This window comes from Magnolia sinica, chromosome 8 (genome assembly GCF_029962835.1).
Source record: "Magnolia sinica isolate HGM2019 chromosome 8, MsV1, whole genome shotgun sequence".
In the NCBI taxonomy this organism is placed as follows: Eukaryota; Viridiplantae; Streptophyta; class Magnoliopsida; order Magnoliales; family Magnoliaceae; genus Magnolia; species Magnolia sinica.
In genome coordinates, this window is record NC_080580.1 from 33,864,652 (window position 1) to 33,936,740 (window position 72,089).

Below are 72,089 nucleotides of genomic sequence, written 5' to 3' on the forward strand. Positions count from 1 at the left end.
GGAGAAGTTCACCTTCTCCATTGGAAAGAATCCGCCGAAGACGTTAGCTGAGCTCATCACCAGAGCTCAGAAGTATACTAACGCCGAGGAATTCTCCAACACTCGCAAGAATGTCCAAGTAATAGAGCCGATTGGCAAAGGGAAGAGGCCGAGGAACAAAGAACCCCAGCCATCCAGCAAAAGACCAAACGACTGCACTCCTCACGATCGTCGTCCGAGCAAAAAACCTGAGGGTAAATTCCATTCTTATACTCCCCTCAACACATCTATCGAACAAATTCTATTGGACATCAGAGGCCAGAAGCTCCTGAATTGGCCTATTTGTATGAAGGCCAACCCGGATCGTCGAGACAAGCGCAAGTATTGTCGTTTCCATCGAGACCATGGCCACAACACAGCCGACTGCATGGATCTTAAAGATGATATTGAGACTCTTATCCGTAAGGGTCATCTCAATAAGAGTACTAAGGAAGAGAGAACAACAAGAGAAGAACGAATTAGCCAAATAACACCGTTGTAAGATGCAACCGAAACTGCACTCATTCCCTGTGAGATTCAAACAAAAATCTCTCCTGTAGCCCATTCCCAAGTTCGATCCAGAACTCTACATCCACATGACCGAGAGGTCGACTAAAGAACTCAGGGTCGGTATTGTTGTTGTTCCATGATCACATATGCAATTTGCATATGGATATGCGCATATGCGATTGCATATGCGGTCGCACATGACAACACTAGTGCAAATGTTACCTTTTTTCAACCTACCCTGTTCTTCTCAAAAGATATCAAATCTTTGGATACAAACGTATTCATATACCTATCACGGTCAACAAAGATATCCAACCTCCATCATCTACTGCTTCTTCCATTCCCACCATGCCTTGGCTGAAGGTCTACTCATGACGAAAATGAACAGTTGGTATAATCCGATCATTATGTGTTGTCCAACATATCTTCTTCAAAGACTTGTGATCTAGTGAGTTCTCTTGATACTTGTGATCTAATGAGTTCTCTTGATACATCTGATATTCATATTGCACTAAGAAAAGGTAAGCGTGTGTGTACCGATCATCCCATCTCTATATATGTTTCCTTTCATTGCTTTTCTCCAAATTTTCGCAACTTTGCCCAGTCCTTGTCTTGTCACTTTGTTCCCAAGTCATATATCATATGAGTAAGCTCTGTTACATAAGAGGTGGAAGCAGGATATGGAGAAAGATATGGATGCACTCCATCGGAATGACACTTGAAAACTGACCACTCTTTCGACTGATAAAAGTTTAGTGGATTGCAAATAGATCTACATAATCAAGTTTTATCCTAATGGTACGGTGAACGTTTGAAGGCTCGTCCAGTCGCTAATGGGTATACTCAAACACTTGGTGTTGATTATGGTGAAACTTCTCTCTTGTGGCCAAGTTGAATTCCATTTGAGTTTTATTGTTTGTAGTTGTTAATCATGGATGGCCCCTCTTCCAACTTGATGTAAAAAATGCCTTCCTCTATAGTAATCTTACAGAAGAAGTTTAAATGGAGCAACCTACCAGATTTGTTGCTTAGGGGGGAGTCTAAAAAAGTGTGTAAATTGCGAAAGGCAATTTATGGGTTAAAAGTCATCTGTTTTCGTACGGAATGATATCTCAAGTCTCACTGTGCTTGTAGTATATGTAAATGATATTGTTGTTACTAGAAGAGACAACAAGGGAATTGAAGAACTAAAGAAGTATCTTTAATAACATTTTCTCACGAAAAGATCTAGGTTGTCTTCGATACTTCCTTGATACAGAAGTAGATAGATCTGAAGGAGTTAATTTATCTCAATGGAAATATCTTCGAGATTTACTCATGGAGATGGGTCTTCTTGGGACCAAGCCAATTGACACTCTAATGGGTCCTCATCACTAGCTTATAAGTGATCATAGAGAGGCAGTGGAGGATCCGAAGAGGTACAGAAGAATGGTTGCAAAACTTATTAACTACTACTCAACCAAACAAATCCAATGCAGTGAGTGTGGTAAGCCAATTTATGAGTTCTCCAAGAGTACCTCACATCGAAGCAGTTATTCGAATTTTGTGCTACCTGAAAGGAGCACCAAGTCAAGGAATTTTGTACAAAAGGAATCGTCATCTTCAAGTCACAGAACATTCCAATGTCGACTGAGCAGGTTCCTTAGAAGATAAGACGATCCACTAATGAATATTATACACTTGTGCAAGAAAATCTAGTTACATGAGAAAGCAAGAAGCAGAATGCAGTGGCCCAATCAAATGTCTAAGCAGAGTACAAAATAATGGCTCATACCTCCTATGAGTTTATGCGGATCGAGAAATTATTGTAAGAATTATGATTTACAATGCACTTACCTATGTAGTTATTTTGTGACAATCAAGCTGCTTCACACGTCCCAAACAATCCAATTTATCACCAAAAAAAAAAAAAAACAATACATAAGATCGACTATGACTTTATATGTGAAAAAAGTTTCCAGTGGTGAAATCTCTACTCCGTAAATTCAATCTCGGGACCAACTCGCCAGTGTGCTCACCAAGGTTCTTCGTTTCATTTGGGCTACACATATATTCCAAGTTTGGCATAAAAAATATCCATGCCCTGGCTTAAGGGGGAGTATTAATGAGTGTGATAAGGGCTTATAATGGCTCATACCTCCTATAAGCTAGTGTGGATCAAGAAATTGTTACAACAATGGGATTTATAGTGCACCTACCTATACAACTATTTTGTGACAATCAGGCTACTTCACACATGGCAAACAATCTAGTCCATCACAAAGTCGACTACCACTTTATGAGTGAGAAAGTTTCTAGTGGCAAAATCTCTACTCTATATGTTCGACCAACTTACCGGTGTGTTCACTAAGGCTCTTCATTCCACTCACGCTATATATATATATATATATATATATATATATATATATATAGATATTCCAAGCTTCCCTTGGATAATATCTATGCTCTAGCTTGAGGGGGAGTGTTAATGAATGTGATATAGGCTTGCTTAGATGGTTTATTTAGGTCTAGGACATAGAGGGCATTTTTGCTTTTGTTATTAATGGCATTTATGTAATTATGAAACTTTCATAATATAAAAGGAGAAGGGAAGGGGAGGGAGGGAGGTGAGGGAGGGGTCAACCCAAACCTCACCTCATTCTCTTCTCTTCTCTCTTCTTCACTATTCCATCTCTCTTTCCACTATTTCGCACATCCCTCTTGAGCATTGACCTCTACACATACATTCAACCTCACTTTGGCCTGCATCACTTTAGAAGGTTCATTGTATGATTAACTTGTCAACATTGCTAGTGACAGATTTTAGAAAGGGGCATATGTACACGAATCAACCCTGACTACTTTAAGGAAAGGGTGTCAACCCAACAGATTGAGGACCTCTCAAAATCAACTTGGTTTGTCAAGATCATTATCGTATCACAAATCGTAGTAGAGGTTGAATCAAAACAAATCATAAATCCTATCGTAAATCATAAGATTTTTTTTCCTAATTTGTTTATAATATTTTTTTAAAAATGAAAATGTACATAAATTAGAAAAAAAAAATTAAAAAGTCATTGATCATTCATTTCACATCAATTTGCTCCATGAAAAGTAATACCGGTCATCATACTGGCAATTGAGAACTTGTATACAGATTACTTATTGTGATAGTGTTAAAGGACTTGTTCTGCCTTTATGATTTGTCTTTCGATAAATTTACCTTAAAAAACATGTAAGTGTCCTTTAATAATTTTACTGTCGTTGAGTGTAGAATTAATTATGTAGGGAAAACCAGCACTTGATTTTGTTAAGTGAAGAAAAAGATATTTTGATTTGTCTTCTTCTTTTTTTTTGGTTTAGATTTTTTAATATCAAAATCCCTGAGAGTAGTCAACAATGCTTGGAAGGTTCTTCAGTGGAGCCTGGTAGCAATGATCGGGGTTGGGGCTTCATTGTTGAAGGCGAGGGACTAGTTGTTTCAAGGGTTGGAGGAGGAAGAAAGGGTCCTAAAACCGATAAGCAGCTCGAAGTTGTGGACCTCTCTTTAACTGAATGAGAACCTCGACAAGATAATCTAGGCTAGTTTCCTTTTCAAAGATGGGTCCGTCATCTCCATCTTCCAATGGAACAAGTGGTCTTTTTTATGGGAGGATGTATGGTACCAGATCTCGGAGCTCCCGCATTGGGGTCCTGATGTCTTTACAACATTGGGGTGGGTCCTGCATCGGCGAGGCGATCACCTTGATTCCGTTACAAAGGGATGCAAGGAGCTCCGGATAGCTAGGGTCTGTGTCAAGAAGAAAAAGAAGATGCAGGCCCCAGAAAGGATCTTTATAGTGGTGGGGGAGGAGAGTGTCATTGCAGGTGGTGAGGGAAGAGAGGAGGAGAGAAATGACGAGTGGAGGTAGGAAGGTGGGTTAAGGATGCCCTAAAAGAGGTGGTCGGAAGCGAAGAAGCAATGGCAAAGGACAACGGAGTGCAGCTTTGATGCTCCTGTGTTCCACCTAAAGGCATGGTAGTTACGTGTCGATCAAAGAAGAAAGCGTAAGTGGCGTGGTGTCTGAAGGCTTGCCACCACCCTATCAGCCGCCCAAATGGACCACGAGAGAAGAGATGGCTCACCACGTGTCCGATGCTCTGACAACCCAAGTGACCTCTAGGAGGAGAGGGTGACCAATGTAATACTAGCTAGCAGGCTTAGAGTAGGGTCGGAAAAGGCTTGGGCTATAGGTTGTGTTGAGGAGCAGTCTGGAGGCCGGTGCTGAAGCGGTGGGGTCAAGCCAGACACAAGTCCAACTTGGAAAGCAAGAGAGCGAGATGTGGGCCATGTGTGTGATGGGAATCATAGCAGTGGGGGTAGGTGATGTGCCTAACCAGGAGATGTAACCACATATCTTAAAGGGAGAGGCTTCTAATGCCCTCGCACGCGTCTCTTCCTCCACATGTGTGGAGGGTTTAAATCAAGACCCACGAGAGGTACTTTCATCTTGTGTAGATGAGATCTACCAAGGAGCATGTGTGCCCAACTACTTGAATTGTTGCACATGCGAGGCCCCTCCTTTTATTCACAATGCCATCATTTCCTTATTCTCATTTAAGGCAGTGGGCGTGGAGAAGAGGTCTGGGGGCCCTAGGGGAGTTCTGGAGCTGAGCACGGTGACTGATGGGAGCAGAAAAGAGGTTGAAGAGGGAATAGAGCAAGCTACAATGATCGAGCATCCTCTCTTCCTCTTTCTCAAGAGGCTTAAAAACAAGCAAAATAGAAGTCATGCTAGAAACTGAAGAATCAAGAGGCCATTTCCAAATCGGGTAACTTCCTAATTCATCAAGGAATCAGGTAACTTCCTAATTCATCAAGGACTATGCAACTTCAGGGGTTTAAAATTTACATTCTTCATGCACTGCTCTAAAGCACATGAAATTTCTGACAAAATGGAAAAAAAAAAAAAAAAAAAAGCAGGCCACAGGTACCTCTCTGATGAAATATAAAACAGAAGGAGAGCTTCTTCAGTATTTACCCATTCATTTGACCAATCTAGGCAGCTAATTTCAAAATTCCGCGATGCATCCGTTGCTAAACTTCAACCCCAACTGAGATAAAAAAGAAAACAAGACACAGATAAATAAAGTTGTTCTTCCTTTATGATTTGTCTTTCGATAAATTTACCTTAAAAAAAAAAAACATGCAAGTGTCCTTTAATAATTTTACTATCGTTGAGTGTAGAATTAATTATGTAGGGAAAACCAGCACTTGATTTTGTTAAGTGAAGAAAAAGATATTTTGATTTGTCTTCTTCTTTTTTTTTGGTTTAGATTTTTTAATATCAAAATCCCTGAGAATAGTCGACAATGCTTGGAAGGTTCTTCAGTGGAGCCTGGTAGCAATGATCAGGGTTGGGGCTTCATTGTTGAAGGCGAGGGACTAGTCGTTTCAAGGGTTGGAGGAGGAAGAAAGGGTACTAAAACCGATAAGCAGCTCAAAGCTGTGGACCTCTCTTTAACTGAATGAGAACCTCGACAAGATAATCTAGGCTAGTTTCCTTTTCAAAGATGGGTCCGTCATCTCCATCTTCCAATGGAACAAGTGGTCTTTTTTATGGGAGGATGTATGGTACCAGATCTCGGAGCTCCCGCATTGGGGTCCTGATGTCTTTACAACATTGGGGTGGGTCCTGCATCGGCGAGGCGATCACCTTGATTCCGTTACAAAGGGATGCAAGGAGCTCCGGATAGCTAGGGTCTGTGTCAGGAAGAAACAGAAGATGCAGGCCCCAGAAAGGATCTTTATAGTGGTGGGGGAGGAGAGTGTCATTGCAGGTGGTGAGGGAAGAGAGGAGGAGAGAAATGACGAGTGGAGGTAGGAAGGTGGGTTAAGGATGCCCTAAAAGAGGTGGTCGGAAGCGAAGAAGCAATGGCAAAGGACAACGGAGTGCAGCTTTGATGCTCCTGTGTTCCACCTAAAGGCATGGTAGTTACGTGTCGATCAAAGAAGAAAGCGTAAGTGGCGTGGTGTCTGAAGGCTTGCCACCACCCTATCAGCCGCCCAAATGGACCACGAGAGAAGAGATGGCTCACCACGTGTCCGATGCTCTGACAACCCAAGTGACCTCTAGGAGGAGAGGGTGACCAATGTAATACTAGCTAGCAGGCTTAGAGTAGGGTCGGAAAAGGCTTGGGCTATAGGTTGTGTTGAGGAGCAGTCTGGAGGCTGGTGCTGAAGCGGTGGGGTCAAGCCAGACACAAGTCCAACTTGGAAAGCAAGAGAGCGAGACGTGGGCCATGTGTGTGATGGGAATCATAGCAGTGGGGGTAGGTGATGTGCCTAACCAGGAGATGTAACCACATATCTTAAAGGGAGAGGCTTCTAATGCCCTCGCACGCGTCTCTTCCTCCACATGTGTGGAGGGTTTAAATCAAGACCCACGAGAGGTACTTTCATCTTGTGTAGATGAGATCTACCAAGGAGCATGTGTGCCCAACTACTTGAATTGTTGCACATGCGAGGCCCCTCCTTTTATTCACAATGCCATCATTTCCTTATTCTCATTTAAGGCAGTGGGCGTGGAGAAGAGGTCTGGGGGCCCTAGGGGAGTTCTGGAGCTGAGCACGGTGACTGATGGGAGCAGAAAAGAGGTTGAAGAGGGAATAGAGCAAGCTACAATGATCGAGCATCCTCTCTTCCTCTTTCTCAAGAGGCTTAAAAACAAGCAAAATAGAAGTCCTGCTAGAAACTGAAGAATCAAGAGGGCATTTCCAAATCGGGTAACTTCCTAATTCATCAAGGAATCGGGTAACTTCCTAATTCATCAAGGACTATGCAACTTCAGGGGTTTAAAATTTACATTCTTCATGCACTGCTCTAAAGCACATGAAATTTCTGACAAAATGAAAAAAAAAAAAGCAGGCCACAGGTACCTCTCTGATGAAATATAAAACAGAAGGAGAGCTTCTTCAGTATTTACCCATTCATTTGACCAATCTAGGCAGCTAATTTCAAAATTTCGCGATGCATCCATTGCTAAACTTCAACCCCAACTGAGATAAAATAGAAAACAAGATACAGATAAATAAAGCTGTTCAATGCAACAAAGGAAGCATTTCTTTAATGAATTTACAGGCAGGTGCAGAAATTTGGTGGTGGTGGGGGGGGGGGGGGGGAGGGGTGTACCTGGGACCTCACAAAGTGCTGTCCTTTCCAAGCAGTGGAAACGTTAAGTTGTCGCCATTTGAACTTAGCATCTTTCTGTCCGTGTTGTGGCATGGTGGGTAGCTTTCGGTGTTGAAGGCAAATACCTGAGCCGGTAACTAACGAGTGCCGGTCCGAAAATGCTGAATTTACCAGCACTGCTGAAAGCTGCTTCTGCATCAGCACGCCTTTTAAAGACTACCCTTGCACGACGGGTCTTTCTCACTACTTCTGTTTCTGATTCTTTTAGACACCCAAATCGGTTGAATATCTTGCTTAGATCCGTTCCGGAAGGAAGAGAATCGGCTTCAGTAAAATTCAAAATCAGTGCCGTAGGGGAGCAATCCTCCTCACAATTGTCATCCAAGTTGCCCCCTTGGTTTTTTGCTGCATATTCATGATTTGCGTCATCAACCAGCAGTTTCTGTTCGGATTCCAACTTTGGGCTCAGTTCAAGAGAATTTGATGATTCACTTGCGGGCCTTTTCTTCTTCATTGGGCTCTGCAACTGGGATTCTCCCTTTCTCTTGTGGCTTTTGTGTGGTGGTGATTCTTGAGGACCGCTAAGTACAGTAATGTCCGTCCAATACGTATCCTTCATATCGTTTTGCTCAGAGTTGAATGATTTTCCTGCATCGGTTTTGCTATCATTTTCATATTTATCCTTCATATTATTGGATTTAAAGGTTCCGGGCTTAGAGTTGGATGATTTTCCTTTATCAGTTTTGCTACCTTTATTTTTCTCCAGTGGTTTCTTGTGCTTTTCAGAACCAGAAAGATTCCAATAGAGCAGATTCCGGAAACTGGTGAAGAACCTAACTATCGTTGACATGAAACTGTAACCATTCATAGGATCTCGTGCCATCAAGGAGAGTTGTGATAGCATCTCATCAGGAGAGGAATACTCCTTGTCAGTTCCAATCCACCTGTGTTGGGTCTCTTCAGGAGAGCGGAGACAAACACTGACATGGACAGCTTTATGTCCACTTGGTTCTACCTTAATTGCATTCTTCTGTAACCTTTCTCCACTGTGCTTATGGATTTGAGAGGGCCCACTTGGCTCGCTTGCAATTCTACAATTGCGCCCCCCAACCTTTAAAGATTTTTTCAGAGGCAGGGAGTCAGTACCAGCAGCACTTAGTGAGGAAGCCCTTTTTTCCCTAGTTTGCAGCAAGTCATCAGAAAATGAGTCAATGGCCTTATATTTCTTAGCAGAAGAAGGTGAAGCCAAATTACCACCAACTTTTCCATCAGCACTACCTCTGTCACCATCTACGAGATTAATAGCCTTCTTCCCAAACATCAATTCAGCCAAGCTTCTCTTTTTTCTGTTGTGATCAAAACCATCGTCCCAAATGTATTTCCATTTATGAGACAAACCGTCCTGGCTTTTCAGATTTCCCTGTCCAGAATCTAAATCCAACACCTGCCCTTCGTTTACTGAAACTGGGATTCCACACTTGACCGTGCCTTTGAGAGGTTTTCCATCAGCAGGTGAAAAGTCGGCACCGTTCTCTAGTAACCCTCCATATACATGGAATACAGGCAGCTTTGAAAAGCCCTTTGATCGATAAAAGGCTGTCAATTGAGCCTTGGCTATCACGAGCTCGAGTTCGTCGCCTCCTGATGGGAACAGAGCTAATTCCTTGATATACTCAATAAGCGTATCAGGTTCAAACGGAGAAATGTCAGCACCACCCGCATTGTTTGCTTCTTCCCGAATCCCAGTGTTCTCGATCATCTGGCACTTGAGGTTGACATATTGTTCTTCACCCATGCATGAGCATGCGAGCCCCAGCTCTACGCGCCTAGAAACTTCATCCAAGGCACAATCAACAGCATTAACAAAAGCCTTCAAATTGCTCTGCTTTACCATTTGCGGGAAGTGCATCTTGAAAGGCTTTAACTGGGATGCTTCACACCAAGAAAATGTTTGATCCCCAAAATATGCCACCAAAAAGTTGTCCTTCTTCTTATGTTTCATTGCCTGTTTCGATGAATCTGAGGGATAAAAAATCTGTCCAGGCCACCAAGGATGGCTCCTCACTTTACCCCAGACCAAATCATAAAAGGAAAACTCAGCTTTTTCCTCGGGAAGGTAGCAACTGGCACTGTGCTCTTTTTGAACAGTATCAGTTCCATGACTTGCAGCTGTACATTTCACAGTTCGCTTCTCTGCTGTTTTCTGAGCTGATGGCGAATTATCAGTACACACCTTCATAACATCATTGCCCTCATGCTCTTCTAATACAGAAGATTTCACATCAGACCCCACCCCTTCAAACTCATTTCCTGCAATCCCATTTTCAACTGTGCCATGAGAAGCACCCAAGTCTACAACTAGGCTACCCACCATATGATTCTCACAAAGCAAAGGGCCAACTTTAAAACCATGGGCTCCGACAGTTTTCTCTCCATCAATGCTATGATAATGACCCAAATCTACCACCAAACTACATGTCATATGCTTCTCGCTAATCAGAGAAACTCCCAGGTCAGGAACAGGCGTTCCCACAATGTTCTCCTCATCGACCCCAAGATCTACAATCGAATTATCCATAATCTGATTCTCATCACAGAGAGCCCCCACTTCAGAAATGCCATCCCCCACTATTTTCTTTTCACCCGTGCCCGCAATCTGCTTTTCATCTGCACTACGATAAATACCCATATCTGCAACTAGGCCAGCCACTGCCTCATTCTCATTAAGCAAAGGAAACCCAACTTCCACAACATGGGTCTCCATGATTTCCTTTTCATCTGCACAAAAAGAAGTGCCCAACTCTACAACAGGACCATCCAACACCGGATTCTCAACATGAAGTGAAACCACTGGTTCAGAAACATTGGCTCCCACAATTTGGCTCCTAGAGCTGCCAAGAGAAGTATCTGAATCTATACCCAAACAGCTTGTTATCTCATTCTCAGTAAGCAGAGAAACCCCAACTTCTGAAGCACAGGTTTCCTCAGCTTCCTTCCCAACCACCACGACAGAAACAGGAGAACCTCCTTCTGTCTCGTCAGGAGGACTCTTTTCCTTTTGATCTGTTTGAATTTGAGCTCCAATAATCTGATTCTCCTCATGTACACAATAACCAAACTCAGAAACATCAGCATCCGTGTTCCGTTCTTCACATAGCAGAGAAACTTGATCTTCCGCTGCAGGAACTCCAATCGCCATATCATCATGTAAATTGTTTCGTACAGTAGCTTCCAAGACCTTCCCATCTGCCTCTACATGCACAGAAGCACCTCCTTCCGTAACACATCCACCCAATATCCGATTCTCATCAGGCAAACAACTCTCTTCATTTCGATCCATTTGAAGGCGAGCACCCATCGTCTGATTCTCCTCTTCATTTACACAATCACCCAACTCAGAAACATCAGCATCCGTGTTCTGTTCTTCGCATAGCAGAGAAACCTGAGCTTCCACTGCAGGAACTTCAATGGCCATATCATCATGTAAATCTTTTGGTACCGTAGCTTCCAAGACCTTCCCATCTGCCTCTACATGCACAGAAGCACCTCCTTCCTTAACACATCCACCCAATATCCGATTCTCATCAGGCAAACAACTCTCTTCATTTCGATCCATTTGAAGGCGAGCACCCATCGTCTGATTCTCCTCTTCATTTACACAATCACCCAACTCAGAAACATCAGCATCCGTGTTCTGTTCTTCGCATAGCAGAGAAACCTGAGCTTCCACTGCAGGAACTTCAATGGCCATATCATCATGTAAATCATTTGGTACAGTAGCTTCCAAGACCTTCCCATCTGCCTCTACAGGCACAGAAGCACCTCCCTCCGTAACACATATACCCAATATCCGATTCTCATCAGGTGAACAACTCTCTTCCTTTCGATCCGTTTGAAGGCAAGCACCCATCGTCTGATTCTCCTCTTCATTTACACAATCACCCAACTCAGAAACATCAGCATCCGTGTTCTGTTCTTCGCATAGCAGAGAAACCTGAGCTTCCACTGCAGGAACTTCAATGGCCATATCATCATGTAAATCATTTGGTACCGTAGCTTCCAAGACCTTCCCATCTGCCTCTACAGGCACAGAAGCACCTCCCTCCGTAACACATATACCCAATATCCGATTCTCATTAGGCAAACAACTCTCTTCATTTCGATCCATTTGAAGGCAAGCACCCATTGTCTGATTCTCCTCTTCATTTACACAATCACCCAACTCAGAAACATCAGCATCCATGTTCTGTTCTTCGCATAGCAGAGAAACCTGAGCTTCCACTGCAGGAACTTCAATGGCCATATCATCATGTAAATCATTTGGTACCGTAGCTTCCAAGACCTTCCCATCTGCCTCTACAGGCATAGAAGCACCTCCCTCCGTAACACATATACCCAATATCCGATTCTCATCAGGTGAACAACTCTCTTCCTTTCGATCCGTTTGAAGGCAAGCACCCATCGTCTGATTCTCCTCTTCATTCACACAATCACCCAACTCAGAAACATCAGCATCCATGTTCTGTTCTTCACATAGCAGAGAAACCTGAGCTTCCACTGCAGGAACTTCAATCGCAATATCATCATGTAAATCATTTTGTAATGTAGCTTCCAAGACCTTCCCATCTGCCTCTACAGGCACAGAAGCACCTCCTTCCATAACACATCCACCCAATATCCGATTCTCATCAGGTGAACAACTCTCTTCCTTTCGATCCGTTTGAAGGCGAGCACCCATCGTCTGATTCTCCTCTTCATTCACACAATCACCCAACTCAGAAACATCAGCATCCATGTTCTGTTCTTCACATAGCAGAGAAACCTGAGCTTCCACTGCAGGAACTTCAATCGCAATATTATCATGTAAATCATTTTGTAATGTAGCTTCCAAGACCTTCCCATCTGCCTCTACAGGCACAGAAGCACCTCCTTCCATAACACATCCACCCAATATCCGATTCTCAACAGGCGGAAAACTCTCTTCCTTTCGATCCGTTTGAAGGTGAGCACCCGTTGTCTGATTCTCCTCTTCATTCACACAATCACCCAACTCAGAAACATCAGCATCCATGTTCTGTTCTGCACATAGCAGAGAAACCTGAGCTTCCACTGCAGGAACTTCAATCGCAATATTATCATGTAAATCATTTTGTACTGTAGATTCCAAGACCTTCCCATCTGCCTCTACAGGCACAGAAGCACCTCCTTCCATAACACATCCACCCAATATCCGATTCTCAACAGGCGGAAAACTCTCTTCCTTTCGATCCGTTTGAAGGTGAGCACCCGTCATCTGATTCTCCTCTTCATTTACACAATCACCCAACTCAGAAACAACAGCATCCATGTTCTGTTCTTCACATAGCAGAGAAACCTGAGCTTCCACTGCAGGAACTTCAATCGCAATATTATCATGTAAATCATTTTGTACTGTAGATTCCAAGACCTTCCCATCTGCCTCTACAGGCACAGAAGCACCTCCTTCCGTAACACATCCACCCAATATCCGATTCTCATCAGGCAAACAACTCTCTTCCTTTCGATCCATTTGAAGGCGAGCACCCACAGTCGGATTCTCCTCTTTATTCACACAATCACCCAACTTAGAAACATCACCATTCATGTTTCGTTCTTCAAATTGTAGAGAAGTCTGAGCTTCTTCCACCACAAGAACTTCAGCGGACATAGCATCATTTACACTATTAGGTAACGTGACTTCCAAGATTGAAGAGTTTGACTCAATAATCTGATTCTCCCCACCAACAGAGATACCCAATTTGGAACCATCTATATCCGTCAGTTGATTCTCATCCAAACCATTAGATAACTTAACAAAATCATCATCGGTCAGATTCTCATCAATGGACGGAAGCAAAGAAGAATGTACTCCATTGACGATCCCACTCACAGTTCTGGTGTCCTCTTTCATTTGACACTTTTCGGGGCAAGATGAGCCATCTGTACGTCCTTCGACGGTATCGACAACACTGCTCTGATTTTGGTCCAGAAGAGAAGAGTCATCGATCCATTGAGCTCCATTGTCGGGTTTCAGAGAAATTGCAATGTCTTGGAATGTGGGAGCGTTTGGGTCGTCGAGGTGAATGTGGGTGTCGTGGAATGAGGGTTTTGTTAGGGTTTGGAATGAGGCGCTGTCGGAGGAGGAATTTTTAGACGCCATATGTGAGAGAGAGAGAGAGAGAGAGAGAGAGAGAGATAGGACTGGGAATGACTGTTAGGGTTAGGGCTAGAGTTTGAAGGATTGGGCGTACCTGAGAGAGGATGCGCACGAAGTCCGACACAGACGTATGGAGTTAAGGGCGGGAACGGGAAGGAAAATTTTTGGGCCTTCGTTTCTCGTCTCTCTTCTCAGAGGGGGGGAGACGTGGGAAACGCGCACATCCGCATCCCTTATATGCCAGTTGGCAGGTAAGAGGGCGATTCGCGCGAGGAGAAACTGAAATGGCGTTTTTCCAACATCGTGTACGTGTAGGAAAGATCGGAATCCTCTGCAACACCTGTTTTACGCCCCCGTAAAAGACCCGGACGCGGTTTGGCTAGTGACGCTGCACTAGCCAGGTGGCTAGTGGTCTGTGCTATGTGGGCCCACCATGATCTATTTGTTTTATCCACACCGTCCATCCATTTTTACACATAAATTTAATAATTTATTCCATATATGAGGAAGATCAAAATCTCAGGTGGACCACACCATGGAAAAACAGTAGTGATTGAGTGTCTACCATTAAAAGTCTCCTATGGCCCACTGTAATGTTTATTTGACATTCAACCTGTATATTAGGTCGTACAAACCTAATGAAGCTAAAAAAACATAAATATCAGCTTGATCCAAAACTGTTGTAGCCTTAGGAAGTTTTATGTGGAGAGAGTTCAATCAACGTTGTGTGGCCCACATGAGATTTTGATCTACCTAGGATTCGGGTTCATTCCATAAAATTATCTGTAAACATGGATGGACAGCATGGATGTGACACATACATCATATTAAGGTCCACAGAACACCGACCATCGGCCATTGGCCAGTGGCAGGGGAGTAGCCAATCCGTTTCCACCGCCAGGCTGTATTCGGGGACGCGGATTTCCTGTCCCAGGAAGTTCCTGCACAAGGATGCTGGGTAGGGCCCACTACCATGTTTGTTGGAAATCTATCCCGTTCATCCATTTGGCAAGCTCATTTTAGTACAAGTGACCAAAAATGATGTGGATACAAAACTCAACTGGGCCACACCAGAGGGAAAATTGGGAAAAGAAATACCTACCGTTGAAACCTTCCTGGGCTCTGCCTTGATGTTTATATCCCATCCAAACCGTTTATAAGGTCATTACCACTGTGATGAAGTGAAAATACAAAAACTTTATCCTAAAACAAAGCTTTTACGGTCATAAGAATGTTTCAACGGTTCTCACCGAATCCCTACTTTTTTCTCTCGTGTGGCCACTTGAGTTTTTGATCCAACTCATTTTTGGTCGGATGTTGTGAAATGAGTTTGAAAAACAGATAAACAGAATAGATTTCTCACTAACATGGCAGTGGGCTCCACCCAGCATCCTTGTGCAGGAACTTCCTGGACAACTTCCACCATTAGTAGCGGGCCCAACGGGCCTCACTTCAATGCCGGACCTTCCATCTGATTCATCCATTCTGTTCAAAAATAATTCTAGTGAGCCCATCCATATATATTTCGGTTCCGAAGATTAGCCAATAGTGTTGTGCCTGTGCCAGCCCCCTATAAATCATCGCTATAGATCATAGTTGAATCATTATTAAAGGTGACTACTAATAAAGGCGTCATACCATAAAATACAGGTCAACTACGAAAGACCAAGTCACCCACTATAGTGACATGCCATACGCTTAGTTAGGATTCATCATCATAAATAATGGTTGAATCATTCTCTATTGGTAGTTGCTGAGAAAGGCATTGCCTCATAGGATAGGGTTTAATGTGAGAGACTGAGCCGCTAGCCATAGTGTCTAATCATGAGGGACTAGGCCGCTCGCTACAGTGTCAGGTTTTACCCTTGATTGGGGCTATGTATACTAGGGGCCTGTAAATCATCACCATAATGGTAAGAAGAGTCCATCACTTGTGGGTGGTAATTTGGTCACCGTCATAGGGTGGTAATGCATCACTTAGTCAAAGTACTATGGTAAGTGAAATTAGGCATCACTCTGACAGATTACTATGATGAGTAGAATTAGGCATCACTCACTCAAATTACTATGATGAATGGAATTAAGCATCATTCATTCAGCAGCATGATTATAAGTGGATGAAAGCAAAAATAGCCTTGACCATCGGCATATGACATCAATCGTGGATGAGAACCAAAGTAACCTTAACCACTTAGTATGCAACCTTAATCACAAATGAGAGCTGAAGCAGCATTAATCACTTGGTGCGTGACCTTAATCGAGGATGGTGAAGTAGCCTTAGCCACTAAGCTCTATCCATCAAGATGCATAATATGGATTCGACTCACTCTAACTAATTACTTATGAGCTTAACCTATAATCACGCCAACTACTTACGAGCATAAATTGTATTATTAAGTCATCCCACTCAGGGTTCAAAAGGCAAACTAACATGCTTCAATCACTTACGAGCTTAAAGGATCGTATAAACTCCAATTACTTGTAACTTAAATTTTATTTGCTCCAACTATTTATGAACTTAAACTATAGTTTTACTAATAATACTCTAACTACTACGAGCCTAAATTGTATTTGTTTTAATTACTTACAAGCTTAAATCATGGTCTTACTAAAAATGTTCCAATTACTTACGGGCTTAAATTGTGTTTGCTACAATAAACTGTTCGGAAAACCCCAAGTGCAGGGCTGCGATGTAATAATAATTTAGTGAGACCGAATTTGTACCCATATGGACTTATAATTGTGCAATTTTTGGAACACTTTAGAACTAAAACTAGAACTAAACTAATTAATAGAATCTAAATTAAGAAGTAATTGTGAATGAAATTATTAAAGATAAAATACTAGAGCGCTAAGGATCCACTTAAAGTTATATCTTAATGTTTAATTCACTTGATTCAATTGGATTACTTAATTGAAATCAAAGTTATGTCCTATCATATCTAGCTGAATAATGGAGCGGTTAAATCATTATTCATATATCAAAAAACATTTGAATTTCAATTGAATCAGTTCCCACATCATGCACTAAAGTATTAATTGCAGGGGCTTCAAAGCATCTATCTTGCCCGTAGTCTACGATAGATCAATCGATTTTACATATCAATCTATTACAAAAGAGATAAGAAATTACTCTTAGTCTTCCTAAGCATCTAATGTACTTAGAGTCGACAATGGTTTAAAGTAAATTAGAAATAAATTTTCATTCAAACCAAATATCAATGAATTATTCAACAATCAAATCAAATACTTTAATCAAAGTAAACTAAAACATTAAGAATAACTACAAGCTTTACCTATTAGTCATAGCTAAGAGATTAGCCAATCAAAGACATGTTGAGCTAAAACTTAAAAAGCAAAACATAAAAATTAACTAGAATGAAAGGATCGAAGAAGAAGAACAACACGGAGGCTCTATAATTTATTGATTTATCATTTCTACCCTAATTCATATCTAAGAAAGCTTAAAACATCCATTTAAATAGAAAAAATCTACACCAAATTGAAACTAATTTCAATTTATACATTTTTGTTATGCCTCAGCAGCAAACGACTGGAACCTTTAATCTCATTGAACATAGCATTCAATCGCTCTGAATTAACTCTCGATTACAACTGAATTTCTTCGATTTTCATCTGAAGTCTCTGTTTTCCTTAAGTTGCACCGAACATATCTTCAATGACACCAAACCTGTCTTTGGTTGGACCGAATGTCGAGCCAAATTATGTCTGAAAATCATAGTTAGTTGTTAGACTATTCTGTGCACATTTGGTCGGATCGAACCGACCTTAGGTGGGACTGAACTGTCTGTTAATTCTGTTGTCAAACTTTGTGATTTTGCCAGTCTTTTCTCTCCTTTACACTTGGTTTTCTTAGATCTTTAGCACTTGAATTCTTCATTAATCACCTCAAAATCTCTAAATCTTCACTTGGTCATTCTTTGAACATTAAATTGTCTTTAATCATTCTTTTCATACGTAGGAAAACATACGTAATTGGATCAATTAAGCGCATCTATGCTTATAAAACCGTTGCATAATGAGAAAAAATATATATAATATTTCACACTCAACACACACCCCCCAACCAGCATTTTAATCCCAAGCAAAACATGTAAAAAAAACTAATCTCCAAAATTCAAATTTCTAACATTTCTCAAAAAAACAGCATTATGTGCAACCTTATATATATGTAAGTATAATTCAAAGATATAAAGAAATCATCGAACTAGTAAACCATTAAACTAAGTTATCTTTTATTAATTAATTAACAAAATCTATTCAAACATCAAGTTTTTAGTGTGCTTAATGAATTTCTAACTTATAATTCATAAAATTTAAACTCTTCTCTTTATAATGTTAACTATGATTATTACCTCAGAGTGGACAGATCAACACAAGTTATTGATTTCAAACCCATCTCCTTTTCACTTATTTTTCTAACTTTTGATTTTTTTTTTTTCATTAACAACTTTCACATTATCTTTTCTTCTTTCTTTTCCTTTATTATTTTCTCATTTAGGTATATTCAATATGTAGCTATTTTTAATTCTAATTTTCTTTAGATGGTTTGTTTATTTGTTTTCATACCAAGGTAGATAAGGATCTCCAGAATTAGTTCTTAACACTCTTAAGTAATTATGAAGTTAAACATTAAGAATTCAAGTTAACTTCACAAAATATGAATTAGGCATGAAATGTGAATTAGGCTCAATTTATGTTTAAATTTTCTATCAATAAATTGATTAAAAGAACTTACTCAAAAATCTACTAATTAATTGGACTCTAGACTTTCAAAAATTACTTTGTATCTTATCATCATACACTCAAATATATTTAAATACACGTAATATCAATTTCCAAAAAGAAATTTGAAATCTTAAATTTTAAGTAAGTGTAAGCCAATGACTAGCGAATTTTATACACACACACACACACACACACACACACACATATATATACATATATATATACATATATATATATATATAATTTTGTTCCATCTAATCTCATCCCCTAACCTAAAATCTATGTTGTCCCTCAATGTAAAAGATATGCAATACATTATAACATAAGACAATGATAGTAGAAGGAGAATGAGCATCAGTGTCACGCCCCAAACCCAGAAATCGGATTCACAGGAATCCCGATTGCCGAATCTGGTGCCGACAGCCTCCATAGTACCCCATTCTCGGCTCCTAGCGTTCATACGCCAGATTCCGATCCTGGGATCTTATAAGGAGGATTTTTTTTTTTACAATGTACGTTTAATTTGTAATAAGCATAACCATAAGATTACCTAATTCACAAAGGCAACATCACCATCATATATCCACTAATATAATCATTTGAGTACAATGCTGAAAGGAAAATACATCAATAAAAAATCAAGCTCCAGAAGACCGCTGCACACTCCAAGCTCAACACTGCTGTAACCTAACATCACCTGCACGCATCTATCGTGCATAAGCTTATAGAAAGCTTAGAGGGTGGTGTAAGTATGTGTACAAGGTAAGTGTCAAGTATTCCATATCAGAGTAATCAAATTAAGCGAAAGTACTGATAAATCTATGGATCATACAATATCAGGGTACACAACACAGATCAAATATGCAAATAAGGAATTAAAGCGAGCCAAATATCAGATGTAGAGGATGTAATATCATAAATCACACAATATCGAAAGTACTTGTAATCCATAAATTGTATAATGTCGAAATAAGCAGAAATATTGACAAGAGCATGAATTGTCATAGTAAACAGAATATCGACATGATCACAAACATACGTAACAGAGTAAGCGAAAATACGGACAAGTCCATGAGTCAATCAATGTCAGAATATGCAATGTAGAACAACTATGCAAGTGAGGAATCATAGATGGCCAAATATCAGATGTAGAGGATGCAATACAATATACATTTCTGATGAGTAACACAAATAGCATTAATCGTACCTAAACCATATAAATGCAGGGACACAATAACCCAAAATGTCATATGCCGCAAATGTCATGCAATATGCGGTGCGAATGGAATGACCATGCTGGAGTGTGAAGTCGGGATGATAGTACGTAGTATCGCAGGCTATGGGGTCCATCACAAGGAACTTCTATCCAAACTAGTCTCATACCTAATTTGGATAGTCAGACTCGATGTGGTAAACTCCTGATCTCAGGTTAGTCGTGCGCCCTAACCGAAATCCTGGCCATTGCGAAGGCACATGTAACAAATAGTTGTGCACCACCAACCCGAGTGGGTAGTGAATGAATGAATGCATTAATGAGTATGCAACTCCTGCTCACTAAATCTACATATCAGTACAGTTCATCTCTAGGATCATCACCAGGGTTTAATACACTCCAAATGGTACTGCCGCTCTCCTAGCCGCAACCCAAGTGAGCGTAAGAAACCTCACTATCCACTCGGCCGATAGTCTGCCAATACCTATCCGGCATGTCGGTAGTAGACCCATTTATGAGCTGGTCATACTCAGCCTAGTATTGCCACACCCCTCCCAACCGACCACGACACAGTGGGAGACGCGGCCTCCTGGTATTCAGCACTCGGGCGCTCATGTATTCACTCGGTCTGAACGTTGGGGTGTCTCCTGGCCTTAGAGGTTTAGGAATTTTCACCCGAAGACATCTATGGCGCCCATATGCTAGAACCAAACATTTCTGGTGTCCCATCTGGCCATCCACGATATGCCTATGGAGGCTACGGCCCTGATATCGCTAGGGCACACAATGCAAGATGCATGAGTCATACAATCCAGGTTATGCATCAATCCCGCACATACCGTGCGCTCATTCTCCACCTATCGTGGAGTCTCATAACAACATGTTCAATGACATATGCAATGATCAACCACCTCTCATAAGAAACATGCAAATGATGCGTATGAGCATGTATCATGATGCTATGCCGCCATATACTCACAACTGGTATCCACAACCAGCATCGATAATCGACCTCGACCATGTGGACATTTAACCAACATTGCCCCCAAGGAATGGCCTACATAGAGTCAAACATATAATGGGCCCACGGCCTCACACAAGGGCCTAATATACAACACAATGGTCTTACTCAAGGGCCACATTTACACAATAGGTGGACCCTGCTCATGGGCCTAATACATATCACAATGGGCCTTGCCCATGGGCCTCAAATACAGGACATGTGGGCCCTACACATGGGTCTTGAATATATCAAATGGACCATGCATCATAGGCTTAATACATATCACATTGACCCTCAATTACGGGTCACATATACATCATATAGGTCTCGACAATCGACCTCGACAAATCGACACCGATAATCTACATCGATAATTAGCACCGACAATCAGCATCGATAATCAACACCGACGACCAGTCATATAGACAAGACTGGGTCCATAGATGAACATCTGATCAACCATAATATAAAGATCAGCCCTCGGCCGTGGTTATATCAAATCTGATAGCATGGAGCCATCCGTCCGTGGTAAATGGGCCCCACTTATTTGGGTTAACCCACTAAGAGAATGACGAGAATGGGCCTGATAAGGCCTAAGGAAGGGTCACAATGTGGACATCCAACCATCACTGCCCAGCAATGTGGACATTTAACCAACATTGCTCCCAAGGAGTGGTCCACATAGAGTCAAACATAAGATGGGCCCAAATATCCAACAAGTGGGCCTCAAATAGTCATCACAGGTGGGCCTTACACATACAGCACGTGGACCTACACATCACGGTGGGTCGATACATTGGGCCGCACGCCACACCAATGGGCCTCAATTCAACAAGTGGGCCGCATCAATGAGCCAGAAATACATCTCAATGGGCCTCATCACAAGAGTAGGAATATTTCACAATGGCCTCACTAAATGGGTCGGAAACACATCTCAATGGGCCACGACGTATGGGCCGAGTATATATCACAATGGGCCACGACCCATGGGCCGCAACCCGTGGGCCTCAAATACAAGTGGGTCACATTAATGGGGCCCATATATAAACCTCAGGTGGGCTCTGCTCATGGGCTTCAAATACATAATATGTGGGCCCTACCCATGGGTCTTATACACATCAAATGGGTCACGCGTCATGGGCCCAATACATGTCACAATAGGCCTTGCATCAATGGGCCGCCCTAATGGGCCTCGTACACATCAAGTGGGTTGTATCAAATAGGCAGCACTAATGGGCCTCGACCCATGGGCCCTGATATATATATCATAATGGGGTGCCTGCCCTGGATGGCGTGGATAAAGATACATCAAAGTGGGCCTGACAAATGGGCCACAACATACATCAAAGTAGGCCTCATAACATGGTCATACATACATCAAATTGGCCACATCAATGGGCCCCATGTATGTCAAATGGGCCACACTCAATATAAGTGGTGATAATGATTTCCACTACTAAAATTTTCAAGGTCCGCCATAACATTTATTTCCCATCTAATCAAATCATAGGGTCTCAAGATTTCAAAGATAGCCGTTCAATCCTCACCGTGCACTATGGTCCACTTGATAAGTAAATCTGACTTATTTTCGTCCCAAACCTAAAAAAAGGATCATTTTCCAAAAATGGTTGGACGGTTGGATGAAACACATGCATCATAGTGGGTCCCATAGGGATGGAAGGAATAGATAAGTCACATGTTCCATGATGGAGGTCCACAGTTGTGGACACAACACATACATAAATAGGTCTTAAGTAAGACCCACCAAAATGTTTATTTTCCACCCAACCTAGGGCCCAACATACTGTCCATCCAAAATGAGGCCAACATGATGTTTATCTTCCATCCAAACTAGTCATAGGGTCACATGGGCCTAGGGCCCACTGTAATATTTATTTATCATCCAACCTGGGCCACTATAATATCTATTTGCATCCAACCTGTTGATAAGGTCTTATAGACCTGGGGCCCACCATAATGTTTATTTCCATTCAAACCTGTTGATAAGGTCATACAGACTTGGGTTTTCTACATATTTATTTATTATTTTTATTATTATTTTTTAACCTTGTGATAGGGTCACATGATCATGGGACCCATTGAAATGTTTACTTGCATCCAATCTGTTGATAAAGTCGCATGGGCCAGGGGCCCACTGCAATGTTTACTTACCATTCAACCAGTTCTTAAGGTCACGTGGGCCTTTAGCCCACTGTAATATTTATTTGTCCACCAATTTTTTTTGGTATGGTTATGTGGTCCCGGGGGTCCACCGTGATGTAGTTCACAAATCCAACCCACTCATTGTGTGTGTCCCACCAATTTAAGGGTCCAAACCGAGTTTCAGGTGGATCCAAGCTGCATGTGGACCCCAGCAGTTGATTCCATGTGGCTTGGTACACCACTGTATGAAAGGTGATGGTGTGGGCCATCCGAGAACTTTTTATGACTAATTTTTGGAACCAACGCATCATAAAAGGGGACCTATTAAATGAACGGCATGGATGTAGAACATACATCATGGTAGGATCCACAATTGAGGCCAAGGGGGCCTCCCTATTTCACGCTGGACGTCCAGACTCCTCTGGACGTCAAAGCATTTTTATTGTTATTGTTATTTTTTTTTATACTAGGTGGGACCCACATTAATCAGATCCACTCCGTCCATTATAGGTGTCCCATATAATTAGGGGTCCAAACCAAGTTTCAATCACATCCAAAACTCAAGAAGGCCCCACCAGATGATTTTATATTTTTAGGCATGTTATCACATGATTTTAGATGGTATGGCCCACCTGAGTTCCGTATACGGCTGATTTTTGGGTAGGCCATAGCCGGGAGGGAGACCCACCAAATGCACGGTTCTGATGTTCACACACATCACGGTGGGACCCACGGCTGGGACCCGTGATCCCTGCCCGTTTGGCGTCCGCTCGGCAGAGACGCTGCTGGCGTCAGCGGCAGCAGCAGGCGCTGCTGCCAAATCTCCTTTTTTTTTTTAATTTCCTGTGGTTTTTCATATATAAGGCCTGGATTTGAAAAATCCAACCCGTCTATTATGTTCTACGGCCTCAAACCAACCTATTGAGACCAATATGCGACATATTTTTGATGCATAGAAGAATCACGGTGGGTTTTAATGGCAGTACCACTATTTCCTATGGTATGGCCCGCTTGATTATCAGATCGGTCTCAAATTTCGGTTCAACGCTTAAAATAGGCTAAGGAATGGGATGGACGGTGTAGATTAGTTCTATGAATCAAGGTAGGGCCTATATGAGTGACCCACCCTAAACTTTAAAAGCAAAGCATTTTTTTTTTGTACAGATAGTACACGCCAATGCCAAAACACACACTTCACGTTAGCCACCCTCACGTCCAGCGTCCCTGGACGCTGGACGGCATGCATAAACACAGTGGTGGGTCCCATGCCGATGTGGCCATATTTCATCAAAGTGGGTCCTCACATGAACGAGGCCTACCTGATTTAAATCAAACCGATACTTGTATTTCCACCGCCATAAGGTAGGGCCCACATGACTTGGATGGTTTGGATAAAACATACCTCAAGGTGGGGTTCATCCAAGTGGGCCACACATCACACAAGAAAAAAAGAAAAATGAGGAGGAGAGAGAGAGAGAGAGAGAGAGAGAAGCACCCACCTCGAGATCTCTTCTTCCTTCTTCCGCCAATGCATGATAGAGCCCCAAAGAAACAATTTCAATGGTGGAGATGATCATTGGATGGTGGAGATGGGAGATAGGGAGGTGGGCCACACTAGCTCTCTCATGGGAGCCATGGACGTGGGTTGCTCCATGGAGGGATTGCTTGGAATGGAGAGAAGTGAAAGAGAGAAATGATGTAAGGGAGTGATGGGAGAGAGGGATGGTGAGGTAATGGGAATTAATGAGTTTGACTTATGGGGAAAAGGGAAGGTAAGGTGGTAGGGTAGGGTGATGTCACCCCTAGGGTGACATCATAGTAATTATTTTTTTTCTAGGAAAGTACAACAATAGGGGTAGGTGGGTCCCACGATCAAGCGATCAACGACCTAGATAATGCACGGGCCGGATCTCATAATCTGAGCATCGCATTGACGCACGAGACGCGTCGTCGAAACCGCGGCGATGCCGTGGTCGCAATGACATAGGTCTCGTTTTGAGTCGGCTTGGGTTTACAGGATGTGACTCAAGAGCGTGCGCCAATGTTATCTACGCGTCGCGGGTCGTCGAAATTCGACTGGAAGGACCGCGGAAGACAATGAAAATACAAGAGAAATGAGTAAGAGAGAGAGTACCCAAGGAATATCAATGTAATTGTATGAATTCTTCACCATTTAAAGGGGTTAATACTGAAAAAATTAAAACAAGCCTAACTATTCTATCCTAATCCTAAGAAAACAATAAATGGATAGATTGACCTCCATCAGATTAGAAGGTCAGTCTTGATAGACAGGCTCATTCAGAGGGATGAACAAATCCTCTGAATCAAATTTCTCAACAAATGGTTTAAGGCGATGACCGTTCACTTTGAAAATGTTACCATTCATTGGATTTTTTATCTCGATAGCTCCATGAGGATAAACCATTTTGACTTTAAAGGAACTGGTCCAATGAAAACTCAATTTACCGAGAAAAAGATGAAGTCTCGAGTTATACAGGAGAACTTTCTAGTTTTATTCAAAACTTTTTTAAAGAATGTTCCTATCGTGAAACACTTTCATCCCGTTCTTGTATATCTGAGAGTTCTCATAAGCATCATTCCAGATTTCATCAAGTTCATTCAATTGTAACTTACGCAGTGAGTCGGCTTTGTCAAAATTGAAGTTGAAATTCTTTATAACCCAATATGCTTTATATACCAACTCTACAGACAAGTGGTAAGCTTTCTCATAGATAAGTCTATAGGGTGACATACTAATAAGGATTTTTATATGTTGTACAATAGGCCCACAATGCACCAGTCAATTGAAGTGACCAATCCTTGTGATGTAGGTTAACCATTTTCTTCATAATTTGTTTAATCTCCCTATTTGATATTTCAATTTGGCCTCTCATATGAGGGTGATAGGGGTGCTCACTTTGTGCGAAATACCATATTTCTTCATTAATGATTCAAAACGTCTATTGTAAAAGTGAGATCCTCCATCACTTATGATGACTCGAGGTGTTTTGAACTGGGATAAAATATTTTCCTTTAAAATCTTAATGATTGTTCAATGATCATTATTTTAGCAAGAAATTGCCTCGACCCATTTAGAAATATAATTAACAGCGAGTGGAATGTAAATAATTCCTAAGGATGGGGGGAATGGTCCCATGAAATCGATGCACCAATAATCGAAGGCTTCAATGATAAGAATGGGGTTTAGTAGCATCATATTTCTATGGGATAAACCTCTTAATTTCTAGCATTGCTTGCACGTTTTACAAAGTTCATGTGTATCTTTGAGCATAATGGGCCAATAAAAGTCATACTGCAAAACTTTTGTTGTGGTCTTTTTAGCCGAAAAGTGGCCAACACAAGCATATGAATGAAAAAGGAGATGACGCTTTGTTGTTCATTATCAGGCACGCATCTCCTAATAATTTGATCTGAACAATACTTAAAAAGATATGGATCATCTTAGAAGAATGTGCGTACCTTGGCAAAGAATTTCTTTTTATCATGCGCAATCCAGTGAGTAAAAATTGTAACTATAGCAAAATAATTAGCAATATCAGGGAACATGTCATTAATAGGTATTGTCTCCATGGAGTTAGATAAAACAACCCAAGAGAGATGGTCAACCACTACGTTTTCTACTCATTTCTTATCTCGTATTTTAATTTCAAACTCTCAGAGTAAAAGGATTCATCTTAGCAAACAAGGCTTAGCATCCTTCTTAGAAAGAAGGTACTTTAGCACCTCATGGTCAGTGAATATAATGATTTTGGATCCTATCAAGTAGGATATAAACCTGCCAAAGTGAACATTATGGCTAGGAGTTACTTTTTCGTATTAGAGTAGTTTACTTGGGTAGTTTTTAGAGTTCTAATTGTATAATAGATGACGCAGGGTTTATGTCATCGCGATGAGCACGATTCCATCTCTCTTTGGGTTATGATCATTAACCCAATTCAATTTCCCTTTAGGTCGCAATCATAAGCCCAATCCCATCCCCATTTAGGTCTGGCCGTGAGCCTGATTCCATCATCTCTTAGATCACGATTAAGAGCCCGATGTAAAAAAATCATAAGTGTCATGGCCATAAGCTTGGTATTCAATCTATAAAGCTCGATCCTATCACCATTCATGAATACATCCATTTTAGAACTTTATGGTATATGGCTTCACGTACCCATGATTAAGTTCTATCCATAACCATTATAGTGAGGGACTGAGTCACACAACTGAGTCCTACTTTTCGTATCTTTGTATTTGGCTACATGTCACACCTTTAGATCAGATCGGGCTCTATCTGTTAAAGTTAACTATGGTGCTCCAAAAGCCTTGTATGACCATAAATTCTTGCATCATTAATTGATTACGATTTATCTTACGTGCAATCAAGCATTACAAAAATATCTCATACATCATGTACACAATTTACAATATTTATATTTGGTTATGTCTCATGTGCCATTTATATCCTACTACATGCCTAACAAATAAGTTGAGTGCATGTACAAAGTATGGGAAAGTATATTTCGATAGTTGGGCTAATTATTCTTTCAAATCTTATATCTCTACTTCGTTATGAAACATATCATCAGAATGATCAAGAATGTATGTTAAGTTCACTTTAAAGTCTTTATTGATACGTGTTTAACAAGCAATGCCTATTATAGATTGGATAGCTATGGTGATCCTTCAGTTTTCCTAAGCCTAATAATAGCAACACTATTCCTTTACTTTACGGGCTTCTAACATTATCATCAGTCCTTCTACCTAATGAGTTTTTGGTATTATTATTAGTTATTCCACATTATAGTGAGCTGCTCTATGTAATATCTATGGACCCGTCGCATTCTATTTTGCCCTACCTTTATAGTGTATCAGATGACCTCTCGATATATATTCTCTTTATAATGAATTCTTTTATGATCGGAGTTATGGGAGATCTTTCTAATTTTAGATTTCATGGGCTATAGTAGCTTAGACTCTTATATCTTTTGGATAAGCATCAAATTTAAAGAATTTATAAAGAAGATTATCTATAGGGTAAAGTTCAACTTTGCTACCATGGACAATTGATGAAGATGAAATCACCATCCAAGGGCTCCCTTATGTTCTTTTAGAGTAGAGATGAGCATACTCTCTTGTTCTTTGTTAAGGTGGGAAGAAATCACCACCGGGTATGTCTCGTCTTGACCCAAGTAAACATATTTAAGATCGGCGGGCAAAGGTTTTAGGTCAAGTTTCAGTGCCTTGAGACTAGACGGTAGAGGCATTGTATTGGTTTGGGGAAAAGTTTCAAATTGTGGCCTCCACCGATTAATTTTAAGTACCAGTTTCACATTGAACAATTTGGCCATCTCCCTAAACATGTCAATTAGGAGAGTGGGCTAGCAAGTCTCCTAAGAGTCAGAGTATAGAGTTAAAAGTGTTCTATCTTCCACAAATGAATCGAACAAGTTAACTTTGTGGGTATCATCAATATCATTCGCTTGTTTGCATGTGTTAAAGATGTTTAGCTCTAATTTCATATTCCTAAAAGATAGTTTCATTACTCCATTCCCACAATTAATGATTGCATTTGATGTATCGAGGAATGGCCAGTCAAGAATGACAGGAATCTGAGTGCTCACATCTATGATGGGTTGAGTGTCTAATACAATAAAATCTACTAGATAGTAGAATTTTTCGACTTGGACTAACATGTCCTCGATCATCCCTCTCAATATATGAACCAAATGATTAGCTAATTGTAGTGTGGTCCTAGTAGGTTTTAATTCACCTAGGCTAAGCTGCTCATAGACTGAGTATGAGATCAGATTTACGCTTTTTCTTAAGTCAAGAATTGCATGCTCAATCTGGTGATTCTCAATCACATAAGTGATGGTTGGGCTACCTGGATCTTTGTATTTTTGTGGCTCATCTTGCCTCAGGATGACACTCACTTTTTTGGTAAAAAAGATCTTCTTTTGTATGTTTTGTTGTATTTTGACCGTACGTAGATCTTTTAGGAACTCAACATATGAGGGAATTTACTTAATGGCATCCAAGAGAGGAATATTGACTTTCACTATTTCAGAACCTCCAAAATATCATGAGTGTTAAGACAGAGGTTTTAGTGAAATCAATCGTTGAAGGAATGGCACAACCGACTTGTATCGTCTTTCCGGTTCATTTTCTTGTGGAGCATTGTTAAGTCCATCATCTCTCTCAGCTTCTTTTGAATCCTTAGGCTTCTCAGCCCACTTGTATGTGTTTAAGATGGGTCTGTTGAATGGTCATTGATAGTTGTTCATGACATTTGATTGCTCATGTAACAAATCTTGAAACACAGGAATTGTGGGACAATCTCGTGTTAAGTGTATGTTACTAGCACAAATACCACAAGCAACCTCAATGGTCTCGTCGGGTTTGATCGTCTTTACCTTCTTAAGTTCCATGGCCTCGACTTTCCTTATAAGATTGGCTACCCTAATGCACATATTATCGTCTTCCCTTAAGACATACATTCCTCTCTTCTGCCTTGATTGAGTTGGTTTAGAAGTGGTGGCCCTTGAGGAGGTGTCCCATGATTACGCGTTTTTAGCAAGTAGGTCAAAGTAATCCCATACATCATTAGCCTCCTTATTCACGAATTCGCCATTACACATCATATCTACAAACTGGTGTATGGGTAAAGTCAATCTGTCATAGAAAAAACTTATTAATCGCTATATTTCAGAGCCATGATGTAGACAAGAATTCAAGAGATACTTGAATCTCTCCCAACATTGGAAGAATGTTTCTTCCTCTTCTTGGGCGAAATTCATGATTGCCCTCCTTAAGGTAATTGTCTTATGGACTGGGAAGAACTTTTTACGGAACTCTTAGGTCATCTCAACCCATGTTCCAATGGATTGCGGCCTTAAGGAGTGGAGCCATGACTTGGCCTTCTCTTTCAGAGAGAAGGGAAATAATTTCAATCTCACAGTGTCTTCAGAAACATTATTGAATTGTAGGGTAGTGATTATCTCGTCAAATTCTTTCAGATGTAAATATGGACATTTAGAATCTAGTCCATAAAACTTTGAAAGTAGTTGAATCACTCTTGGCTTCAAATCCATGTTTCCTGCATTGTGTGGGAACACTATGCAGGAAGGTGTATTTGATTGATAATTGATACCTTTATTTTCATGATTATGTGTGTTATTTATTAGGATTGATCCTCGATGAAATGCGATAAGCCGCTATTAGTGAATTACAAAATTATGCCTAAGTGTCCTAGAGGGAGGTGAATAGGATTTTTTAAAAATGTTAATTTTACTTAAAGCAAATATTAACTTCTAATCATTAGTAAGCAGGATTAATTAACAATCAAACACAATCAAAAGATAAGATAGTGAAATATATAAAAGTTGCAATGCATCAAACATGTAGTGTGCGGAAATTAATCATATCATGAATCAACACAACATAGAAAAAAGCATGCATCACAAACACAACGATGTATAGTGGTTCGACTATATGCCTACACTCCCGGCTGATGCACTCATCCCTTTGAGCGTACCAAATTTCACTATCCAATGGTTTTAAATCAGGTTAATCATAAACCTTGGCAACCTACACAAGGTTAAGTAAGGTGCCAACACAAGACAACCCTAGGTGCCTACACAAGGTAACTCACAATGCCTACACAAGGCAGTAGATCCTACACAAGGACTCTACACGTATTCTCCCGTTGGACACCTATGAAAGGTCTTAGTGAGTTTGAATAACCAAACTCTGAATCCCAATCTTAGACAAGGAAAGGGCTTCAGACTTAATGGACTCTAGAACTTACTTGTAAGTGAGTGAGCCCTATTTTAGCACATAGAGTTCTACTTTCATAATGAATAACGTAGGGCTTCTTTTCTTTTCTTTGGCCTAACACCACCCCAATAGCATAGTCGAATGCATCACACATAATTTTAAAAGGAATGTTCTAGTCAAGTGGCTGCATGATAGGCGCAGAAGTTAGCATGCCTTTGAGCTTAGAGAAAGCTTCTTGACATTGCTCTGTCCACTCGTATGGTACATCCTTTTGGAGTAGATTGCATAAAGGACGAGAGAGGTAACTAAAATCCTTTATGAATCTTCTGTGAAATCTAGTGAGAGAGGTGACTAAAGTCCTTTATGAATCTTATATAAAATCTGGCGTGTCTTAAGAATGATCATAAGTCTCGTATGCTCTTGGGGGGAGGCAGGCTAGAGATAAGATTAATTTTTGCCTTATCCACCTCAATTCCCTTGGACGAGATTATATGTCCAAAACAATTCCCTTGGACGAGATGATATGTCCAAGAACAATTCCCTTACGAACCATGAAGTGGCACTTCTCCCAATTAAGTATCAATTTCTTTTCCTCACATCGCTTCAGCACAATTTTTAAATTATCCAAACACTCGCTGAAGGATGGACCAAAGACAGAAATCGTCCATGAAGACCTCTAGATATTGCCCCACCATGTTAGAAAAATACTCAGGTAAGCAAATGTGCCAAAGGGACATTTAAAAATGGCTTTTCCTTGATCTTCAAGAGCTATCTCTATCTGATTCTAGCCCGAATATCCATCAAGGAAGCAATAATAGGAGTGACCAGCTAGCCTTTTCAAAATTTGATCAATGAAGGGCAAAGGAAAGTGGTCCTTCCTTATGACGGTATTTAACTTTCTATAGTCAGTACACATTCTCCAACCAGTAGTAACTCTAGTTAGCATGAGTTCATTATCTGCATTGGCTACGATGGTGATTCCGAACTTCTTAGAAACTACCTGAGTTGGACTCACCTATTGACTGTCGGATATAGGTATATGATACCCACATCTAATAACTTAAGAACTATGGCTTTAACCACTTCCTTCATGTTTGAATTTAATTTATGTTGTGGTTGCCAGGAGGTCTTCGCATTATCCTCCAGATGAATGCGGTAAGTACAAATCAAAGGGTCAATTCCTTTAAGGTCTGCAATCAACCATCCAAGGGCTCCTTTGTGCTCAACGACAGTAGAAATAATCTTACTCTCCTGTTCTTGCTTAAGGTGGGAAGAAATCACCACCGGGTATGTTTCATCTTAACTTAAGTAGATATATTTAAGATTAGAGGGAAAAGGTTTTAGGTCAAGCTTCGGTGCTTTGAAACTAGATGGTAGAGGCACTACATCGGTTTGGGGTAATTTCTCAAATTATGGCCTTCACCGGTTAACTTCAAGTACTGACATAGCATCAAGTAAGGCATTCATCTCCCTACTCATATCATCATCTAAATCGAGGGAGTTGGCCAAGCACGTCTCTAGAGGGTCAGAGTATATAGTCAGAAGTGCTCTATTTTTCACGAAAGAATCGATCATATTAATATTGTGGGAATCATCATCATCCTCTGATTGTTTGCCCGTATTGAAAAATATATTCAGCTTCAATGTCATATTTCTGAAAGATAGGCTCATAACCCCATTCCTAGAATTAATGATTGCATTTGATGTAGCAAGGAATGGATGGCTAAGTATGACAGGGATTTGAGTGCTCACATCCATGATGGGTCGAGTGTCCAGGACGATAAAATCTACTGAATAGTAGAATTTTTCAACATGGACCAACACATTTTCTATTATTCCTCTCGGTACATAAACTGAGTGATCAGTAAGTTGCAATGTAGTTTTGGTGGGTTTTAATTCACCATGGCCTAGTTATTCGTAGACCGAATAAGGAATCAGGTTTACGCTCGCTCCCAAATCAAGAAGTGCATGCTCAATTCAGTAGTTCCCAATTATGCAAACGATGGTTGGGCTACCGGGATCCTTGTATTTTTGTGGCACATCTTGTTTTAGGATGACACTCACTTTTTCTATCAAAAAGATCTTCTTTTATATATTTTTTCGTCTTTTAGTAGTGCATAGATCTTTCAAGAATTTGACATATGAAGGAATTTGTTTAACGACATCTAGTAGAGGGATGTTGACCTTTACTTGCTTATGCAACTCTAAAATATTCTGAGAGTTTGACAGAGGTTTTGGTGCAACCAACTATTGGGGAAATGGAGCAATTGACATACCTTGAGGTTCCAGTTCTAAACCATGTCGAGTAGTGCTAGGTCCATCATTCTCATCTACTTCTAGATCTTTAGGCTTTTCAACCCTTACCGGAATAGTTTTGTTAATAATCTTCTCACTCCTAAGAGTGGTGATGGACTTAGCTTGCTCTATTTGATTTGAAGAGCTTGGGTCACTAACTTCATATTGTGGTTTAGGATTGGGGAGAGGTTGGGTTGGAAGTACTCATTTCTCTCCAATTGTCAAGTGTGACTCAATTCGTTGCACAACCTTAGTAATATCTTGAAAGGCTTGTGGTGTGCCTTAATTAAAAAGCTCTTGATTTTGAATTTGTTTCAAAACCGGATCCTTTTGGGGTTTCCTTTGTTCCAAAAATTGGTTAAGGATCCCATGAGGTGTAGTGGTTTGTCCATTCCTCAAACTAAATTTTGGATGGTTTCTCCAGCCAGAGTTGTAAGTATTGGAGGTGGTCCCTGTGAAAGGCCTTTGGTAGTTGTTTACGGCATTCAATTGCTCATTCAGAATTTCTTAAAAAGCTAGTATAGTTGGGTAATTTTTAGTAGTATGCACATTACGGGCAAAAATACCGCAAACAACTTCCTTAGCCTTATCCTTCTTAAGTTATATGACCTCGAGTTTTCTTGTGAGATTGGCCACTTTAGCATTTATATCATCTTCCTCTTTCAGAACATACATTCCACCCCTCTCCTTTAGTTAAGTTAGCTTAGAAGTGGTTTTGGGTTTTGGGGAGATGTCCCATGATTGTGCGTTTTCAGCAAGTTTGTCAAAATAATCCTACACATCATCGACATTCTTGTTCATGAATTCCCCATTACACATTGTCTTGACCAATTAGCCCATGGAAGATGTCAGTCCATCATAAAAGAAATTTTTTATGTGCCATATTTCAAAACCGTATTGTGGGCATGAACCGACAAGATCCTTGAACCGCTCCCAACATTGAAAGAATGTTTCATCCTCCTTTTGGGCGAAGTTCATGATTGACTTTCTGAGGGTGTTCATTTTATGGTATGAAAAGAATTTCTTTATGAACTTCCTTGTCATGTCATTCCAACTACTAATAGACTGTGGACGTAGTGAATGTAACCACATTTTAGCTTTTTCTTTCAAAGAAAAGGGAAAGAGTTTCAACTTGACCGTGTCCTCAGTCACATTAGGAAAGTATAAAGTGGTTATTATCTCATCAAACTCCTTCAAGTATAGATATGGACTTTCAAATTCAAGTCCATGAAACTTTGGGAGGAGCTAGATCACTCCTGGCTTGATATCCATATTTCTTGCATTCTCTTGAAAAATCATGCAAGAAGGTGCACTCACCCCTGCCGGTTGTAAATAATCCCATAAAGTATGAGGCAGGGGTGCTTGATGCTCCTCATTTTCATCATAGGCTTCCTCAACTGGAGGTCGAGGAGTATTTACAGGTTGATTTGCAACCATCACTTCAGTTAACTCTTAGGATCTTGAGTGGTGTCTAATCCGGTGATGGATAGGCAACCATTTGACCAATCCTCCTTCACTTAAGAGATGTTAGTGTTTTCATGGCCCCACTGGGGCATGAAACACTCTCAGCCCTCTATTTCAGAATTTTTAACATAAGACCTGAGAATTGAAACTACAACGATTAAGAAGTAAGAAAGAGAGTTAGAACAAAGTTACCAGGTAGGAGTTGCTAGGTCAAAATCCTGCAAAATAGAAAACAAAGTTAATTTCTAAAAACAAAGCAGAAAAATTCTTAACCTAAAAATAAAACAGAAAGTTACCCATAATCTTAACATAATTCCAAAACCAATTAAATTAAAAAATGCAACTGTTAGTCCCTGGCAACGGTGCGAAAAACTTATTCACAGCCCCAAGTGTAAGGTCAAGATATAGTAATAATCTTGGTGTGACCGAGGTCGAATCCATAGGGACTAATCTGGTGTGTCTTCTCAAAGCAACTAGAACTAGAACTAGAGAAAGATCTAAATTCAAAATCTGGAAATAAAGAAGTAGTTGTGGAAGGAATTTCAATAAGTTAAAGGGAACTAGGGTTCCAAGGATCCATTTGCAGCTATCAGGATGTTTTCTTATTTGATTCAAATACAATTGGAATTGGAGTCCTATCCTATCCAATTAGAAGATATATTAATAAAATCAAATCTGAACTTGACCTAATTTTTAATGGAGGAGAATTGTGAGGGTTGGAAGGGATTTCATCACCATGCCCTGGAGACAATGGCTAACAACAGGATTTACCAATCCCATAATATTAAAATAAGACAAAGAAGATACTCAAAGCTATCCCAAATCTATTGTAATTTGAGTCACAACAAACCATTAAAAACTGAAGGTATTCCCTAAATATCAAATTAGAATCAAGGAAGTTCAACAAGAAAAAGAATCAAAACAAGAACAACATCCCAACATGCTACGAGCTTCACCTCTTAGCCCTAGCTATGAGGTTTAGCCAACCAGAAACATGGTTGGAATCAAAACCCTAAAAGAAAGCATTAAAAACTAAGAAAAAGGGAAGAAGAAACTCTTGGATGATGACTCCACTCCTTTGCTCTGCTCCTCAAAACTCTAGATATCCCAAAAAGTGTTTAGGAAACCCATATTTATAACTTTGTCCATCCGAATTCAAAAAACTGCCTCAATTTATGCAGTCCGTGTAACTCTACGTAATGCATTTAATGACATAGAACAACCTTCAATTTACGCAGTTCACACAACTCTGTGTAAGTTTTTGTGTCATCGAACCTTCATTCGATGTCATCGAGAAGTCCTTCGATGCCATCGAAGGGTCTTTGATCCATCGAGAATGTGTCCAAAACAGTCTAGCATGTTGCTTCACAATTCTTCAGGAGCATGTCTTTGATGTCATCGAGAGAAACTTTGAAAATGCGAGCTTAAGTGTCCTAAAGGGGGATGAATAGGACTATGTCAAATTAAAAATTAAAGTGTCGAAATAATAAATAAATTAGAAATGTCAATCACACTAGTATTGAAAAATTGATTTAAACTAATTTGTATGATAACCTACACCCAAACCAAGTTTAGGTAAGACAACCTTATTTTACAAACGTTTGTAAGAATCAAGATCTCAAACCAAGCAAGAGAAAATAAAGCTATCTATTACAAACATTCACAACTTTTGCATAAATAAAATTACAAACATTCTCCACAAATGCAAAAAGTAAACATTCACCATAACACCAAGAGTTATAGTGGTTCGATGTATACAACAACTGTTCTCAAACAGCCACACCTACTGTACTTCCAATAATCACTATTCGCATGATACTGGCTTTCAGTAAAAATAAGATTTTCTCAAGATCACCTTAAAACCTAATACAGTTGTGATTTTAAACGGCTATCAAAAATTTAAAAAAAAATCCCTCTTTGAGAAATTTCTTTCTATATCAGAAAAATCAACAAATGAGATTTTCTGGATATCTTAATATAACCAAACAAATGAGATTTTCTAGCTATCTCAATAAAACCAAACTATAAAAGTAAGTATACTTATCTTCTCCTTTGAAGATGTGTCAGTCGATGCAGTTGTATAACCGCTTCTCTTGTAGCAGATTGTTCATTGTTTAGTCATATAACAAGGGTTCAAGGTTCTAGATTGATTTTAAATAGATTTAAAACAAAGGCTACTTGTTTGAATTCCTTAAGATCTCAAAGAAGAGCATTTACTCTATTTATAAAATAAGATTCAAAGAATAAGAGATCAAGGAATTAAAACAAAAAGCTATTAAAAATATTATAAATACTGTGCAATAGCTTGATAATACTGGGGGCTTTTTTCTCTCTTGTAGAAGGATTTAATATACTTGAATTGTTAATTTCAGATTGAGAGAAGGCCTCTATTTATAGGTAAAGAAGTTATTGCTTTAACTCATCTAAGACAGTCTTTGACTCGTCTAAGAACCGGATTTCGTTCCAATAAATTTTCAAATTTGAGTGCGATAAGATAAAACAGATCTTGGACTAGTCGAAGGCCCTGATCAACTGGTCGAGGGCCCTAATTTACTAGTCGACCAAGGTCTTCAACTGGTCGAGGGTGCCTAAAATCCGAACTGATTCAGTTGCTGGACTTTGAGTCGAGCAACCGTTGACTGGTCGAAGGCCCATCTTCGATTGGTTGAGCAGTGTACTCAACTGGTCGAAACAGTAATGGAAAAATCCATTTTACTTCAATTTAAACTAGGACTGGTCGAAAAAGTAATGGAAAAATCCATTTTACTTCAATTTAAACTAGGACTAGTCGAAAAATCCTTATATTAGTTGAGCTACAGTTTAGACTATTCGAACCTTAGCTTAGACTAGTCAAACTTTAGCTTAACATAAGCATAAAAACCCATTTAAGTTATGCTTTGAATGTACCCAAGCCTAAGGTCTTTCTAGGGTTTGTTATACTTGAAATGACTAAACTTTAAAGTAGATTGGGTGTTTGGACTTCATGGAACTTGTTCTTCTACTTGATTCTTCAATAGAGCTTGAAGTTGAAGATGGAGTTTGATATTCTACTAGAACTTTAGTAGAATTTGAACTCAATCATCTTGAACTTAGTAGAACTTGAACTTATGACACATTATGACAAAAAGGGGAAGAGGATCATAATCCACTACTTGACTTGAAGTAGGGTCTTGAGCTTTCCATCTTGATCCACATTAAATGGACCACTTCATAAGTTGTTTCGTCTAAATGAAATTTGACAAACAAAGGTGTACTTTATACAATATAGTACTTACAATCTCCCTCTTTGTCAAATTTGTGACAAAACACTTATTACAACAACTAGAATGACATCTTGTATTCTTGATCCTATGTTATAGAAGTTGATCAATGTGTGAAAAGTTACTACTTCCCCTCAAAGTGAGCTTCCCCTGACATATACATTTTCCATTCCAATGCCAATGCATACTCCAAGCATATATATAATAAAGTAACATTCATTAAATCAGCATTCATATTATGCATCAACATTTAATATTCATATTATGCATCAACATTCATTCTACCCAGTAATAATTAATCCTCTCCCCCTTTTTGTCACATTATGACAAAGGAAGGAATAATCATTCAAACAACCATAGCAAAATTAGTAGAATAAAAAAGATGAAAATATTAAGAGATGCATATAAAAATGTTTAAGTTAAGGGAGTCATCAAGATAATAAGCAATAGAGGTGAGTAGAGTATGAGAGTAATCATCAAGCATACACACACACACAAAGTTAAAGTTTTACAAGCCAAATGTATTTTAAAAATACTAAAAAATAGCCTAGTCAGATCCAGAGGAAGAGGGAGGAAGTATGGGATGATCAATTTGGTGCAGTCCCTTGGCAATGCGATGAAAGTATTTTCACATGTATTTTATTAAGGATTTGTGACTTTCAGCCAAATTGTCTTGAGATACCTTCAACTCAACCACCTTTTCCTCTAAGGATTTAAACCGATCATCAGCCTGGGAAGGTTGATAGTCTGGATCAGATTCATTATCTGACTCATCAAGCTTGACAAATATGTCGTCCATCGATGTGTCCTCTAGTAAAGGTGCATCTTCTCCTTTTTCGTCTTCATCTTGCTGGCCAAGAAGGAATGTCAAGTTCATTTTGTGTCGATTTGTATTATTAAAGGGTAATACCAACTCCGGTGCCTCGGTTGAAGGAATGACAATATTGCAATAAAGAGCAATGGAAGTCATGAGATAAGCAAAAGGAATCGACCCATGACCAGGATGAATACGGAATTGAATAAGCAAATAACACACCAAAGAAAGAAAACACATAGAAATACCAGATACAATAGAGTGAAGGATACGAGTCATAAAGGGAGTAAGTTTAGACATATTTCTAAATTGTGGATACACATTAGAGTAAAAATGTGATGTAAGACTTAATATTTAGGAAGCATCTGGTTAGCACAGAGGACATTGCCAGACTTCCATTTGACATCAAAGCGACATAATTTATGAGTGATCGCCCGTTGCTCAGTATGCCATCATCATTGACGTGTACGTCAAGCAAACCTGAAATCAGGTAGCGATCAATAGGGACTGTCCCTTCTCGAAAATTAATTGAAAATGTCAGATTTTTAAGGGACAAGTCACCTATAGAAGCATACATGCCTTGCGCTATGGAGCGGTAAGCCGTTTCACCCCAACGGAGAATATTTTCCCAACCTATAACAGTAAGGATAGGCAAAATAAAGAATGGTGCAATGTGGTCTACATTCACAGTCATTTCAATGATAATTTCCCCAGTGCGAAAATTCCTAACATGTTCCGAATATTCTTCGGGAGTTACCCTGGAGGAGGAGCCACTAGGGCCCTTGCAAGTAGCCTTCCTCTTAGTACGATGCTGCATTTATAGATTGTAAAAGAGAATATTACGGAAGATAGATGGGTTGAACTTAGATAAGATTTTTACTCAAAAACCCACTAAAGAAAGAATGTAAATCTCAAATAAACTCCAAATGAAAGATTAACTAGTAAAGACGAACCCAATTTTAGAAGAAAAATAGAAATAGTCCACTTACAATGAAGATTTGGAGATGGATTCGTCGAGAGAAGCACCGGCTAGTCAAAGAAGAAGGTGAAAAATGAAATAGAAAAGTGATTTTTCTCCATTTACGTGCAAAACCACGCTCCTCGACTGGTCGAGTATGGTTGCACCACCCCGTCGAGCAAGCCACAAATTTGAAAAAAATTTATATTTAAAATTTTAAATTCATTTACATGTTATGCATTTAAACATTATAAACAAAAAAATGCATAAAAACATGATTAATTAATTAAAGTAAACAAACCAATATTATGCTTTAATATGGAATATCTATTCTTGTCGAGCGGTTTGGTCATTATGTCTGCAAGCTTCTTTCAGTTTGAATATATTTTAATGAAATACTCTTATCCTCAACTAATTCCCGAATATAATGATATCGTATGTCGATATGTTTCATACGAGAATGTTGAATAGGATTCTTTGAAATATTAATTGTGCTTGAGTTATCATAATGTCATTGTATCTTATACAATCTCATAGTCAGCTAACATCCTTTTCATCCAGATCAGCTGGGTGCTAGCATTACCAGCTACGAAATATTCGGCTATAGCTATTGAGAGTGATACAGAATTTTATTTCTTGCTGAGCCAGGAAACTAAACAATTCACTACGTAGAAACATCCACCATTGGTAGATTTTCTATCGTCAATGTTTCCTGCCCAATCTACATTGGTATATCTGGCAAGTTGTACAATTGTATCATGCAGATATCATAGACCTAAGTTAGCAGTACTTGCGACATATTTGATTATCCGTTTAACAACGATTAAATGTGATTCCTTAGTTTCAGATTAATATGTAGCACATATTCCAACATTAAATGCAATATCAGGTCTACTAGAAGTTAAGTATAAAAGACTATAAACCATACTCCGATATACACGGGAGTCTAAACTTTTACCAGATTTATCCTTAGAAAGTTTGAGATTTGTACCAATAGGAGTATCAAACTTTTTCCCATTCTCAAACCTAAATCTCTTTACAAGATTCAAGGCATACTTGGTTTAGAAATGAATATACCATCTTCCTATTGTTTTACTTGTAATCCAAGAAAGTAATTTAGTTCTCTAACCATACTAATTTCAAACTTAAATTTCATCAGATCTACTGACTCAATGGACAAGTTAGTGCATGTAGATCCATAAATAATATCATCAACATAGATCTGTACTATCAATATATGTTCATTATATTTCTTGATGAATAAGGTTTTATCAACACTTTTCATGATAAAGTTATGACTAAGTAAGAGTTTAGTCAACTTTTCGTACCATGCCCTAGGAGCTTGTTTCAAACCATAAAGTGTCTTTTTAAGACGGTACATATGATCTAAAAGTTTAGGGTCCTTAAAACCCTTAGGTTGTTCAAAATATACTTCCTCATGTAAATCACCGTTTAAAAACTCACTTATGACATCTATTTGATATATTTTGAATTTCTTATAACAAGAAATTAAAATGAATAATCTAAGGAATTCAAGGAGCGCAACTAGTGTAAAGGTTTCATCATAGTCAATTCTTTCTATCTGATATAACCTTGTGCAACTAGTCGTGCCTTTTTCTAATGATATTCCCCATTTCATCAGATTTATTCTTAAAAATCCATTTGGTTCCAATTATATGTTTATCTGAAGGTTTGGGAACCAAATACCTAACATCATTTTTAACGAATTGATTTAACTCTTATTGCATAGCCAATATCTAATTTTCATCGGCAAGTGCTTCATTTACATTTGCCGGTTCAATTTGGGAAGTGAAGCAGACGTAATTACAAATGTTTTCTAACTATTTTCTTGTCTGAACACTAGTACGAGGGTTACTTAATATCTGATTGGTCGGATGGTCTTTAACTGATCTTAATTCAGAATTATCTGATTTAGATGAAAAGTAAGGTTTGTCGATAATGTTGACTTTATCATCATCTTGACTTGGTATGGGTGTGATCAGGTGATCGTCAATTACAACGTTAATAAATTCCTGAATCACTCCTGTTCTTTTATTAAGAACACAATATGCTTGACTATTCGAAGTATAACCCAAGAATATTCCCTCATCACTCTTTGCTTCTACCTTTCCCAAAATTTCCCAGTCACGTAAAATATAACATTTACTTCTAAAAGTTTGAAAGTATTTAACAGTTGGCTTCTCATTAAACCATAGTCATAAGTTATTTTATTTTTTTACTTTTCTAACATACACATGATTTATAATGTAACAAGCAGTATATAAGGCCCATATCATAGTCCGTACAGTTTCATACATTGGTCATTTCCTGCAATACTTTGTTCTTTCTTTCAACAATTCCATTATGTTGAGGTGTCTTAAGAGTAGAGAACTCATGTGATATACCATGGTCAGTACAATACTTCTCAAAATTGTTATTTTCAAACTCCGTACCGTGATCACTTCTAATTTTGATCACAAGTACTTCTTTCTCAGTCTGAATTCATTTTAGAATTTTTCTGACTTTATTGATAGTATCTGATTTCTCTCTTAAGAAGGCTACCCAAGTATATCTGGTAAAGTCATCAACAATAACCAGAAAATACTTCTTTTCACCCCTACTCTCCGTTCTCGTTGGTCCCACCAAGTCCATATGGAGTAGTTCAAGAGGTTTGACTGCAGTTGAGGAGTTCACTTTCTTGTGACTACTACTAATTTGCTTGCTAATTTGACATGCGCCACAAATTTTTTCTACCTTTTTTAATTTGGGTAAGCCATGAATGTGATCTCTCTTACTCAATCTATAAAGGTCTCTAAAGTTAACATGTCCAAGACGTTTATGCCATAGTTCTATTTCGTCTGTTTGGACCATGTAACATGAATAGTTAGAAGAGCATGAGTCATTAATATTATAATAATTTTTAGAGGTCCTAGGACCATTTAATATCACACTTCCCTTCTCATTTGTAATCTCATATCCGTGATTTGAAAATTTTACACTATGTTTGTTATTGTAGATTTAAGAAATACTTAAGAGGTTATGTTTTAGACCTTCAACATACAGTACATTTTCAAAGGGAGGAAGATTGGAGAGTTAAACAGTACCTTGGCATATGATTATTCAGTTGCTTCCATCTTCGAAAGTAACTGTGCCATCATTTACTTCTTTGAAGTTGGTGAATATTGCTTTGTCACTTGTGATATGTCTTGAACATCCACTATGCAGGTACCATTTTGAATGGCCAGTGGCTATGAAGGCTGTGTGGGTAATAAGACATGTAACCTTTAGAACCCATTTCATTATGGTTCTGGGTTTATGAGTTACATTGGATTTTCTCTGTTTTTGGGAGTTGGAATTTCTCCACTTTCTATCACTTCCATCTGAGTTGGATTTTAGAAGCTTTTTAAGTAAGTCCATGATTTTTTCAGCTAAAGGTGATTTATTGTATCTTTTATTTCTATAGCTGATGGCATAAGAGTTAATTTTAGGAACTTGAAGGGGTTTTGAGTTTTTGAAATCATTTTGATCAAAATTTCTCAAATTCTTACCTTTAAAGTTTGAGGATTCTCCTCTTACAAATATAGGAGATGAATTCTTATTTTTCTGAGAATCATTTTTGATATAGCCCAAGCCTGATTTATCACTACATTTTCTGGATGAGGTTAACAATTTTTTCAGTTTTAGGTCTCCGTGGGCGTATATCTAAGTATCCTTAGAACTCAAAAGGGAAGAAACTTCGAGTTCTAGTTTCTCATTTTCAGTTTTAAGTTTTTGTAATCCTGAGGTTTTGAAATTTAAGTCTAGTTTTATTTTTTCAAAACAGTCTGAAAGATGAGATTTTTCTACAACATTGTTTTCAAGTTCTTTTTTTAATTTAATATATATCTCTCTTTGAATTTTCAGTTTGACAACAATTTTATAACTTCCTCTATATAGTTATCATCTATATAGGGAGAAGTGTGAGGTTTTGACAACAATTGTAGGTCTCTTAAAAGTCGTCTTCATTTTTATTTTCAAGGTCACTCCTGAGATTTTCATAGTTAGATATATTACAACTATCTGAGGAATTGACTTTAACTATAGTCATAAGGGCTTTCACATCATTTGTGTTTGCATTTTCTTGTTCTGATTCATCAGACTTAGAAGTGCTTTCAGAGTCAGATGATTCATCCGAAGTAGCTATCATGCCCTTTCTTTTTGACTTATCCATTTTAGGACATTTATTCGCTAAGTGCCCATATTCATGACGGTTGAAATATTGACTGTCCTTTGTTTTAGTTTTCCAAGACTTAGATTTTCTTTTTCTTTTATCAGATAGTTTTTAAAATTTTAATCTTTTCTTGTTTTGAAAATTCTATAAAATTTCTTAGCTAGCATTGCCATATCATCTTCGGTTTCTTCAAAATCAGAATTTGCACAATTTTCTTTTGAAACAGATTTAGAAGATTTAAGAGCAATAGACTTACCTTTAGGAGATTTAAAATTTAACTCATATGTTTGGAGAGAGTCAACTAACTCATTAACCTTCATATTATCAGTATCTCTTAATTCCTAAATGGCAGTGACCTTAGAGTTGAATCTACCAGGAAGAGATCACAATATTTTTGCACAGACCTTACTTTCTGGGATTCCATCTCCTATACCCCACATGGAATTTACTATATCATTTAGTTTCGTATAGAGGTCCATGAAAGTTTGATTTTCTCACAGACCTTAAGAGGTTGCCAACCAATCACGGGAACGGTGTCTGACCCACACTTCCACAACATAGAACCATGGAAAACATCGTGAATGCCAAACAACTGACAAGGTAAGGTAAGCCTATAGGCCATGGCGCCAATGCGCCCAATGATCTCAAAAGGTCCAATAAATCTCGGGGTAAGCTTACCCTTTGCTCAAAATTGAACTAAGCCCTTCATGTGCGAGACCTTGAGATACATTCTGTCCCTAACGATGAACTCCAAGGGACAACCCGACGATCAACAAAACTCTTCTGCCGGATCTTAGTTGTGCGCATCCTCTGCCTGATGATGTCGATAACCTCTGATGTCTGTTGCACAAGCTCGGGGCCTAGGTGACGGTGCTCTCTAACCTCAGCCCAACAACCGGGGGATCTACATGGCTTACCATACAAAGACTCGAAAGGAGTCATACCAATAGTCACCTGATGGTTATTATTATATGCGAACTCAGCCAGGCACAAATGCTCATCTTAGCTACCTGAGAAGTTAATCATGCAAGAACAAAGTATATTCTCAAGAATCTGGTTGACACTTTCAGTCAGCCCATCAGTCTGCAGATGATACGCTGTGCTGAACTGCAAGGTAGACCCCAAAACCTTCTAGAAGCTCCTCCAAAATTGAGATGTGAACCTCAGGTCTTGGTCAAAAATGATTAAAACTAGAACATCATGCAGTCTCACAATTTCATCAACAAACAACTTGGCAAGCTGGTCCAAATGCCAAGTTGCACGAATCGTAAAAAAATGTGTTGACTTCGTCAAATGATCCACGGCAACCCAGATGGCGTCATGATTGCGCTGAGTCCTCGACAAGCTCATAACGAAATCGGTGGATATGTAATCCCACTTCCATGTTGAGATGCGTAAAGGTTGCAATGGACCTGGGGGTCTCTAATGATCGGCTTTGACACGCTGGCATATGTTACACTTGGCCACAAAATTGGATATCTGGTGCTTCATCCCTACCCAAAAATACTATCTCCCTATATCACGATACGTCTTCATCGAGTAATGGTGGATAAAAAACCACGATCAATGTGCCTCGGTCATAAGATCTCTGTGTAACTCTGAAACATCTGGGACACACAACCGACCTCTGAAGCGAACTCCACCATCAGAACCAATCTGCCAATCTGACTAACTCTCAGATGCTGCCTCTGCCCAATAACTCTGCAACGACTCATCTACCTACTGAGCCTCGATCACCCTTACAATAAGAGAGGGTTTAATCGACAGGGTTGATAATTGCATAATAAAAGACTGTAAGCTGATCTCGAAGTTGAACGCTGACACATCCTCAAACATCCTTCACTCTTGAATCATCATGTGCTTCACCAGTCTTCGTAGCTGACAGCTAAGGGCATCCGTCACCATGTTCGCCTTGCCTGAGTGGTACTGAAGATCAAAATCATAGTCCTTCAAGAGCTCCATCCAACGTCTCTACCGCATGTTCAACTCGAACTATGAGAAGAGATATTTCAAGCTCTTATGGTTGGAGAAAAGCTCGAACCTGACCCCATAAAGGTAGTGCGTCCACACCTTTAGTGCAAAGACAACTGCTATAGCTCCAAATCATGCGTGGGGTAGTTTAGCTCATGAACCTTGAGCTGGCAAGACGTATAAGCTACTGGCTTCCGTGCTGCATCAGGACAACACCCAAACTAACTTGCGAAGCATCGGAAAATACAACAAAGCCTTCACTCCCAGAGAGAAGAGTGAGGACAGGAGTGGACGTGAGGCAGTCCTTCAGCTCCACAAATGCTTGTGCATAAGTGTCACTCCACATAAACTCTGTGCCTTTCCGGTTAACCTGGTCAGCAGTGCTGCAATATGGGAGAATCCCTTGATAAATCGCTAATAATATCCCGTCAAACTAAGGAAACTACAGATCTTGGACGCGTTCATGGGCTGAACCCACTGATGCACTGCATTAATCTTCGAGGGTCCACTGTGACACCCTCCCTCATCACCAAGTGATCGAGGAACTTCACCTCCTTCTGCCAAAACTCATACTTCTCCAGCTTCACATACAGCTAGTGGGCATGGAGGATCTGCAATGCAATCTCCAAATGCTAGTCATGGTCCTCGCAAGTCCTCGAATATATCAGAATGTCGTCGATGAAGACCACAACAAGCTAATCGAGATAAGGATGAAAAACCTCATTCATCAACTGCATGTAGACCACGGGCGTATTGGTCAGTCCGAAGGACATAACCTGAAACTCAAAGTGACCATAACACGTCCTAAAAGCCATCTTCAGGATGTCCTCCTCTCGGACTCAAATCTGATGATAACCAGAACGTAGGTCAATCTTCGAAAAAAATGTGCACCCTGCAATTGATCAAATAAATCATCAATCCTCGGGAGTCGATACTTATTCTTGATCATGACCAGGTTGAGCTCGCGGTAATCCATAGAGAGCCTCAACAAGCCATCCTTCTTTTTGACGAATAGTACTAGTGTTCCCCATCGCGAACTGCTTGGATGAATGAAACCCAACTCACACAACTCATCCAACTGTTGCTGCAACTCTAGCAACTCCATCAGTGCCTTAGGATACGGGGCCTTCGAGATAGGCGTGACACCAGTGCCGGCGTGGTGACAATCCCGAAATCTCCAGAAACACATCAGGGAAATAATAAACCACTGGCAACTGCTAAATGCTCACTGCAACGGGCTCCTTTACTGCACACGACATCAAACAAGACAGTGGCTCTCCTCTAGGCTCGGCGATGAACTAGAACTGCGGCAAGCCAGGTATACAGAACGTGACTGTTCTCATGGAGCAGTCTAAGATGACGTAGTACTCGTCAATCCAATCTATGCCTAGGATGATGTCAAACTCCGACATCGGTAACACGAACAATCAGCGGGCAAGAAGGTCTCCTCATCCAAGATAGGGCAAGATAAACAACATCGGCTTAGTACTGTTGTCTTCCCCAAGGGCGTCAATACGATTAATCCCTCACGGGCAGAGTCTGTCAGTAATCCGGTCGAATGGCAGAAATCCTCAGACATGAAAGAATAAGATGTACTAGAATAGAATAGAACTCGAGCAATGCATGCAGAGACTAGAAGTATACCCTCAACAACTCTTTTGGAATACTGTAGGTCCTGCTAAGCTGTATAGAATCTAGCTTGAGCTAGTTGGGGAGGGCTGTCCCCTAGGAGGTCCCTGTTGCTGCTGTTGCCGCTGTGGTAGCCTATTCTGATGTCTCGGCTATGGCTGGGGCCTATGTGGCATAGGTGGCTGCGATCGCTACTGTTGAGATGGAGGCTACTGAGTACTCTCGGTTGTTGCTACTGCTGCTGAGGGCGGCGGTACTCCTACATACAGTGCCCTACTCCACTGCATTTAAAACACGTCCCTGTAAACGGCCTCTAGGGTAGTGTTGGAGGTGCCGTTGGTGCTCGGTGGATCGTGTGCCTCGTTGCTGTCGACGCTGCTACTGCTGGGGGCCACCGGAGGGGGCTGCCTCTTCCGGTCTCTCCTTCGATCGTGATCACTCTGTGTATCGGCCGAGTTAGCCTCATAAATTTGAGCCCTCCATACTACCTCCTCGAAGGTCAGGAGCTCGTGCCCAACAACACGGCCTCAGAGACCGTAATGCAAGCTGTTCTCAAAACGGTGGGCCTTCCGCCCCTCGTCACTAACCAAGTACGGCGCGAACCTCGATAGTACCACAAAACAGGCCGCGTACTGAACCACAGACATGTCTCCCTGTACCAGGGTCTCGAACTCTAATGCTCACTACCGTCGAATGTGGTCAAGGAAGTACTGTAGGTTGAATCGGTGAACTAAATCCTCTCATGTCTAGATGAAGTCAGCTCCTCCAGCATGGGTGAAGGAGGTCCACCAGTGCTCGGCCTCGCCCCCAAACAAATACACGGCCAAAGGGACCCACTGTTGGGTCATAGATCTCATGGTCTCAAACATATTCTCCACTCAGGAGCACCATCTCTCTGTTGTGGTTGGATCGGGCGCACCCTAGAACAATGGGGGATTGAGCTGAAGGAAGTCTCTCAACAAAGCGCTTGCGCACTCCTGCTCTGCCTGCTCCGAGGTCTCAGCGGGGCGCTTGCCCTACCCCTGGAGGGCGGCTATCATAGTGTGAAGCATTTACTGTAACTAATCAGCATCAATTGACACGGTAGGGGTTGCGCTGGTCTCGGACGAAGGTGCCGGATCTGCAGCGGCCTCAGGGGTGGGAACAGGAGGCTTTGACGGGGGAACGGGAACTGTGGGTGGCGGAATAAGAACCTCGGGTGGAGGAACGAGATCCTCAAGTGGTGGAGTGGGAGCCACTCGGGTTACTCAGGCACCTCGTGTGCCTCACATGCCTCGTGTGCCTCGCCTAGGCGGCATGATCTACAGAAAGAATAAGGTGCCTATCAGCCTTGGGAACCCTCGAAGGCTCAGATGTTAAGGAACCAAATTAGAAAGTTACACACTTGGGATCTACTTGTCCTAAGCTCATAGCAGATATGTGATGTTGCCCTAAGTTATCCCCAAGTTATGCTCTGATACCAACTCTTGTCATGCCCCAAACTTGAAAACCGGGCTCACAAAATTCTGAATCGCCGAATCTGGCGCCGAAATCCTCCATAGTACCCCATTCTCGGCTCCTGGAACCCATATACTAGGTTCCGATCCTGGGATACCACAAGGAGTATTTTCAGCATGAATTTATTCCATAACAAGCATAGCTATAAGCATAACCTACGAACAATAACCAAAACATCACCATAAAATTTACTATGATCAAAGACTTTAAGATACAATGCATAAAAGGAAATACAAGATAATATCAGAACTCCAAAATCTTGGCTGCATGCTCCTGCTCCCGCTCAGCTACGACTGCGTCCTGGCATCACTTGTATGCATCTATCGTGCATAAGCTTATAGAAAGCTTAAAGAGTTGTGAAAGTATGTGCGCAAGGTAGCAATGCAAGTATGCAATATTAGAGTAACGCGGAAACATGCAGATAAGTCCATGAATGCCAACAACCATACCAAGGCCATGCGATGTAAGGCATGAATGCTATCGGCCACACCAAGGCTAAACGATGTAAGGCCTACATAGCCAATGTCATGTGCAAGATGTAGCTTAAGCATATCAATCCATATATTAATCTAGCTCATCTCTGCAGCATCATAAATTATTACAGTTCTCTCTAGATAATCACTGGGGTCTAATACACTATACACCACATTACCGCCCTACACTGGACGCACAACCGTGCAAGTAAAAGAGACCTCACTATCCACCTGGCTAATAGTCAACCAATATTTATCCATCACGTTGATAGTGGACCCATTTACGAGCTGCTAATACTTAGCATAGCAATTGCCCCCTACCCTTGGGTGGGTAAGGCCACACCCCCTTCCAACTGACCACGACACAGTGCGAGACACAGCCTCCTAGTATTCGGCCCTCATGCGCTCATGTATCCACTCGGTGTCGACGTTGGAGCGTCTTCCGATACCGTTAGGTTTAGAGACTTTCACCTAGGAAAATCCTTCATGCCCCATATAAAGAGAAGATTTTCTGTGTCCAATCCTACCATCCACGATATGCCTGTGGAGGCTATGGCCCTGATGTCGCTAGGGCGTATAATAATCATAACACACAATGCAATATGCATGAGTCACACAATTCAGTCATGCATCAATCTTACACATACCGTGAGCTCATGTGGGACAACTTCGCCTATCAGGGAGTTCCATAAACAACCTGCCCAATGACATATGCAATGGTCAACCACATCTCACAACACGTATGCAGATGATGTGTATGGGCATGTATCATGATGCTATGCTATCGTATACTCATAATTGGTATCAATAATCAGCCTATATGCAAGGTAGGGTAAATAGAAGGATAACTGATCTAAACCTAACATAAAGATTGTTCCTTAACTGTGGATAAACCAAATCCGATAGCACGGATCCCTCCGTTTATGGTGATGAGGAACTCTCCTCATATTAAGGTTGGGCCTAGGTGGCCTACTTATAATCTAAAGGATTTGGAACGGGCTTCCTTCACCATACTATTATATGGCCTGATAGATGCCCTAGGGGGCTTAAATAAGTCCTCGATGGATTCCAAGATTAAAAAGAAATAATCCTACAAGCAACCAATGGGGGCCTAATATTTTGGGTTAGCCCGATAAGAATAGACGGGTCATGCAATTATCAATGGGGCCTAATGATTAGGGTCAATCCACTTAGAGAAGGATGAGAATGGTCCTAACAAAGGCCTAAGGGAAGGTCACAATGTGAACATTTAACCATCATTGCCTATCAATGTGGACATTTAACCAACATTGCTCCTAAGGAGTGGCCCACATAGAGCCAAACATATAGTGGGCCCACGGCCTCACATAAGGGCCTCATACACAACATAATGGGCCTCACACAAAGGGCCTAATATACATCATGATGGGCCTCACTCATGGGCCACATATACATTATAATGGGCCTCATATACATCACATTGGGCCTCACACATGGGCCACATATACATCATAATGGGCCTCGTCACATGGGGCCAAATATTCATTACAATGGGCCATAAATACATCACATTAGGCCTCATTAAATGGGTCTCATATACATCACATCGGGCCTCATCAAATGGGCCACAAATATATCACATTGGGCCTCATCAATGGGTCAAAAATATATCACATTAGAGCTCATCAATGGGTCGTAAATACATCACATTAGGCCTCATCAATGGGCTATAAATACATCACATTGGGCTGCATATACATCACATCATGCCTTATCAAATGGGCTGTAAATATATCACATTGGGCAGCATCAATGGGACGCAAATACATCACATTGGGCCTCATTAAAGGGGCCATAAATACATCACATTGGGGTGGGCCTTACACATTCCAAATGGGCCCCACCAAATGGACAGGTAGGATCAAACACGTACATCACATGGGGGCCACGTGAATGGATGGTGTGAATATAAAACACATCACAAGGTGCGCCCCACCCGTCCAGCAAATGAGCAGCGTGGCTGAAATACATACATCAAAGGCGGGGGTCCCACGTCCAGCGGGAATGGATGGACTGGATATACAACACATACATGGGGTGGGTCCCACCGTCCAGAGTGCTGGACGGTGTGGATCAAACCCATACATCACGGTTGGCCCCACATGGATGGTTGGTGTATACAACACGTACCTCAAAGTGGGCCCCACCCGTCCCACATCAAAATAGATGGACGGCTGGATATAGAATGCAAGCATTAAGGGGCCCATCGTCCCTAGCAGATGGACAGCGTGGCTGAAACAAATACATCATGGTGCATCCCACAGCTCACCGTCCAGGGACGGATGGTGTGGATACAAAATACAAACATCAAGGTAGGTCCCACCGTCCAAAGTGCTAGACGGTGTGGATATAAGACCCATACATCACGGTTAGCCCCACACGGCCCGTCCAGATGGATGGTGTTGATATAGAATACATACAGTAAGGTGGGCCCCATCCCATATGTGTAGCACATGTGGAGTGGGCCCCACACTACTGCCAAATAGACAAATGGTATAGATATATACATACCTCATGATTGGGCCCCAAAACTTGCTGACATCAACGCAGGTATGGCTGCTGGGACCCACCATCCCTTAGATGGTCTGGATATACATCATAGGTGGGTCCACATGTGTGGGACCCACCAGCTCCTGATAAAGCTGATATTTGTGGTTTCCTTCATCCAGGCTTGTCCAACAATGGGCAGTAAGGTGGGCTCCACCAACTGGATGTCCAGAAAATCTGGACAGCATGGATTTTGCTGAACACATTAGGTGGGCCACACACCTCATCATCACCATAAAAATGAAAGAGATAGAGAGAGAAAGAGAGAGGGAGAAAAGTATGATGGAGGAGCCCCGCCATTATGACCCCCTCTAATACATGCATCAATACATACATCAAGATGGGTCCCATGCATGCATGGGCCCATCATAACAAAATAAAAATCTAAGGAGGGGATGTCATCCCCACCATGCAAATGAAGGGTCTAGATGACCCTTAGAAGGCATGGATTAAAGAAAAACCCATCATGGTGGGGTCCATAGAGAATGGACCCACCATGGGTCATGCATGTAAGAAGATGGGCCAAAGGCCACATCTAGGGAATCACGGAGGATCTCCACCATGGATTGGTGGGTCCTTCAAGTTCCAATGCAAATAAAAGAAAGAAATCAAAGGAGAGAATGAAGTCTAGATCTAGAGTGCACCCACTGTCAAATCTAGGACTTCTTCTTCCACCAATGGCTTCCAATGCTCTAAGGGGATAAGATTCAATGGTTGAGATAGTCTCTTGATAATTGGATTGGGAAGATTAGGGAGAGGAAGTGGCTGGAATTTTTTGGATGAGTTGGGATGTCCAAGGGTTGCTAGCAATGGAGAAAATGGAGAGAATGAGAGGAAAGAGAGAGATGAAGGAGAGAGAGGGGTGTAGGGTAGTAGGCTCTCTCTCTCATAGGTAGGGTGATCATTGCTTATAAGAGCATAGGGAAGAACTATGCCATCATGGCTTGTAAGAGGCATGGGCTAGGGTCATCATTACTAGCATGCTTAGGGCTATGGACTAGGGTGATGTCATCACCCTCTTAATTTCCTAGGAAAATGAGCCATAAAGGATAGGTGGGTCCCACAATGTGCAATCCACAACCATGATCATGTGCAACCCACATCTTATGATTTAAGCGACAGATTGGTGCATGAGATGCGGTGCCGGAACCGCGGCGACGATGCGGTCGCAATGTCATAGGTCTCGAGCTGAGTCGACTTGGGTTTAAAGGATATGTAAGGCCCGTATCCTAAACTGTACCGTTCCATAGGCTTTCGTGGTCCTCCCAGTCAAATTCCAGTAACCCACGACCTGTAATCGGCATTTGTGTGCAGCCCTGAGTCATATGCCGTATTCTAGAGTTAGCTCAACTCGAGACTTGTATCCTTGCGACCGTGCTATCGCTGCGGTTCCGACGCCGCGTCTCGTACGCCAATACAATACCCGGGCCAGGTAATGTAGGCCTGCATTCAGTTCGAGGAAAACTCCACGCATTTGCAAACTCAAGAGAACATATCCCATCAATCCCATCAATCATGTCAAGTACATTTCCCATCTCCAAGTATAAGCAACCCCTAAAGTCAACTCTTTGTCTCTCCACCCATCACTCACTCACCCATCCCTCTCTCTCTCTCTCTTACAACCCCTCTCTCTCTCATCTCTCTCATTTCCTCTTAAGCAACCATAAGAGACCATCCAAGCTCCATGAAAGAGCTAGGTGTGGCCCACCTTCCTACCACCCAATCCCACCCTCCAAAGATCATCTCAACCATTAAAATTCATCCTATGGAGCTTTAGAACGCATAGGTGGAAAGAGGAGTCCAAGATCTAACGGTGGGTGATTATAACATTAGATATTGATTTTTTATGTAAGGCCCTTGATGGGACCCACTTTCATGTATGTGTTGTAAGTAAAGAGGGGTCCATAGTGGTGGGGTCCCTCTATCTCACCGTCTCTCTCTCTCTCTTGTGATGGGTGTGGCCGACTTGATCCACGCTATCCACGAGATGGACCCCACCTTGAAAGTTGATTGGTCGGTGTACCTACACTAGCCATATAGCTGTTGAACAGCAACAGTAAGTTCTAGTGGGCCACGCACGTGGGACCCACCTGAAATGGGAAAACAGTTGGTTGGGTACCTCAGGCCAGTTATATAGTTGGTATATTGACGCTACCCAGCTCTGTGGGTCCCACCGCTGTGATGTCAGCAAGGTCTGTGGGACCCAGCTAATGTATGTGTTGTACATCTACACCAACTATATGGCTGTTGTTCGTACGCTGTAAGTTTCATGGGTCTGATTGGAGGTATGCGTGGGTCAGATCCACACCGTCCAGTGCTGGACGGTGGGACCCCACCCCTGATGCATGTAATGTGTATCCACCCCGCCTGTCCATTGATTTGGATGATGGGGCCCACCTTGCACATGTGACACATGTGAGGTGGGAACCACCTTGATGTAAGTGTTTTAAATCCACACCATTCGTACTTGGACGGTGGTGTAGCCCACCATGATATATGTACCTTATCCCTGCAATCCTCCATTATTGGATGTGTGGGGGCCTACCCCACACGTGTGGTACATGTGTGGGTAGGACCCACCCTGATGTATTTATTCTATATCCACATCGTCCATATGCCAGGACGGTGGGACCCCTGTGATGTATGTGCTTTATTCACGTCGTCCATCCAAGTCATCCATCTGGACGGTAGCCTGGCCATACACACCTGCTATATAGCTACTACATGTGTCCCACCTTGTTTGTATGTATTCTACCTGCGCCATCTAGTGGCAGTGGGGTCCACTCATTGTGTTTCATCCATGTGGTCCAATGACAGCAGGCCCACTGTGTGTATTTTATCCATGCTGCCCAACAGATGTGGACCCCGCCATGATGCATTTTATCTACATCGTCCAGATCTGTGGGACCCCACCTTTGATGTATGTTTTGTATGCACACGGTCTAGGCCATTGGCAGGCCCATTTTGATGTTTATGAGGCCCACTATGTATGTGTGAGGCCCACCTGTTGTGTGTGAAGCCCACTGTAGTATGTGAGGCCCATCTGTAGTATGTGAGGCCCATTTGTTGTGTGTGAGGCCCACTGTGTATGTGTGTAAATGTGGGACTCGTCGTGATGTATGTATTAACTGTCCATCTTGTGAGGCCCGTTGATATTGTACATGAGGCCTTGTTGTGTGGCCCATTGTGATGTCTATAAGGCCCATGGGATAGTGCCCATTGTGATGTAATTGTGGCCCATGTAATGAAGCCTATTGTGATGTATGTGCGGCCCATGAGTGAGGTCCGATGTGATGTATTTATGACTCATGTGTTGAGGCCCACTATGATTCATTTGAGGACCATTGTTGTGGCCCATTGTAATGTTTAAGAGGCCCTGAGATGTGGCCCATTATGATGTATATGCAGCCCACGAGTGAGGCTCGATGTGATGTAATTATGGCCCATGTGTCAAGGCCCATTGTGACGTATATGCAGCCCATGAGTGAGGCCCATAGTGATGTGTATGTTGAGGGTCGAATATTGCATATTAGACCCCAATTACTACCTAGATTTACAAACATAACACCGCTTAACGGTTTATTCTAATCATGTTTGTGATGCAAGGTGAATCTAGGAGCGTGGACTGGAAAGGATGCTAAAAGCATGGATTTAACGCTCAGGCATCACCAAGGCATTGGACGGGGCTCCATGGGACCAAGATCGAGGATTTACACGCCAGAGATCAGAGAAATTCCAGCCACTCATCTTAAACAGGCCTAAAAGACGTCCAGAATGCAAGATCATAGGGTTCCCACCATCTGATCGGTTCGAAACTCCATACATGGTCTGAGGACCATAAATGAACCGTACACGTCAAATTTCAAGCCTCAGATCCCTGTGGCAGTGGCCCAACCGACAGATCAGCCCCTTAAATCCTTAAGTGGGGCCCACCTGATCTCTGGATATACTTCAATTTCGGACTCAACGCCTTAAATGAGGCAACAAAACAAATGGATGAAACAGATTTATCTCATCATATCTCTGTTGGCCCCACCCATGATGCACATGCACATCACCATGTGCAACGGAATTACACTAGAAGAGTAAGCACGGTCAAACCGAGTTTGACCATGCTTCCTAAAGAGGAAGTGCTCCCTGTTGCCGTGATGCCCGAACAGAGCCTCACGTCAGATTCTTGTGGGCCACCATCATGATTCGACGGTTCGATCCAGACCGTCCATTGGAATCCCAAAAGTCCTATGATCATGGCCTAGATGAAGAAATCGCAAAAATACAGTAAGAAGAGCGTCCCAACCATTCTAACGCAGGTTGAACGGCCGTGAAATTGATCAGGTGGGCCGCATCAAAAGACAGAAAAAATCCATCCCTCCTACCAAAATTTTATCACGAATCTTATGGACGGTGTGGATTCATCAAATGACAGGGAATGTGGGCCCCACCAGTTACGCAGAGTAGGCCTTATGCATGTATTACGCACGGACGTGCGTCCGGACGTCGTGGGGCGTTGTACGGCCCATATGACGATCGGATTTCTGATCCGAACCATCCAAATGCTAACTCAGGAGGTCTTGATCCTAGACATGCAGCCAGATGCAGGATTAAATCAGCAACGGGATCGGCTCTTGGGCGGGAGCAAGTTTTTGCGAAACGCAGTTCGCAGGAGGTTTCTCAAACGTGATACGCATGCTGCTGTGCGTATTATCCACCGCCGCTACACGCAGCAACCTACGACCCTGTCTATAAAAGTAAACGAAGACAGAGAGAGACGTGGACTTTGGGGATTTATCGATTCGGGATCCAAGCTTTGGACGAGCAGGTTGGAGGCAGCCGTGGAAGTGACAGAGGGAGTATTGTCTTTTTGTTTTTATTTGGTTTTATTATTATTATTTTTGTGAGATCTAGTCCAATCATGTTGGGCTAAACCTCTTAGCTAGGGCTAAGAGGTGAAGCCTGTAGCGAGATGAGAGACTCTATTTTATGCTTTTAATTTAAATTTATGAACTGAATTTGATTTTAGTTGATTATTAAAGGAATATTTTTTTTAGTCTTTAATGGTCTGTTATGATTGAAATTACAATGGGTCTGCAACGGCTTTGAGTGTGTTCCTTTTCCTTTTTATGATTATGATGTCAGGAAGCCCTGTTGTTCACCATCGTCTCCTAGGCATGGTTGGATGTCGGAACCCTTCCTAACCTTCATATATCTGTTGATTAGTTGGTAATTAGATTAATTTTATTGTTTACTTTGTCTCTTAGGCATGGTTTGGTGATGGAATCCATTCTAATTCATACTTCTTTCATCTCTTGAAAACTATATCAAAGGAAGTTCAGTTGATTTTCATGGTTACACCCTTCAACTGGATGAAGATGGGACTCTAAGTCCAGTTGAATTCTTGAAACAGGCATAAGATCTCCCTGATCTCTACAAGTGGATCCTCTGAATCCCTAGTTTCCTTTCCCTAAATTCCTTAAGTTTTAGATAATTATTTCACCATTATTTCTCAATTTATAATCAATTTAGATTTCATCTTAGTCTAGTTCTAATTCTACTTAGTTTCAAAGAACGTACAGGTATCAGTCCCTCGGGATTCAACCTCGGTCTCACCAAGTTTATTACTACATCACAACCCTATACTTGGGGAGTGAACAAGTTTTTGGCGCCGTTGCTGGGGATTGACAGTTTCGTTTTCTGAGATTAATTGGTTTTAGAAGTTGGTTAAGATGAGGATTTTACTAACTTTAGGTTAAAGGTTTTTATTTTATTTTATTTTTAGGAACTAATTTATTTTCCTGTTTTGTAGGATCCTGACATAAACTTCTAAATTGGTAATCCCTTTCTAATTCCTCTACTTTTTCTATTTTTTGGAAATAGTTTGTTTTTTAGAAACTTTCTAATTTTAGGTTTAGATTTTCTATTTTAGGAACTTTCTAATTCTAACTCTTTTAGAATCTAACTTTGTTTCCTAACTTATTTTTAGAAATTTTCTACTTATAGAATTTTTGTTTAGAGACTAACTTTCTATTTTTTTAGGCCTTTAAGATAGAAATTTCTAATTCGGTGAGTTCTTTCTCTACTTTCAATTTTCAGATCTCTTTTAGTAACTTACTTTCTAGTTTAGGACTTTCCTAATTTATTTTAGAAATTTCCACTTTCTTTTAGGAATTTCTTCTTTTAGAAACCGGTTTGTTTCTATCTTCCCTTTTAAGGATTTTCTAATTCTAGACCTTCTCTTTAGAAACTGACTTGTTTTATTTTCTTTTGCAGGTTTTTAACTGAGGGACTCCAAATTGGTAACTTCTTTCCAACCCTCTCTTTCTTTTTAGATTTTCTTTTCCTTCCTTAGGATTAGGTTTCGAATTTGATTGAGGGCTGTGAGCGTTTCATGCCCAAGTGGGCCCGTGACAACACTCGACATCTCTTGACTGAAGAAGGGTTGGTTGAGGGGTTGACTTCCATCGCAGGACTAGACACCACTCAAAATTCCCTAAGTTAATTGAAGTGATGGCTGAAAACCAACCTCTTCTACCCCAACCTAGGGTGGAGGACATTCAGGATGAGAATGAGGTGTATCAAGCACCCCCGCCACGTACTTTACGAGATTATTTACAACCAGCGGGGGTGAGTATGCCCTCATGCATGATTTTTTCTGAAAATACAGGACATATGGACATCAAGCCAGGGGTTATCCAACTCCTTCCTAAGTTCCATGGGCTTGAATCTGAAGAACCATATCTACATTTGAAAGAGTTTGATGAGATCAGAGCCACTTTATATTTTCAAAATGTGTCTGAGGACACAGTCAGGCTGAGACTCTTTCCTTTTTCCTTAAAAGAGAAGGCTAAGACGTGGTTACATTCACTACGTCGTAGATCCATTGGCACATGGAATGATATGCAAAGGAAATTTATAAAGAAATTTTTTCCACATCATAAAACGATTACCTTTAGAAAAGCAATCATGAACTTTACCCAAAAGGAGGATGAAACATTTTACCAATGTTGGGAAAGGTTCAAGAATTTGGTCAGTTCATGCCCACAACACGGCTTTAAAACATGGCGCATTACTAATTTTTTCTATGATGGACTGACATCTTCCATGAGCTAAATGGTCGAGACAATGTGTAATGGAGAATTCACTAATAAAAATGTCGATGAGGGATGGGATTACCTCGATAATCTTACTGAAAAAACACAATCATGGGATTATTACCCAAAATCGAACACCACGTTTAGGCCGCTCAATTAAAGGAGAAAGGTGGATTGTATCTCTTGAAAGAAGAGGATGATCTCAAATGTAAAGTAACTACGCTCATAAGGAAAGTTGAGGCCATGGAAGGAAAGAAGGATAAGGTTAATGAAAGTGTTTGCAGCATATGTGATTGCAACATTCATACAATTGAAAATTGTCCTATGATACCCGCCTTTCGAGAAGTGTTGAATGAACAATCCAATGCCATAAATAATTTTCAAAGACCTATCAATGGACCAACCTCTAATACGTACAATCCTGGTTGGAAAAATCATCCAAACTTTAGTTGGAGAAATGGACAAACTGCTACCCCTCAAAGTTTCTTCAATCAAAATCCAAGTCAAGGGAAACCTCAAGAAGAACCGGTTCAAAATTCCATTCAAGGGCTGACCCAGGTAATGCCAGACTTTATACAAAAGATGGATTCACGTATGACGGTTATAGAAAAGGGGATGCTTCCTGTACAACCGCTCCCCAATCCTAAACCGCAATACTAGATAAGTGATCCCAGCTCTTCAAATCAAATGGGGCACGCTAAATCCATTACCACTCTTAGGAGTGGGAAGATCATTGATAAAACCCTTCCGGTTAAGCCCGAAAATCCTCAAGAACCAGAAGAGGACAACAATGATGGATCTAGTGATGCCCCATAAAAATTAGAACCGAAACTTCTAGAAAAGTCAGTTGCTCCATTTCCCCAACGGTTGGTCGCTCCAAAACCTCTCTCTAACTCTCAGGATATCCTAGAGGTGTTGAAACAAGTGAAAGTCAACATTCCTCTACTTGATGTCGTAAAACAGATACCTTCATATGTCAAATTCCTAAAATACTTATGCACGACCAAATGATGGCAGAGTATTCAAAAGAAGATCTTCTTGACCAAGAAAGTGAGTGCCATCCTAAAGCAAGACGTGCCATAGAAATTCAAGGATCCCGGTAGCCCAACCATGTCATGTGTAATCGGGGACCATCGAATTGATCATGCACTTCTTGACTTAGGAGCGAGCGTCAATCTGATTCCCTACTCGGTATACAAACAGTTAGGTTTAGGTGAATTAAAACCCACCCTAACCACACTACAACTTGCTGATCACTCCGTTCATGTACCAAGAGGAATAATTGAGGATGTGTTGGTCCAAGTTGATAGATTTTACTATCCTATAGATTTTATCATCCTGGACTCTGCCCACCTGGAGAAAGAACAGGAGAGTATGCTCATATCTACTCTCATTGAGCATAAGGGAGCCCTTGGATGGACGATAGCGGACCTCAAGGGAATCAACCCCTCGATTTGTACTCACCGCATTTATCTTGAGGATAATGCTAAGACCACTCGGCAATCACAACGTAGACTAAATCCAAACATGAGGGAAGTGGTTAAGGCCGAGGTTCTTAAACTATTAGATGTGGGTATCATATACCCCATATCCGATAGTCAATGGGTGAGTCCAACTCAGGTGGTTCCTAAGAAGTCCGGGATCACCATCGTAGCCAATGCCAATAATGAACTCGTGCCAACTAGAGTTACTACTGGTTGGAGAATGTGCATTGACTACAGGAAGCTGAATACCGTCACGAGGAAGGACCACTTTCCTTTGCCCTTCATTGATCAAATCTTGGAAAGGCTAGCTGGTCATTCCTATTATTGTTTCCTTGACGGGTATTCGGGATACAATTAGATTGAAATCGCCCCTGAGGACCAGGAAAAGACTACATTTACATGTCCCTACGGCACCTTTGCCTACAGAAGGATGCCATTCGGATTATGTAATGCCCCCGTCACTTTTCAGCGATGTATAATAAATATCTTTTCTGACATAGTGGGGAAATATCTAGAGGTATTCATGGACGATTTCTCTGTTTTCAGTTCATCTTTCAGCAAGTGTTTAGAAAGTCTTAAATGTGTGTTGAGAAGATGTGAAGAAAAGAACTTGGTACTTAATTGGGAGAAGTGTCATTTCATGGTTCATAAGGGTATTGTCCTTGGACATATTATCTCGTCCAAAGGAATCGAGGTGGATAAGGCAAAAATCGATCTTATCTCTAACCTACCTCTACCCAAGAATATTAGAGACATGCGATCCTTCTTAGGACACGCAGGATTTTACAGGTGATTTATAAAGGACTTTAGTCTCCTCTCTCATCCTTTATGTAATCTACTTCAAAAGGATGCACCATACGAGTGGACTGAGACATGTCAGGAAACTTTCACTAAGCTTAAGGGCATGTTGACTAGTGCACCCATCAAACAACCACCCGACCGAGGCATTCCTTTTAAACTTATGTGAGACACGTCTGATTATGCTCTTGGGGCAGTTCTAGGCCAGCGAAAAGATAAGAAATCCTACGTTATTCATTATGCGAGTAAGACTCTAAATCCTGCCCAAGTGAACTACTCGACTACGGAAAAGGAACTCTTAGCCGTAGTGTTCGCTTTGGACAAATTTAGGTCCTACTTGATTGGATCCAAGATCATTATTTACACTGATCACGCGGCGCTCAAGTATCTTCTGTCTAAGAATGATGCTAAGCCCCGCCTGATACGATGGATCCTCCTACTCCAGGAATTTGACCTAGAAATAAAAGATAAAAAGGGAGTAGAGAACGTAGTGGCTGACCATCTTTCTCGCCTTAATCCCTCTGATTCCCTTGAAATGACACATATCAATGACATGTTCCCTGATGAACAATTGTTCAGAGTCTCCCATTCACCTTGGTTCGCTGATATTGCTAATTATCTTGCCACAAGTTCCATACCGATATATTGGACTGCGCAAGATAAGAAGAAAATTTTCACCGATGTGCATAATTTTTTCTAGGCTGATCCATATTTGTTTAAATATTGCCCAGACCAAATCTTAAGGAGATGTGTGCCAGACGATGAGCATCAGAGTGTCATCTCCTTTTGTCACTCACAGGCCTGTGGTGGTCACTTTTCTGCTAAAAAGACCACGGCCAAGATTTTGCAGTGTGGCTTTTACTGGCCCACTATGTTCAGGGACACTCATGAGTTTTGCAAGGCTTGTGAGCATTGTCAAAAATTGGGAGCATTGTCCCGTCGAAATATGATGCCTTTGAATCCCATCCTTATCATAGAAGCATTTGACTGCTGGGGCATCGATTTCATGGGACCATTCCCCCAATCATTTGGAAATTTGTATATTTTGCTCGCCGTAGATTATGTCACTAAATGGGTCGAAGCAATTCCATGCCGAAATAATGACCATCGCACGGTCATTAAATTCTTAAAAGAGAACATCCTTTCACGGTTCGGGATGCCTCGAGCCATCATTAGTGATGGGGGCTCACACTTTTGTAATAGACCATTCGAGAGCTTAATGAAGAAATACGGTATCTCTCATAAGGTGAGCACCCCATACCATCCACAGACAAGTGGACAAGCTGAGATTTTCAATAGGGAGATCAAACATATCCTAGAGAAAATGGTTAACCCTGATCGTAAGGATTGGTTAATCCAATGCCTTATGGGCATACCGTACTGCTTTTAAAACCCCTATTAGAACGTTTCCCTTTAGACTTGTCTATGGGAAAGCTTATCACTTGCCTGTAGAGTTGGAGCATAAAGCATACTGGGTGATCAAAAATCTGAATTTCAATCTGGACAATTAAATAAACTTGAAGAAATCCGAAACGATGCGTACAAGAAGAGAATTTACAAAAATAGAATGAAGGCGTTTCATGACTAACATATTCTACGGAAATCATTCACACCTGGTCAAAAAGTCCTTTTGTATAATTCTCGATTACATCTATTTCCAAGTAAGCTTCGATCTCGTTGGACCGGCCCTTACATTGTGGTTACTGCATATTCTCATGGGGTCATCGAGATAAGAGATCCTGATAATGGCAAGAAGTTTAAAGTAAATGGACATCGCTTAAAGCCATTTGTCGAGAAATTTAATTCAGAGGACATGTTAATACCTCTGACTGATCCTGTTTACCAGGATTGATCTCCTAGTCTGATGAAGGTATAGGTAGGTTTCCTGTTTTCATAGGACTAGGATAGTTTCCTTTATGCTGTTTTAGGATAGACGGTGAACTTAGTGCTCCTGGGAGCCAACCCAGCTTTTCATTCTGTTTCATTTTCCTAGTTAGTTAGTTCAATGTTTGTGGGTAACATTGCTGCAAACCCTCACGAGACTACAACTCATCCACTAGGGGCAACCTAAGGGTTTAAAGGCTTGTTGCATATGCTAAATGCAATCGAGAGCACCTGCGAAAGTGGTGTAAGTAGGATTTTATTTTTGTTGTTCTTATTTTACTTCTGTTGGTTTCTCTCTTTTGCTGACCCGCTCTTACGTAGATATCTTTGGAAAGCCTCTTGATTCTTTCATCCAAGTACTATCTTTCCATCACTCCTCTTATATTTTCGTTGTCCCATGTGCATTGCATGCTTATTCTTAATCAGTGTTTTCTTCGTCTTGAGCAAAAATTATGAAATTTTTTTAGTTTTTCTGGAATTTCTTATGAATTTAAAGTGATTTTGATGGCCATCTTGGATTTAGAATTACAAGATAAGTGATGCTAGAAATTTATGACTCTTGGATTCAGCTATTTGTTAGATTTCATAGTTAAGTTCAAACTATTAATCCATGGTTAGAGGTTTTAAATATTGATTGAATCATGATTTCACAAAACACATCTCGCTTGCACATTAAGGGTTCAGTTCGATATTAAAGGATTAACTTGGTAATCACTAAGCTTGAAAAGAACCAACCTGAGAAATTGAAAGGATTGGGCGAATGGTCTTCATCATAGGTTTGCTCCCTATAGGTGTATATTTAATTCCCCATGGATGATATGTGAAAAAAGTTGAGTGTACAGTCTTCATCATAGGTTTGCTCTCTATAAGTGAGGATTTAATTCCCCTTCTTGGTGTTACTTTTACTAGAAAAATCAAAAGCTAAAAAAAAATGAAAAGATGATTTGTGAGGCAAGTTTTGGTAATTCTCGTGTTGGTTACCAATGATATCCTGAGATAGAGAAGTGAATTTTAATGATGATAAGTCGAGATTAGACTATACAATCATGAATCCTAATGTTTAGAATTTTTTCTAATTGGTGGATTAATACTTTGATCTTAACTATGAAATGTACTGTGCGAGTGAGGCCAGGAGAGAGTAATGCCCAACATTCATGAATCTTAAAATTCTAGTATTTGATTTGTTTTTCAAAAATCGCTCGAGTTCATATAAATTGTCCTGTAATTCTCAACTTATTTTTCACATACTTTGCTTGGGACTAGCAAAATGCTGGTTGGGGGTTGTGTTGAGGGTCGAATATTGCATATTAGAACCCAATTACTGCTTGGATTTACGAACATAACACCGCTTAACGGTTTATTCTAATCGTGTTTGTGATGCAAGGTGAATCTAGGAGCATGGACTGGAAAGGATGCTAAAAGCATGGATTTAACACTTAGGCATTACCAAGGCATTGGATGGGGCTCCATGAGACCAAGATCGAGGATTTACACGCCAGAGATCAGAGAAATTCCAGCCACTCATCTTAAACAGGTCTAAAAGACGTCCAGAATGCAAGATCATGGGGTTTCCACCATCTGATCAGCTCGAAACTCCATACGTGGCCTGAGGACCATAAATGAACCGTACACGTCAAATTTCAACCCTCGAATCCTTATGGAAGTGTCCCAACGGACAGATCAGCCCCTTAAATCCTTAAGTGGGGCCCACCTGATCTCTGGATACGCTTCAATTTTGGCTCAACAACTTAAATGAGGCAACAAAACAAATGGATGAAACAGATTTATCTCATCACATCTCTGTTGGCCCCACCTATGATGCACATGCACATCACCATGTGCAACAGAATTGCATTGGAAGTGTAAGCACGGTCAAACCGAGTTTGACCGTGCTTCCTAAAGAGGAAGTGCTCCTTGTTGCCGTGACGCCCGAACAGAGTCTCACGTCAGATTCTTGTGGGCCACCATCATGATTCGACGGTCCGATCCGGACCGTCCATTGGAATCCCAAAAGTCCTATGATCCTGGCCTAGATGAAGAGATCACAAAAATATAGTAAGAAGAGCGTCCCAACCATTCTAACGCAGGTTGAATGGCCGTGAAATTGATCAGGTGGGCTGCATCAAAAGACAGAAAAAATCCATCCCTCCTACCAAAATTTTATCACGAATCTTATGGACGGCGTGGATTCATCAAACGACAGGGAATGTGGGCCCCACCAGTTACGCAGAGTAGGCCTTACACATGTATTACGCACGGACGTGCGTCCGAACGTCGTGGGGCGTTGTACAGTCCATATGATAATTGGATTTTTGATCCGAACCATCCAAATGCTAACTCAAGAGGTCTTGATCCTAGACATGCAGCCAGATGCAGGATTAAATCAGCAACGGGATCGGTTCATGGGCGGGAGCAAGTTTTTACGAAACGCTTCGCAGGAGGTTTTTCAAACGTGATACGCACGCTGCTGTGCGTATTATCCACCGCCGCTACACGCAGCAACCTATGGCCCTGTCTATAAAAGTAAAAGAAGACAGAGAGAGAGAGGGGACTTTTTTGGATTTATCGATTCAGGATCCAAGCTTTGGACGGGCAAGTTGGAGGCAGCCGTGGAAGTGACAGAGGGAGTATTGTTTTTTTTGTTTTTATTTAGTTTTTTTTAAATTATTTTTTGTGAGATCTAGTCCAATCATGTTGGGCTAAACCTCTTAGCTAGGGCTAAGAGGTGAAGCTAATGGGAGACTTTTTGCTTGTGCCTTTTGTTTAGACTGAACTGATGTTGATTTTGGTTTAATTAAGGGAATGTTTTTAGTTTTTAATGGTCTGTTGTGATTAAAATTACAATGGGTCTACAATAACTTTTAGCATGTTCCTTTCCTGTTTATGATTATGACGTCAGGAAGCCCTGTTGTTCACCATCGTCTCCTGGGCATGGTTAGATGTCGGAACCCTTCCTAACCTTCATATATCTATTGATTGGTTGGTAATTAGATTAATTTTATTGTTTACTTTATCTCTTAGGCATGGTTTGGTGATGGAATCCATTCTAATTCATACATCTTTCATCTCTTAAAAACTATATCAAAGGAAGTTCAGTTGATTTTCATGGTTACACCCTTCAACTAGATGAAGATGGGACTCTAAGTCCAGTTGAATTCTTGAAATAGGCATAAGATCTCCCTGATCTCTACAAGTGGATCCTCTGAATCCCTAGTTTCCTTTCCCTGAATTCCTTAAGTTTTAGATAATTATTTCACCATTATTTCTCAATTTATAATGAATTTAGATTTCATCTTAGTCTAGTTCTAATTCTACCTAGTTTCAGAGAACGTATAGGTATCAGTCCCTTGGGATTCGACCTCGGTCTCACCGAGTTTATTACTACATCGCAACCCTATACTTGGGGAGTGAACAGACATCTCCTTAAAGAATTCCATGGGCCCATGATACATTTGGCTCTATGTGGGCCACTCCTTGGGAGCAATGATTATTAAATATCCACATTGTGACCTTCCCTTAGGCCCTTTGTTAGGCCGATTATCAATTTTGATTATCGAGGCCGATTTCGATTGTCGAGACCAATTCCGATTATCGAGGCTGATTCCGATTGTCGAGGCCAATTCCGATTGTCGAGGCCGATTCCGATTATTGAGGCTGATTGTCGAGGCTGATTCCGATTGTTGAGGCCGATTCTGATTATCGAGGCCTATTCCGATTGTCGAGTCCAATTGTATAGGGCGATTATCGAGGCCGATATTGAGGCCAATTATCGAGGCTAATTGTCGAGGTTTATTGTCTAGGTCAATGCTGATTATCGAGGTCGATTGTCGAGGCTAATTATCGATGCCGATTATTGGTGCCGATTGTGGATACCGATTATGAGTATGTGACGGCATAGCATCTGATACATACCCATACACATCATCTACATGTTTGTTATGAGATGTGGTTGACCATTGCATATGTCATTGGGTAGGTTGTTTTAAGACTCCCTGATAGGTGGAGATTATCTCACATGAGCGTATGGTATGCGCAAGATTGATGCATGACTGGATTGTATGACTCATGCATCTTACATTGTGTGTTGTGATTACTGTACGCCCTAGCGACATCAGGGCCATAGCTTCCACAGGCATGTTGTGGATGGCCAAATGGGACACCGAAAATCTGTTACTAGCATCAGGGCACCATAGATGTCCCTGGGTGAAAATTCCTAAACTTCCGTGGCCAGGAGATGCCCCAATGTTTAGACCGAGTGGATATATGAGCGCTCGAGTGCCAAATACTAGTAGGCCGCTTCTCCCCTTGTGTCATGGTCAGTTGGGAAGGTGTTGTGGCCTTACCCGCCCGAGGGTATTGGGCATAGCTAGGCTAAGTTTGACCAGCTCGTAATTGGGTTTGCTATCGACGTGCTGGGTAGATATTGGCTGACTACTAGCCAGGCAGATAGTGAGGTCTCTTCCACTTGCATGGTTACATGTCAAGTGGGTGGCGATTGCATGTAGAGTTACTAGACCCTGGTGATGATTCCATAAATGTACGATGTTGATATGTGGACTTATTGAGTGGGACTTGTATACTCAACATCTTACTCATTCATTCATTAATTCACTATCCACTCGGGTTGGTGGTGCGCAACTAATTTGATATGTGTACCTTTACAATGGCTAGGATTTCGGTTAGGCGCACGACTAACTTGAGATCAGGAGTCTACCATATTTTTCTTGGCTATCCAAATTTATATATGGGACTAGTTTGGATAGAAGTCCCTTGTGATGGACCCCATAGCCTACGATATTACGTACTATCAACTCGACTTCACACTCCAGCTTGGTCATTTCATACATACCGCATATCGCATACTGCATCCGCGGCATATGGCATTTTGGGTTGCTATGTTTCTGTATTTTTATGACCTAGATGATCCTGATGATATTTATGAAATTCCCAGCATGTTTTCGCATTACTTTGATATTGTACGATTTATGAATTGCTAGTATTTTCGCTTACTTTGATATTTATATCCTTGGCACATGCATCACATACACTTACACCACCCTCTAAACTTTCTATAAGCTTATGCACAATATATGCATGCAAATGGCATTAGGTCGCAGCAACGTTGAGCTTGGAGCGTGCAGCTGTCTTTTGGAGCTTTGATTTTTGATATATGTATTTCCCTTTCAGCACTGTATTCAACTGTTTATATTAGTAGATATGTGATGATGATGTTACCTTTGTGATTTGGGTAAACTTGTGGTTATACTTCTTACGAGATATATGTACGTTGAAAAATCCTCCTTGTAGGGTCCTAGGATCGGAACCCAACGTATGGGTGTCGGGAGCTGAGAATGGGGCACTATGAAGGCTGTTGGTGCCAGATTCGGTGATTGAGAATTTTGTGAGCCCGGTTTTCGAGTTTGGAACGTGACAGGATATGACTTGGGGTCATGCGCAAATGCAATCTATAGGTCGTGGGTCGCTAGAATTTCATTGGGAGGACTGCGGGATCCTACGAAACGAAATGGTTGCTAGGACATGGGCCTGACTGTATCAAACTTCTTTCCATTCTCAAACCCAAACCTTTTTACAAGGTTTAAGGCGTATTTGGTTTGTGATATGAATATACCATATTCGTGTTGCTTAACTTGTAATCCAAGAAAGTAGTTTAGTTCACCAACCATGCTCATTTCAAACTTGGATTTCATTAGATCTACAAACTCAATTAATAAGTTAGTGTATGTAGATCCATAAATTATATCGTCAACATAGATATGAACTATCAGTATATGATCATTATATTTTTTACGAATAAAGTCTTATTAACGCTGCCCATAATGAAGTTACGACTAAGTAAAATTTTAATCAATTTTTCGTACCATGCCTTGGTCGCTTGTTTCAAACCATAAAGTGCCTATTTAAGACTGTACACATGATTTGGAGATTGGGGGTCCTCAAAACCCTTAGGTTGTTCAACATAAACTTCCTCATGTAAGTCACAATTTAGAAATATACTTTTGACATCCATTTGATATATTTTGAATTTCTTATAACATGCAATCGAAATAAATAATCTTATGGATTCAAAGTGCGTAACTGGTACAAAGGTTTCATCATAATCAATACCTTCTATTTGAGTGTATCCTTATACAACCAATCGAGCCTTATTTCTGATAATATTGCCAAATTCATCAATTTTATTCATAAAAATCTATTTGGTTCCAATTATATGTTTATTAGAAGGTTTAAGAGCCAAGTACCACACATCATTTTTGACAAATTGATTTAGTTCTTCTTGCATGAAAATTATCCAACTTTCATTGGTAAGTGCTTCATTTACATTGACCGATTCAATTTGAAAAGTAAAATAGACATAATTACATATATTTTCTAATTGTCTTCTTGCTTGTACACCAGTATTAGGGTTACCAAGTATTTGATTAGTTGGATGGTCTTTGACTAATCTTGCCTCAATATTGACTGGTTTAGATGAAGAGTCGTGTATATCAATCACATTGACATCATCATCATCTTGATTAGGATTGGGTGTGACTTGCTGATCTTCTATCAAAACATTTATAGATTCTTGAATCGCCTCAATTCTTTTGTTAAGAACTCTGTATGCTCAGCTATATATAACATAACCTAAAAATATTCCCTCATCGCTCTTAGCATCGATTTTTCTTAAATTTTCTCAGTCGCGTAATATAAAACATTTGCTTCCAAAAGTTTGAAAATATATAACTGTGGGTTTTTTATTAAACCATAATTCATAAGCTGTTTTATTTTTAACTTTTCTAATGTAAACACGATTTATGATATAGCATGTAGTAATAACAGTTTCAGCCTATAAATTTTTTGGTAGATTCATGCTATTTAGCATTACACTAGACATTTCTTGTAGAATTCTATTTTTTATTTCAACAATTCCATTTTAATGAGGTATTTTAAGAATAGAGAATTCATGTGATATACCATGATCATTACAGTACTTCTCAAAATTGCTATTCTCAAATTCAGTGCCATGATCACTTCTAATTTTGACCACAGATATCTCTTTTTCAATCTGGATACATTTTAAAAAATTTCTGACTTCATCAAGAGTATTTGATTTCTCTCTTAAGAAGGCTACCCATATATATCTGGTGTAATCATTAATAATGACCAGAAAATACTTCTTTCCACCTCTACTCTCTATTCTAGTTGGTCCAACTAAATCCATGTGGAGTAGTTGTAGAGGTTTGGCCGTGGCTAAGGAGTTCACTTTCTTATGACTACTCCTAATCTGTTTGCCAATTTGACACGCGTCATAGACTTTTTCTATCTATTTTAGCTTGGGTAAGCCATTTAAGTGATCTCTTTTACTTAATTTATATAGATCTTTATAGTTCACATGTCCAAGACATTTATGCCATTATTCAGTCTTGTCTGTTTGAACCATGTAACATAAATGGTTTGTAGAGCAAAGTTATCAATTATATAGCAATTTTCATATGTCCTGCAACCATTTAATATTACACTACCTTTCTCATTTATAATCTTACATTCGTGATTTAAAAATTTCACACTATGCTTATTATCACAGATCTGAGATGTGCTCAAAATATTATGTTTTAATCATTCAACATAATGTACATTTTTAAAGAGAGACAAGTTAGGAAGTTGTACATTACCTTGGCCAATTATTTTGCAGTTGCTTCCATCTCCGAAAGTGATTGAGCCACCATTTACTTCATTGATAATTATGAATATCGCCTTGTCACCTGTCATGTGTCTTGAAAATCCACAACTAAGTACCATCTTGATTGGGTTCTAGGTTTAGAAGTATCTCTTGATTTTTGCTGCATTTGGGAGTTAGGATTTCTCCTTTTTCTATTTTCTCCAATTTCATCTAAGTTGGATTTTTGAAGCTCTTTAAGAAAGTCCACAAATTTTTTAGCTAAGGGTGATTTATTATTCCTTTGATGTTTATAGATGATGACATTAATATTTATTTTAGGAACTTGAAAGGGTTTTGAGTTTTTGAAATCATTATAATTGAAATCTCTTAAAGTCTTACCATTATAGTTTAAGGATTCTGTTAAGGATCAAATATTGCATATTGGACCCTATTTATTACTTAGTTTTATGAACATGATAATGCTTAATGTTCTATTTTAATCATGTTTGTGTTGCAAGGTGATTTTAAGAGCTTGGATTGAAAAGGATGTTAAAATCATGGAATTAACGCTCAAGAATCACCAAAGATAAGAGTATATCTAATGAAACCAAGAATGAAGAATGTACACACTAAAGATCCAAGAAAACTAAGTCAATAATGAAGAAAATCATAATTTTAAAGTGAAATTCAATGATCCTTGACTAGTCCTGGCTCCAGCTCGACCAGTCCTAGACTTTGCTCGACTGACCAGTCGAGGCTTGACCGGTCGAAGGTGTCTCGACTCGAACTCCAGCAACTAAATACTCAAAAATCTCGTCATCCTCGACCAGTCGAGGGTGTCCCATGACCAGCCGAGGATGGCCCACGACCAGTCGAGGACGCAAAAGTTATGTGTACTGCGTAAATTTGAGACGGTTTTCAAAATTTTCCACTTAATTCGAAAGTCTAAGGCCTAAAATTATAAATACGGGTCCCTAGGAATCTTCTTAGGTTTGAGGAGTGGAGCAAAAGGGTAAAGATGTCATCTGGGAGTTCTTCTTCTTCCTCTTTAGTTGATCTTTTTGTTTTGTTTAAGAGTTTTTAGTTCAATCATGTGTATGGTTGGCTAAACCTCTTAGCTAGGGCTAAGAGGTGAAGCTTGTAGCGTGATTGGATGTTTGTTTTGTTTCGATTCATATTTTTTTGAACTCTCTTAGATTCTAGTTTGATTATGAAGAAATATTTTAGTTTTTAACAGTTTGTTGTGACTCAAATT

The 72,089-nt window shown here is 40.5% G+C and overlaps 1 protein-coding gene and 1 non-coding gene across 4 annotated transcripts; one reads left to right on the forward strand and one right to left on the reverse strand.

Moving 5' to 3' along the window:
- Positions 1 to 5,348: 5,348 nt before the first annotated feature.
- LOC131253215 (uncharacterized) lies at positions 5,349 to 13,828 on the reverse strand. Of its 3 annotated transcripts, XM_058254120.1 has the most exons (3): positions 13,125 to 13,828; positions 7,679 to 12,020; positions 7,441 to 7,545 (listed from the first exon to the last, which is right to left on the reverse strand). In XM_058254120.1, the coding sequence occupies exons 1-2, from the start codon at positions 13,605 to 13,607 to the stop codon at positions 7,743 to 7,745; spliced, it is 4,761 nt and encodes a 1,586-aa protein (XP_058110103.1). In that variant the 5' UTR covers positions 13,608 to 13,828; the 3' UTR covers positions 7,441 to 7,545; positions 7,679 to 7,742. The 3 variants fall into 3 exon arrangements, with proteins under 3 accessions (XP_058110102.1, XP_058110103.1, XP_058110101.1); XM_058254119.1 differs by lacking the exon at positions 7,441 to 7,545 and adding an exon at positions 5,349 to 5,601 and having other exon boundaries at positions 7,679 to 13,828; XM_058254118.1 differs by having other exon boundaries at positions 7,679 to 13,828.
- Positions 13,829 to 33,947: 20,119 nt separating this feature from the next.
- LOC131254524 (small nucleolar RNA R71) lies at positions 33,948 to 34,054 on the forward strand. The gene has a single exon (XR_009175637.1). It is a non-coding gene; the product is annotated as a small nucleolar RNA R71 (small nucleolar RNA).
- The last annotated feature ends 38,035 nt before the right edge of the window (positions 34,055 to 72,089 follow it).

Excerpts from the sequence above, each read along its gene's own strand:
- LOC131253215 (XM_058254119.1), bottom strand. The coding sequence starts at position 13,607 with ATGAAAGAGGACACCAGAACTGTGAGTGGGATCGTCAATGGAGTACAT.